General features: G+C 38.1%; 3 protein-coding genes across 3 annotated transcripts in view; all 3 read left to right on the top strand.

Moving 5' to 3' along the window:
- LOC127679908 (olfactory receptor 13C9) overlaps nt 1-456 on the top strand; it is a 7427-nt gene extending 6971 nt beyond the window's left edge. The window contains exon 2 of the mRNA XM_052175490.1: nt 439-456. Within this exon, the coding sequence (XP_052031450.1) occupies nt 439-456 (18 nt within the window). The remainder of the gene's footprint in view (nt 1-438) is intronic.
- Nucleotides 457-23988: 23532 nt separating this feature from the next.
- On the top strand, nt 23989-24948 carry LOC127679907 (olfactory receptor 13C8). The gene has a single exon (XM_052175489.1). It carries the CDS (start codon nt 23989-23991, stop codon nt 24946-24948), a length of 960 nt encoding a protein of 319 aa, XP_052031449.1.
- Nucleotides 24949-60759: 35811 nt separating this feature from the next.
- Nucleotides 60760-61803, top strand: LOC127679906 (olfactory receptor 13C4-like). Its single transcript, XM_052175488.1, is given in 1 exon segment — nt 60760-61803. A coding segment is annotated over 1 exon segment (1044 nt).
- The last annotated feature ends 10286 nt before the right edge of the window (nt 61804-72089 follow it).

Here is a 72089-nt window from a genome sequence, read left to right as displayed (position 1 = left end):
AGTAGTTGTCAAGGGTATGAATTCAAACCTGGCACAGAATTTATATACCATATCAATGTGTAATTTGTAATAAATTATATATAACTTTTGTATATAACAGTATTTGATTAATTAATAAAAGTATATATTCAGAATTTATGTTTGCTGCATATCTTAAAGAATATTTTATATTCACTTTTATGCAATTGGTATTTTCACCCCAAATTATTCTTATTTTAAAGGTGTTTCTATTTATCCACAATGACATTTTCAAGAGGTTTCTTGTGTGGACACACACACACACACACACACAAAACACTCACAGACACACACTTTTCCTTAGATATGTTGTACTTTCCTTGGCCTATAGTTTATTCTGTATCCTTTATTATGTTTTTCCTTAAATTTATTTGCAAACTAATTATAAGGAAACAATTCTGGCTTTTTGTATATCCTAATAGACATTTTAAATGGTAAGTTGACTTTAGGCAAAGTAAAAGTTAGGTTTGACAAAACATAAAGCTTTGGTGCACAGTACTTTTTATTATTGCAATAAAAGAAAATTAATAGTGGATCTCTTTGTTTTATAACCATAAAATTAGCAAGTACTTATAATTGAAAGAACTGAATGCCCTAAATTAACCCTAATTATATTTACTTTAAAAAATGTTCAACATCCTTAGCCATCAGGGAAATGCAAAGTATGACTTCTTTGATATTTTATTTCACCCCAATCAGAATGGCTTAAAAACTTAAAAATTAATGTCAAAGGCACAAATCTGAGCCTGGGGGATCTTCTGATGTTTCTAGATTAATGTGTTCCAGGTCAAAGAATTGGGTCAGGGAATACATTATTAGAAACAGAAATAGAGATAGTTTTCTAAGCAAGGGGAAACATTTTTTAAGAATGGATTTAGACACTAGTCAGACGAGGCTCAGAGAGGTCTGGGCAGGAGGAACATGAGTCTGGGTTTGTATGTATAGCACCTGCCTGTCCCATGCTGTAAACCACAGTCTTTTCTTGGGCATGTTATGTTACAGGTAACCAGGGTTTCAGGGTTCTACTCCCTGTGGCTTTTTTTTTGTATGTTAGTCCTGATGCTATTGGTTCCAGTGTCTACTTTCCTGCCACACTCACTTTGCTTAGAATAACATGGTTTGGCATTTGTGTTTAGATTTTGTGTTAAACTCGATCTCCATATTTGAAGTGTGACAGCAATTTGGACTTGCCTTGGGCCACTTTGCAGTACCAACTGATGTCATACAACTGTCTGTCTGAGTGGTGAATACTGGAGTCTTGTCATGTGGAATAAAGATTTAGAAGGCTAGAGTTCATGAGAAATTTGTTTGCTTGTATTTGGATTTTAATAATATTTAGGGGATCTTTAATATGTGAGCATGGGATATACTGTCTTGGCTTCTAGGTAGAATTATATCTGATTATTATTTTTTTTTTTTTAGCAAATTTTTAGTTTGTTTTCTGACTCACTGTAACTTACCGTATGTCATTTTGAGTACTAGTCTACAGTGTTGATGATGACAAACTTTATAGAAGCTGAAAAGTGATAGCTGAAATAGTACCAATATAGATTTATCTATTTGAAGGTTCATAGAGTCTGATGGAAAGAGAAAATTCTCCCCCAGGGTTTATCTATGTGTCCCTAGGTGACTAGGGTCTTTGGTGGGGTGTTTTGAAAGAATGTTGATTTTATTTTATGTGTATGTGTGTGTTCCTGAGTGTATGATGTGTGTGAAGAAGGCCGAGGATGCCACAAGAGGGCCCTGGATTCCCTAGAACGGTAGGTACAGGTAATAAAGAGGAATCATCTGGGTGCTGGAAACTGAATCAACGTCTTCTGCAAGAGTAGCCAGTACTCTTAACTATTGAGTCATCTCTCAAGCTCCTGACCTGGTTGTTTTAGTCAGGGTTTCTATTCCTGCACAAACATCATGACCAAGAAGCAAGTTGGGGAGGAAAGGGTTTATTCAGCTTACACTCCTACATTGCTGTTCATCATAAAAGGAAGTCAGGACTGGAACTCAAGCAGCTCAGGAAGCAGGAGCTGATGCAGAAGCCATGGAGGGATGATTCTTACTGACTTGCTTCCCCTGGCTTACTCAGCCTGCTCTCTTATAGAACCAAAGAATACCAGCCCAGAGATGGTACCACCCACAAGGATCCCTCCCACCTTGATCACTAATTGAGAAAATGCCCCACAGCTGGATCTCATGGAGGCACTTCCACAACTGAAGCTCCTTTCTCTGTGATGACTCCAGCCTGTGTCAAGTTGACACACAGAACCAGCCAGTGCACTGGTGTACTGAGGATGTCTGACCCTATTGCATGTAGTGATCTTCTAGGGAATCACAGCAGAAGAATGCCTCCTGTTTCTGAATTGGAAGGAATCCTAATAGATCATCCTGAAATGCAGAAACACTGCATGTGGTGGTGTTCAGCCCTCATTTTGAGCTACTCTGAACTTTTTGGTATTGGGGTTTTCTGAGAAATGTGAGAAAGGATATTTGCTTCAGGAGGATTCTGAACTATACAGAACTTTTTAATTTTTAAGATTTATTTTAGTTTTTGTATATGAATGCATGTATGTTTACTACATGTATAAATGGCCAGAGGAGGTCAGAAGAGTGTACTATATCCCCATGGTATTGGAATTACAGATCGATATGAGCCACCATGTGGGTTCTGTGTCCTCTACAAGACCAGTCTTTTTTTTTTCTATATTCTTTGTTTACATTCCAAATGCTTTCCCCTTTCCCAGTTCCCCCTTCCCCTCTGTCTCCCTAAACAGAACGCCTTATTGAACCCAAACTCTTCCCTAGGATGGATTCTTGGTTTAGCCACAAAAATGACCAACCCAGCGAGTCCTGGAACAGAACAGTGTGAAACGAGACCTCCTGTACGTAACTGACTAGGGTGTCTGCAGCTCATCTATTTTCCACTTAAAAATTTTGTTGCACACTCAAATTATTCTTGTCATGCTTGCTTTAAAGGCATGCATATATATTGAGTGTGAACATTTTAGGAGGACATCTGGGTTTCTGTTGTGGCATCATTGCATAGAACCTCTTACCTGTCTTCTGCCCTGTCTTTACTTTCTTTTATTCCTGACTCTTGAGAAACAGTGATTCATGCTTTATCCAAGCCAGGCCTGATTTTTTTCTTTAAAACTTTGACTCCATTTTGTATTCTGCCTGTGATATTTCTTTCAGCCATAGACATATTGATGTTAATTTTTACATCAGTCCGGCTATAAATTAGACAACATCTTAAATTTTCAAAGACAGGGAATTGGAATAATGTAACAGGGACCCTAAAACATAGACCTAAAGAATTAAAAGCGCCTCTAAAATCCAGGGCTGGGAAGAAAATCTGATGACATGCTCGCACCAGAGGAGGAGGACACTCCTTCCCGGGAGGAGGCTTAAGGAGTTGACAGCTTAGCTCACGCACATACTTCATGGCTTTTGTTTCATCTTTCCTATAAAATTGTAACCACTACACAGAAGGCCTAGAAGAGGAGCTAGGAGCAGTTCTCTCTATAACTCTGGAAATACTGTAAATAAGTACAAATTTCTTTTTATCAATTTCTGTATATATATATATATATATATATATATATATATATATATATATATATATATATATATTTTTTTTTTTTTGATAAAGGGAAACTGAAGGGACTAGTTTAGATACCTCAGTGCCTGGTCGCAGCAGCACAGTGTTGACAAAGTTCTTTCTTGCAGCCCAGGAATGTGAGGCTTCTTTTCCTTTATTTACGTGATTTCTTTCTTTTGTTGATGTACATAGTCTTCAGGATATAGTTCTTTACTCCTCTGGTTGCCCTTTTCCCCTTTTCTTAAAAATGTGAGCAAGATTGGTAACCAATAATCTAAAATATGATGAGATTGTTAAGTAAATAAAATGAAATGGAAGGCTACATGAAAGAACTTCACTCTTCCACATCACATGCCAGTTACTTCGCTGGCAGATCCTGTCTCCTGCCTCTGTTTTAATGCTGAGGAAAGTGTCAGTCAGGATCTATTCTGAATGGGTAAACTTGACCAACAAAACGTTCTCCATATTAAAGTACAATGAGAAGTCCCTATAGACACAGAGAAACAATTTTGTAAATACTTTCTTATTTAATATCATTGCTAACAATTTCTTAAAATTCCCAAATGGCCATATATTTCCACGAAGATTTTCTTTTCTTGAATCTTCTGTAAATGATTGTTTTAGAATGCTTTCCTTTGTAACACATTCTAGACATTATCTCTGTTATTGACAATTTAACACTATAATATCCTTCTGTGTTATTTTTAAAGCTGAATAACAGAATGTTAAAAATGAGATGCCATGCATGGTTTTATGTGGAGAGCGGGTGTGGCGGCCATCCCAAGATGGCGCCTGGGCTGGCTGCCAGGTCGCATGACTCAACCCTGCATCCTGTTGTTCCCCTTTAAGAGTCAAGTAAGCACTGGAGAAGTGCGCACGCACCCTTTGACGTCATATCAGGCCACTCTCGGGCCATCGTCTCGATCCTATCATGAGCCCCTTCGTGGCGGTCGCTGATTGGTGCAGGCTTGGATATAACCGGGGCAGTGGGCTAGGATCGGGGGCTTCTTGCTAGGATCGGGGGCTTCCTGATGTAAGGATTCCTGAGTAAACTGCATCGAGAAGAGTCTCCCGTGTTGTCTCCCTTATTCCGCTGGACGGATAATGGCAGCTATAGTTTTATGAATGGAATAACAAACTATCAATATCTGCTCTTTATTGTTATTCTCAAAGGACTGATATTAGATGAGACTTTGGCATTCTATCTACTTATAACCTGAAAATTAGTTTCTTGAACCTGTGATGGAAAATATTTTTTAAAAATTTCTCTAAGGTTACAGTTGAAGTAGTGGAGGAACAACACTGAAAAAGAGAAGAGGGTCAGGTTCCAAATAGGTCTTACAAAGTCAGAAATCCAACTGAATTATTTCAATCCATCTTTGGGGTGAGGCAATGTCCTGTATGCTTGGTAGCTTCAAGAAGATAGAGTAAATCTTTTTTTTTTTTTTTTTATTATTCGATATAATTTATTTACATTTCAAATGATTTCCCCTCTTCTAGCCCCCCCACTCCCCGAAAGTCCAGCAAGCCCCCTTCTCTTCCCCTGTCCTCCCACCCACCCCTTCCCACTTCCCCGTTCTGGTTTTGCTGAATACTGTTTCACTGAGTCTTTCCAGAACCAGGGGCCACTCCTCCTTTCTTCTTGTACCTCATTTGATGTGTGGATTATGTTTTGGGTATTCCAGTTTTCTAGGTTAATATCCACTTATTAGTGAGTGCATACCATGATTCACCTTTTGAGTCTGGGTTACCTCATTTAGTATGATATTCTCTAGCTCCATCCATTTGCCTAAGAATTTCATGAATTCATTGTTTCTAATGGCTGAATAGTACTCCATTGTGTAGATATACCACATTTTTTGCATCCACTCTTCTGTTGAGGGATACCTGGGTTCTTTCCAGCATCTGGCAATTACAAATAGGGCTGCTATGAACATAGTAGAACATGTATCCTTATTACATGGTGGGGAGTCTTCTGGGTATATGCCCAGGAGTGGTATAGCAGGATCTTCTGGAAGTGAGGTGCCCAGTTTTCGGAGGAACCGCCAGACTGATTTCCAGAGTGGTTGTACCAATTTGCAACCCCACCAGCAGTGGAGAAGTGTTCCTCTTTCTCCACACCCTCTCCAACACCTGCTGTCTCCTGAATTTTTAATCTTAGCCATTCTGACTGGTGTAAGATGAAATCTTAGGGTTGTTTTGATTTGCATTTCCCTAATGACTAATGAAGTTGAGCATTTTTTAAGATGCTTCTCCGCCATCCGAAGTTCTTCAGGTGAGAATTCTTTGTTTAACTCTGTACCCCATTTTTTAATAGGGTTGTTTGGTTTTCTGGAGTCTAACTTCTTGAGTTCTTTATATATATTGGATATTAGCCCTCTATCTGATGTAGGATTGGTGAAGATCTTTTCCCAATTTGTTGGTTGCCGATTTGTCCTCTTGATGGTGTCCTTTGCCTTACAGAAACTTTGTAATTTTATGAGGTCCCATTTGTCAATTCTTGCTCTCAGAGCATACGCTATTGGTGTTCTGTTCAGAAACTTTTTCCCTGTACCGATGTCCGATAGAGTAAATCTTATTTTGATGAGTAAAACTTCTTTCAGAAAGCCTACCTCTGTTTTTAACATAACAATTTGACATTTAATGACAATGACAAGGACTACTATAAAACAGGACCAAGAGACAGTGATGGGCAATAAGCAGAGGAACCGTAAACAGCTGCTTTAAAACACAGGCTCTAAAGCAGAGGTTCTCAACCTTCCTAGGGCTGTGACCCCCAACCATAGCATTATGTTTGTTCCTACTTCTTAACTGTAAATTTGCTATGGTTATGAAATGCAATGTAAATATTTTTGGAGATAGAGGTTTGCCAAAGGCATCACAACACTCATGTCAAGAACCACTGCTCTAAAGTAACTAAAGTTATTATGCATTTGAAAATAGACAGCCAAGTTAATAAAATGCAAATAACAAGAGAACTTGAAAAGATATTCAATTAATTACAGTTATAGAGTTGATAAATGCAATGACTATAATCTAAATAAATGAGGTAAACAATAAATTAGACAAGCTTGAAGAGGGTTGCGCAAGGAGGAGGTGTGTCTATAAAGATCTGCAGATTGACACAAGAGGATGACAAAGGAAGAGGACCAAAAGGCGTCAGATTCACGATAGAAAAGTTTTCATACGCATGACAAAACTTCATTAAATGTATATAACACACAAAGATCATATTTGTTAAAAATTGATGTTTCTTATAAGGAAGCAACATATTTCACAACGAATAGTTAAGTAAAGCGGTAGGAAATCCATTACTTTAACAGAATAGACTTCAATTAATATTTTCGATGGAAATGAAAGCATGGAGTATAGACTTAAATATGTCTATCAAAAGTAATGGAAATAAAATCAAAATAAATTACACTGTCCTTCCCATAAGTAAGCTACAAAAGTTTTACAAAATCCATAATTTTGTATTATTTTATTTTCTTTATTCCAGTCAAATGATCTTCAGTAGATAATGATGCTGAAATTGTTCTTTCCTTTCATTTTATAGACTTTACTTCTTTTGTGGTGATACCTAACAAGGTCTTGGAGTTCACAAAATATGCTTATTTCCTTAAATGAATTTTTCCACAGTTCTGGGTATCTATTATCTTCAAGACAGTGTTCTGTGACTGTAAGGAACTTTACATCGACTTTGTAATGACACTAGAGTATCCTAGAGCATTTTGCTTTGGCCTGGGTAGCAAAAGGTTCCAACTGCTCAGAGTCATGTAGTGAACTTATCTTAGAAAGAACTAAGGTAAAAGAACAAGGCATATTGACCCCTCAAGCTTAGCTCTCCGAAATGGAATTTAACAGTGGGAGACTTTTTAATAGTTATTTAGAAGAAAGGCAATATTGAAGTAAAAAAGCTGAAGCGTCTTCAAGACAACTAAACCCAACGAGAGTGTTCAGATGCTTAAGTTAACATGGAATTAAGTGGGAGTAATGCCTATGGCATGAAATGAGTTTTGTAATGACCCTTTTAACTGTTTAGGCAGAGCTTTGAAAAGGTTTCTGTTAACTTGCTTGGCAGATCCCTGCGGAATGAACCAGTAGAGCCAATAAACAACTGGCTTCAGAACTTCAAGATAGCACTTGTTGGACAAGTCTGATGTCCTCAGTTCAGTTTCTGAGAGTCCAGAGTGGGTGTTGAACATCAATAATTGTGAAGATTGTCTCCCAAACACACACACACACACACACACACACACACACACACACACACACTTTAAAAAGAAATCACAACTAGTTTTATTGTTTTATCCTATTGTTCTTACAGTCTCTAATTCATTTATTTCCCCCTGATTTTTGTTATCACAAGGCCCTACCCCGGATGAAGAGCTAATCGTTGGCTTCTGTGAGAAGAAGAATCCATTTTCTTCAGGGATGAGCCCTTTGATAGTTTATAACATCCCAAGTTGTCACATACATAAGAGCAACATTAAATGGGCTCAGTATGTGTTTGTGTATGTAAATATAATTATAGAAGAAGTAGTTATAAAGTTGAGAGTTAGTGAGAAGGAGACATGGAAGAGTTAGAGAGAGGAGAAAGGAGAGGTAAAAATGATGTCAGTATAGTACTTATGTATGAAAATCTCAAGAAAAATTTAAAATGTTGAACAGAAACAGAGTCAAAGAATGAACAGTGGCCATATCCCATCTCATCACAATGACTGTAACAGGCTGCCTTGAATTATCTCAGATTTGACTAATTTAGAAGATGGTGTGATACTTTATAGAAAAGACAATCTATGAGCAAGAGAGATGGTTCATCAGGTATAGACACTTGAGGCTGAGCAGCCCTGATGACTTAAGCTTAATTCTCAGGGTACACATGAGAGAAGGAGAATACTCACAAATTGTATGCTGCTCTTCATACTCATGTGCATGTGCACACAATACACAAGCACATAAATAAATATAATACAATTTTAACAATGAGATCTACATATTACTTCAGAACCAGTATCTCATACAACAGTATGAGATAAAATGAGAGATTATCATTCTGAGTAAGTCTGTGACCAGTTTCTCCTACTGGAATTCAGGCAAAGGACCCCAGAACTTATTTTGTCTCTGTGTGCAATTGCCTATAGGTAGACTCTAAAACTTGCCGTACTGCCAATTCAGCCTGGTAATAGGAGATAATGTGCAATAGAATTAAATAAAGGGACCAGAAATTGGCAGGTAAATTAAAAGTAAAAATAGGTCTCAAAATATGAGCCTAAAATGAGAGACACCAAATACTTAAATAAAACTGAAAGCTGTCTATGTATTTTGTATACCTCATCTGTAAAATATTCCTCATATCTGAATGGAGGATACTTCTTTCTGAAAGTTTATGCAAAAACCTTTCTATTCTTTTAAATATACTACATAGGAGCCCTTACCACTACCTGAACACAATCACAGGTTAATGTTTGATATCTGGAACTCATAAAAAGTTTTCGCTTTAATTAACATATATGAAGTAATACTAACAATTCTCTGTAACATTACTAACATGTTACCCAGCATGTTATCTATTCAACTAATACATGCTTTTCTATTTCTGTTTCAAAGGAAATTCAAAGTACATGTAAATGGAATTTAATGAATAATTATTGTAATATGATTCTTGAAGTTATTTAAATTATCATTTTTTCCACAATCTTGGAAGGTGATAAAGAATATACAATTGAAAATTGCTCTTCATAATTCTTCTGATGATATAATGCTGATAAATGAATGGCAATATTAAAAATACTGAATTACAAATGATTATGAATAATATGGCTACCAGGGAATGATTGACTAGACTCGCTTGAGCACAGGGAAGTTACAAATGATAACATTTCAAGCAATTGTTTCATCTGCTATTCTTTATTGCTTAAGCAATCAAAAGAAACATAGCATGAGAGCTCTGTGAGCTCCAAAATGAAAGCAAGAGAACAGTAATATTGAGTTGTTTGATTTGTAAGGCAAATGTCATATCTAGAAATATTATTTTCTATTTATAAAGCTTCCAGAAGATGGAGGATTCTTAATGAAACTGGGGCTCTGAATAGGAGCAGGTACCATAAAGCTTCAAAAAATATTCAAAGGTATTCCCAAATTAATACTTGGGATATCATAAAAGCATGATTATTAGATAAAATTATAAGTTATTAACACATTTTATCACACTGATAGGTGCATTTGAGCAAATAGTTTATTGTTACCTTAGAACAGTCATTGGGATTTTGGTATGGACAATGATCACAAGAATCTTTCAGTTTTGTGCCTTTTGGAAAGGCCAGTTGAACATTATTTTATGTTCTTTTTTGAAGAGTATGAAGCATTTTGAGAACTGTAATATGCATTGACTACATCGGAAGAGCATTCTAGTGAAAAAGAAAACATAGGGTGCCCAGTTAATTATAAAGAATTTGAATTGTGGGACAACTGGAGGCACCCATGGCACTTGTACATGAATCTATCTGAGGGCATCATTCTTTCATAGATATATATAATCCTCAGTATGACCAGGTATGAAAGGATGCCCAGTAAGGGAGCCAAGTGTCTAGCTCAAGAGTAGAAAGCTGAAAAATCAACCTCTATTAGCTGCACTTTGAAAAGGCAGAAGATAAATGTGCTCAAGGGGAAGAATGAACCATTTCTCATCTTCAGAGAAAGCGGATAATAACAATAATAAAAGTATGGTATACACTTCTGTCAACTCTCTGATGATAGAAAAAATGAAAATATGGTCTGGAAGTAAGATGATTTAAAGGAATATATATTCATATGCACATATGTGCTATAGAACATTTTACACCTGAAGAGGATAGCAAAAGTAGTTTAAGACTCTGCTCATGACAAGATCACGTCTGAACTTAGAAAACTCGAGGGATTAACAAAGGGCTCTCCAATAGTTCTTTGGAAGTGGGTGACAAGTCTGGTACAAGAGGTGAGAGGGTAAGACAACAAGGAGTGAAGCATCATGTACTCCATCATTTCCCTCAGAAATTGGAAGTGTTATGTAAGGGTTATTGTCATCAACACAATTGGAGACTAAAAGTAGTTATGGACCATTTCCTATAAACTAATTTTCTATGCTTGTCTCAAGGAAAGCCCACAGCATAGTCCTTATTAAAAGGATACAGAAGACTTCCCCATTGGCAAGAAGATCAATCAATAACTTGATTCCAAGTAGAAAAGAGTACCTCATGGCTCAGAAAGACACTCCTTCGGGATTTGCATGTCTGACAATCAAACAGATACCTAAACCACCATTAAAGGCTCATAGCAAAAAAGCTATATTCATTTTAATGTTTAATCATATAGCTAAGGAAAGTTAAATTAGTTATGAATCACAATACACAATGGGCTTGTGTTCACTGATACATCAAGAAGCAGGTTGATTGAAAATTGCAAATTGGATTCCCCTGCTGATTGAAGTTGGTGATGATAATGGTGAGGATGACACAATGTTGATGAGTAGCTCTCACAATTGGTTTTGTGTGTGTGTGTGTGTGTGTGTGTGTCTGGTTTTTTCTTTTTTTTTTCCTAAATTTTTTGTTTACATTCCAAACACTTTCCCCTTTCCCAGTTTCCCCCTCCCCATATGTCCCATAAGCCTTCTCTACACCCATACTCCAATCTCCTCCCTCCTTTTTCTGTCCTGTTACTCCCCTACCATGCTGGATCAGGTCTTTCCAGGATCAGGGCCCTCTCCTTACTTCTTTATGGGAGTCATTTGATATGCTATTTTTGTCTTGGGTATTCAGAGCTTCTAGGCTAGTTAATATCCACTTATCAGTGATTGCATTCCATGTATATTTTTTTGTGATTGGGTTACCTCATTTAGGATGATATTTTCCAGTTCCAACCATTTGCCTACAAATTTTATGAATTCATTGTTTTTAATTGCTGAGTAGTATACCATTGTGTAAATACACCGCATTTTCTGTATCCATTCCTCCATTGAGGGACATCTGGGTTCTTTCCAGCTTCTGGCTATTATAAATAAGGCTGCTATGAACATAGTGGAGCATGTGTCCTTATTACAAGCCGGAAAATCCTCTGGGTATATGCCAAGGAGTGGTATAGCAGGGTCCTCTAGTAGTGTCACGTTCAGTTTTCTAGGAACCTCCAGAATGATTTCCAGAGTGGTTGTACCATCTTGCAATTCCACCAGCAGTGGAGGAGTGTTCCTCTTTCTTCACATCCTCGCCAACACCTGCTGTCTCCTGAGTTTTTAACCTTAGCCATTCTGACTGGTGTGTGGTGAAATCTCAGGGTTGTTTTGATTTGCATTTCCCTAATGACTAATGATGTTGAGCATTTCTTAAGGTGCTTCTCAGCCATCTGAATTTCTTCAGGTGAAAATTCTTTGTTTAGATCTGCACCCCATTTTTTAATAGGGTTATTTGGTTCCCTGGGGTCTAACTTCTAGAGTTCTTTGTATATATTAGATATTAGCCCTCTATCAGATGTAGGGTTGGTGAAGATTTTTTACCAATTTGTTGGTTGCCGTTTTGTCCTTTTGACACTGTCCTTTGCCTTACAGAAACTTTGTAATTTTATGAGGTCCCATTTGTCAATTCTTGATCTTAGAGCATAAACTATTGGTGTTCTGTTCAGGAACTTTTCCCCTGTGCCCATGTCTTCAAGGGTCTTTCCCAGTTTCTTTTCTATTAGTTTCAGTGTGTCTGGTTTTATGTGGAGGTCCTTGATCCACTTGGAGTTGAGCTTAGTACAAGGAGATAAGAACGGATCAATTCACAATCTTCTGCATGCTGACCTCCAGTTGAACCAGCACCATTTGTTGAAAAGGCTATCTTTTTTCCCATTGGATGTTTTCCACTCCTTTGTCGAAGATCAAGTGACCATAGGTGTGTGGATTCATTTCTGGGTCTTCAGTTCTATTCCATTGGTTCACCTATCTGTTGCTGTGCCAATACCATGCAGTTTTAAACGCTATTGCTCTGTAGCATTGCTTGAGGTCTGGGATATTGATTCCCCCAGAAGCTCTTTTATTGTTGCGAATAATTTTAGCTATCTTGGGTTTTTTGTTATTTCAGATGAATTTGAGAATTGCTTTTTCTCACTCTAAGAAGAACTGAGTTGGGATTTTGATGGGGATTGCGTTGAATCTGTATATTGCTTTTGGTGAGATGGCCATTTTAACTATATTAATTCTGCCAATCCAAGAGCATGGCAGATTTTTCCATTTTCCGAGGTCTTCTTCGATTTCCTTTTTCAGAGACCTAAAGTTCTTCTCATACAGATCTTTTATATGTTTAGTTAGAGTCACACCAAGATACTTTATATTGTTTGTGGCTATTGTGAAGGGTGTCATTTCCCTAACTTCTTTTTCAGCCTGTTTATCCTTTGAGTATAGGAAGGCTACTGATTTGCTTGAGTTGATTTTATAACCAGCCACTTTGCTGAAGCTGTTTATCAGTTGTAGAAGTTCTCTGGTGGAGTTTTTTTGGGTCACTTAAGTATACTATCATATCATCTGCAAATACTGATAATTTGATTTCTTTCTTTCCAATTTGTATCCCTTTGACCTCCTTATGTTGTCTAATTGCTCTAGCTAGGACTTCAAGAACTATATTGAAAAGATATGGAGAGAGAGGGCAGCCTTTTCTAGTCCCTGATTTTAGTGGAATTGCTTCAAGTTTCTCTCCATTTAGTTTGATGTTGGCTCTAAGAGATTTATTTATGTCCTTCATGTGTTCCTGTAACAGCATCATGACCAGTGTTTTTAAATCCAAATCTTGTTTTTCTGGTGTGTTGGTGTATCCAGGACTTGATGTTAATGGAGAATTGGGTTCAGATGCTGCCATATTGCCTTGATTTCTGTTAGTAAAGTTCCTACATTTGCCTTTTGCCCTCTAGTTCTCACTGGTGTTAGTTGGTCTAGTCACTGGCTGGTGCTTCAACCTCCTTTGAGCCTATAAGGCTATTTCCACAACACTGGATGGCTGGGTCCTCCTGGCACAGATTGCTGATGTGCTGCCCTCCTCTTGGGTGCTGTTGGAGCCCTGGTGTGTCCTGCCCCAAGCAATGTTATGCTTGGGTTGTCTCTGTGGACTGAACCTGGTACTGCCCGTCTGCTCTGTTAGAGAGCGAAGATGGCAGCGGGGATCCTGTAGGGCACCGGCCCCATGCCTGGCTGTCACACAGAGGAACCACTGCTCTCCCAGTTCCTGGGAACAGGCAGCAGCCAGCAGCTCAGTTTTCTGCAGCCCCAGAGGTTCTAGACTCAGGATAGCTCAGTACCTGTGGTCGCCTGTCTTTTCTGGCTGGGGACAAAGATTGCCACTCCGCCTTCTCTGCTGGGCTGAGTACCAGCTCTCACAATTCTTACTATGGTTAAATTTAAACCAAGTGTATGAAAGGGCAGATTTGTAGCCCATAGATAATTGGAATACTTTATAAAATTATGGAGTTGTGATAGTGCTTATTGAAACATTTCTTTCTTATTTGTTTTCTTCAACTCTACTTTTGTGGATTGCTCTCATGAGTCTGGAGAATCACTTGTTGAGCATGACATTGTGAAACTCTTTCCAAATATAATGCCAGTGATTCCTTCAGAATGGGTCATTTCTGCTTTTCATGTTTTTAAAAGTGGGATTGTAGAGTTTTGTCTCTGGTGGATGAAGCAGGTTTTATGTCTGCATATATCTGATTCTCAGTGAGAGATGATACGTGCTCTTATGTAAAAACTGCACAACCATCAATAAAACAGTCCAACTTTGGTATCTCAGAATCTACATCCAGAGAATAGAAATGATTTTATAACTAAAAAGACTATTCTGAGAACACTGGTAGATACTTAGAAGAACTATGCAAATAACTATAGTTATGCTATTAATCCTGTGAGATTTTCAGATAAATTCAGAACAGCATTTAAGTGAGATTTTCTGCTTACAATATACGAGCCCTAAATTCTTTCCATACTTTGTTATTATGAATGGCAATATCTCTGTATTCAAACAACTATGACAAGAATATACTAATTACAAGAGATAATTGGGTCTGACAACATACTCCCTGGAGTTTTGGAAAGTTTTTTTTGACTCTCTGTATTTTTGTTTCTAACTTCATTACAAATATTTGATCCCTCCCTAGTTCACTCAAGTAATGATTTAAATTGTCTTCATTTGGTAATGGCTGGCTCTTTGGATGATATCTCTGAAGCTTAAAATGCAAACAATCATTTGCATCATAGCAAAGACTCACAAAGAACTCTGGCCCATTTTATATTTGTTTTCTAAGATTCAGCCAAAATCTTTGACCAAGACAGTGAATAGTCTAGAGAAGTGCATCTATTGGCTTTACTGGAGGATCAAACTATAGGTAAGTGGAATCCTGAATGAAAGAAAGGGAACACACCCCATGTTATCTCATTCTCACTTGTTCTCTCTCACTGCACCCTGACAATACACAGAATAGAAAACGTTGCTTTCAGAACATAATGAAAAACAGCTGGGAAGGAACACCTATGACTCTCTCCAGCAGAGGAAACTATTCCTTAGACTCTGAGCTGATATTATGGAGAAGCTATCAACTTAGATAGTTCATGAGGAGGCAACAACCCCACCCCTACACATTTGAAGCTTTCTTCATTTGGTATCATAGAGATTTGTATTTCAGAACACTGGATATTATCCACCAGAAAGGTCTTTTGCAAGAACTGATGTCATTTAAAGAAGATGATAGGAAATAAGTGCTTTGTGTTCAAGTTTAGTTTGTTTTCCAGCAACATTTTTGCCTCTTTAAAAGCATTTATTTTGCTTTATCCTTGCCCTGTCTAGTAAACAGACTAGATACGGGGTTCCTTTGTCTAGAGCCTAGAAACACTGTGAGTCAGCTATGATCTCTTTTCTTTAGTAGCAAGTAACTTGGGCACTATTAATATATACCCTGAGATAAATTCCCATGCTAAATTTGTAAAGCCACAATAATTTCATTATATCTCTGACCACAATGCCTGAAAAGCAATTTTTAAGTAGTTGAGATATAATCACAATGACTATTTGTTTCAAATTATAGTAAAATATGATTCCTATATCTTAATGTGAATGAATTTATATTATATATAATTCTCTGTAAATGTAAATAACCATAAACTACCTTCTTCTAAAATTACTTTCTGGCTTTCCCTGAGCCAGAATTACTATAATTAAAGCTTTTTTATTCTTGTTTATTGTTTGCCAAGGAACATTACTTCGGGTCTGAGATTCTTCACTGCAACTAATTATGACCCAAGGAAGAATCAAATATGCTTTAATTCCTATACTCTACCATAAATTGAACATAAATGAACGTATCAAAACTTAGCACAGGCTTACAGAAATAGGAACTCTAAATTCATCTTCAGAGAACACACTCCAAAGTGAAAGAGACCAGAAAACCCAGAGGGAGTCCTACAGTTTATGTAATGAAAGGCATTAGTTGCTTTAATAGCTCAGTATGGCCAGCACTTAGCTGTGAAGAGCCCACCAAAGCCTGACCCTCAAGCTGAAATTAGGTAGATACACTTGGTTTCCACTTATTAAACTGAGCTGAGAACTCATAGGCAACAGGCAGATTGTCTTTTTCTTTAGAAAAATAAAAATCTTCTGATACCAAGTTGACCCAGAATGAACTATGTCTCTATTACTTAAAGAAGATGAATTTTGAGTTCCTTTTTCTGTGCCTTAAAGGAAGAAGGAAGGACTTCCCTGAAGAGTGAGGACAGATGTGCAACTGACAGCTGGGTGTGGATGAGAAGGGGACAGTTCATCGTATGGCCCTATATTGACTTATTTCTGGGGCTTTCGTACTGAATGTCCCCTGGTCAAACTTCAGTGGCTCCCAATTGCTTTGAGCACAAATTACAATTTCTTTTTTTATTAGATATTTCTGTATTTACATTTCAAATGATATCCCCTTTCTTGGATACCTCTCCATGAAAGTCCCATAAGCCCTCTTCCCTCCTCCTGTTCCCTGTCCTGGTATTCAAAGGCTGCATTAAGCCTTTCCAGGACCAGAGACCTCTCCTTCCTTCTTCTTGGACATCATTTGATATGTGAATTGTGTCTTGGGTATTCCAAGCTTCTAGGCTAAAATCCACTTATCAGTGAGTGCATACCATGTGTGTTCTTTTGTTATTGGGTTATCTCACTTAGGATGATATTTTCCAGTTCCAATCATTTGCCTAAGAATTTCATGAATTCATTGTTTTTAATAGCTGAGTAGTATTCCATTGTGTAAATATACCACATTTTCTGTATCCATTCCTCCATTGAAGGACATCTGGGTTCTTTCCACCTTCTGGCTATTATAAATAGGGTTGCTCTGAACATAGCGGAGCATGTGTCCTTATTACATGTTAGGGAATTCTGTAGGTATATGCCCAGGAGTGGTACAGCAGGATTGTCCAGTAGTATCATGCCCAATTTTCTGAGGAACTGCCAAACTGATTTCCAGAGTGGTTGTACCAGCTTGCAACCCCACCAGCACATCCTCTCCAGTACCTTATGTCTCCTGAGTTTTTGATCTTAGCTACTCAGACTGGTGTGAGGTGAAATCTCAGGGTTGTTTTGATTTGCATTTCCCTGATGACTAATGATGTTGAACATTTCTTTAGGTGCTTTTCAGCCATTTAATATTCCTCAGGTAAAAATTCTTTGTTTAGCTCTGTTCGCCAGTTTTTAATAGGGTTATTTAACTTTCTGGGGTTTAACTTCTTGAGTTCTTTGCCTATCTTGTATATTAGCCCTCTGTCAGATGTAGGGTTGGTAAATATCTTTTCCCAATTTGTTGGTTGCCATTTTGTTCTATTGACAGTGTCCTTTGCCGTACAGAAACCTTGTAATTTTATGCGGTCCTATTTGTCAATTTTTGATCTTAGAGCATAAGCTTTTGGTGTTCTCTTCAGGAAATTTCCTCCGGTGCCCATGAAAATTACAATTCCTTAACTTTACATTTAATATATTTCACAGCTTTGCAAGTCAACACTCCTTGCCTTACCCGATCAAATGCTGTATTCCTTCTATACATGGTCTCTTCTCTAGAAGACACATTTTGGCCTCAGTCAGTTGCCTAAGACCATGTGATAAAGTTCTTTAATAGTCCTTTCTCCATAAGCTCCCTCCCACTCTTAGAACTCTTCAGTGCTTACTCATTGACCAATTCAGAGGCCTTTTGGGGAGAAGTAAATGGTTTCCTTCAAATATTCCTTACCATCGAGCATTGCCATGATGCTTTTACCCATGACTATATTGTGTTCCAGCACTCCACACACTCAAATGGATTATCTAAAGAAGAAGAAATTGGCCTCCTCCAACGAAAGGCATTTACAGTGGCTCACATATTCTGCTATAAAGCAGAGTTCCACTATCCACCATAAGAGACAGAAAGGTCAGTGGGGTGCAACCCCTTGATTCTCAGCCTTCCTAATGCTGCGATCCATCTCCCATCAGACCACAGACTCTTGGGTGAACAGCTTCCCACTGAACTGCTTTTAATTCCCTCCCATCGCTGGGCAGCCTTCTGTCACTGGGCAGTCCTCCACTCTATGACCTTTCCCCTTTAGATTACAGATTGTTCTTCTGAAAACATTTTTTTCTAAACAATTCTTTTTCTTTTAATGCTTTTTTCTCCTCCAATACATTATTTATTGTTTTTTTAATAGTGAATTGATCAAGTTTCCTGTTGTTACACATACGATTGTCTCCACCACTAACACTGCATATTTATAGGCGTTCCATAAAAATTCGCCCTACCTGCATGCCTCCTTTAATTTTTGTATGTGTTTTTTACCTGTCTTTGCCTTTTTTTGACTTTGGCCTTTGATAATTGTTCTCTATATTTTATTTTCTACTTCCATATGGATTATTTTCTGTGGTTTTAAAAGCCTCCTATCCTCATCTATATTCTGATTCCATTAACTTTCTCTCCTCAAACTCACACTTTCTTTAGATTTATCACTAAAAGCACATGGATCCTGATGAAATATTATTTTAATTCCCACATTTTTAATGCTATATGTATTAGAAATCACTTTTTTTGGTAATCTGTTTATGTTGTTATAGATATTTAGTTCATTTGATTCCAAATTCTGAAAACTTTTTTAGATACATGTTCATGTGACAGAGTTGTTACTGAGTTCACGAACATCTGATCTGTCACTAGCCTGTTTTGTCCACAGGCAATGTCATGATTAATAGTGTCAAGATAGATTTCCAAAAGATCTTAGCTAGAATGTACTCCCAGGGCTGGGCATTAGGTCCAATCCAGCTTTTGCTGTTGCTGTTGCTGTTTTTCTCTCTCTCTCCCTGTCCCCCCTCTTTCTCCCTGTCCCTCTCTCTCTTTCTCTCTCTCTCTCTCTCCTCTCCCGCTCTCCTCTCTCTCTCTCTCTCTCTTTCTCTTTTTTCTCTCTCTCTGTGTGTGTATGGGTATATGTCCATCTCCTTTTCAGTCTTTGCTGTTGTTTTGGTTTTTTCTTTAAGATGCATGCATGCGTGCATGTGTGTGCATGTGTGTGTGCCTATAAGCACACATATACCATACACACATGCATGCCATGGTGTATTTGTAGAAGCCCGAGGATAACTTGTAGAACTTGGTCCTCTACTGCTATTCCCTGTAGCCTGGCTGTGGAAACCAGGTCATCAGCCTAGGTGGCAAGCACTACTGAGCCATCTCACTGGTCTCCTGTCCAATTTGAATGCAGTGAAAAAGTTTTCCAGGACACTAATGTATCCTTTGACTAGAATTCTACCTGACCCCCAGGCTTGCGATTATTTAATGTGTGTTTAAATGATCATGTTTGAACATTTGATGAATACAATTCAGATTATGTATTACAATATTTATATAGCTTCTGACATTCTGACATTTAGTAAGTCAGCCAAGCTGCCTGTAGTTTCCTCCTTGGGTTCCAGAATGAGTCCTTGTCTCAGGAAAGGAGACAAACAAACCAACAAAACGAAAACCAAAGTAAAACAGTAAAAAAAAAAAAACAGAATAAAAGAAGCAAACAAACAATAACCAAAACAATAATTATGAAAACAAAGAAAAGGTGACAGTGAAACCCACTAATTTATTTTATTGATATCCACTCATGACTTTCATAAGCTGAGACAAAACATGTTTTAAACAATACCCAACAAAGCACTTTTTTTTTCAGAAACCATTAGGCATTCATTTCCAATCAATTAAGTCAGAACATGTATATGTGACATTAAAACTCTTTGGGATCTAAAGATTTGCTCTCTTACTGGGGAAAATTCACATAGAAATTTCTTATAGAAATTCATTAGATCTTTGGTGAGAAACTAATACACAAAAATAACAAAATGGACTCAGAAGATTGCATTTACATATATATTTGCATACACATACACACATATAATGCATATAATTTAAAAAGTCTATTAACTTGAGAGTGAGGGATTATGAAAGACGGTCAAGGGAGGGAAGCTGAGAAGGAACAAAGAAAAATTCTTAATTAAATGCTAACAATGTTGAAAAATAGCTTTCCCACTTTATGCTGTGACCTCTAAATACAAGCCAAGTGTGGGTCCTTGAATGTGGACCACTAGACTGTATACCCTGTGCTGCCATTGGGTGCTGGGCTTTAGGGAAGTACCCAGACACTGTTCAGGGGCTGAGAAAAATACAGCCTAGGATGTGGAGGCTGAAGCTGGTGTTACCAAGCTACTGGCATCCAGTTACCACTGGAACCACACAGGAGTTGGGAATGAGAGGTTAGGGTCCTTGGGCCTGTGACAAGGCTGGACCCGGGTATTCCAAACTCATGGAAATCCAGGTGTTACTGAGTCTCAAGGAATTTATGGGTCTGCGGGTTGAGTAGGACAATGAGCCTGGGGCCAGGGGAGTGGGATCTCTGGCTTAGCGCATTGCTGATTGTCCTTAGCTTGGTGATGGTGGTCTGAAGGTGCAGAGGGGTCTTCTGCATGTGCAGTTCCATAATCTAAGGCCATCTTCTTGTTCCCCACAGCAGTTCATGATGAAAGAGAAAGTCCTTGGTTCCAAACTATTTATTGATTGTTTATCAGGAAAAATGGGTGCATATCACCTCAGGATGGACCAGAGATTAAATAACTTTTGAAGGACAGAATGTCTGTGAAGGAAAACTTGCTGGCTAAACTCTCAGGGCCTCTAGATACATCATTAGCATGGAGAACTCTATTCTGGGGTACTTGACTACAGGTTATATTTCCTGAGTGGGTAGTGTGGCACATGTTCCAGGCCAGACATCTAATAGGGAACAGGGAGAGCCTACCATCTCAGGTGGGTACCTGGGTGTCAGTGTCTCAGACCCACTCAATCTTTTTATTTTTTTTTTATTTTTTTAAATATTTTTATTTTCTATATTCTTTGTCTACATTCCAAATGATTTCCCCTTTCCCGGATCCCCCCTCCCCATATGTCCCATAAACCTTCTTCTCTCCATCCATTCTCCAATCACCTCCCTCCTTTTTCCTCTGTCCTTATATTCCCTTCCAATGCTAGATCGATCCTTTCCAGGATCAGGACCCTCTCCATACTTCTTCATGGGAGTCATTTGTTATGCAATTTGTGCCTTGGGTATTCAGGGCTTCTGGGCTAATTAATATCCACTTATCAGAGATTGCATTCCATGTGTATTCTTTTGTGATTGGGTTACCTCACTTAGGATGATATTTTCAAGATCAAACCATTTGCCTAAAAATTTTGTGAATTCATTGTTTCTAATTGCTGAGTAGTATTTCATTGTGTAAATATACCACATTTTCTGAATCCATTCCTCCTTTGAGGGGCATCTGGGTTCTTTCCAGCTTCTGGCTATTATAAATAAGGCTGCTATGAACATAATGGAGCATGTGTCTTTATTGCATGCCGGGGAATCCTTTGGGTATATGCCCAGGAGAGGTATAGCAGGGTCCTCTGGAAGTCTCATGTCCAGTTTTCTGAGGAACCTCCAGACTGATTTCCACAGTGGTTGTACCATCTTACAGCCCCACCAGCAGTGGAGGAGTGTTCCTCTTTCTCCACATCCTTGCCAACACCTGCTGTCTCCTGAGTTTTTGACCTTAGCCATTCTGACTGGTGTGAGGTGAAATCTCAGGGTTGTTTTGATTTGCATTTCCCTAATGACTAATGATGTTGAGCACTTCTTAAGGTGCCTCTTGGCCATCCAAATTTCTTCAGGTGAAAATTCTTTGTTTAGATCTGTACCCCATTTTTAATAGGGTTATTTGGTTCCCTGGGGTCTAACTTCTTGAGTTCTTTGTATATATTGGATATTAGCCCTCTATCAGATGAGACCCACTCAATCTTTTTTTTTATTGTTATTTTTTTATTCGATATAATTTTTTTACATTTCAAATGATTTCCCCTTTTCTAGCCCCCCCACTCCCCGAAAGTCCCGTAAGCCCCCTTCTCTTCCCCTGTCCTCCCTCCCACCCCTTCCCAGTTCCCCGTTCTGGTTTTGCCAAATACTGTTTCACTGAGTCTTTCCAGAACCAGGGACCACTCCTGCTTTCTTCTTGTATCTCGTTTGATGTGTGGATTATGTTTTGGGTATTCCAGTTTTCTAGGTTAATAACCACTTATTAGTGAGTGCATACCATGATTCACCTTTTGAGTCTGGGTTACCTCACTTAGTATGATGTTCTCTAGCTCCATCCATTTGCCTAAGAATTTCATGAATTCATTGTTTCTAATGGCTGAATAGTACTCCATTGTGTAGATATACCACATTTTTTGCATCCACTCTTCTGTTGAGGGATACCTGGGTTCTTTCCAGCATCTGGCAATTATAAATAGGGCTGCTATGAACATAGTAGAGCATGTATCCTTATTACATGGTGGGGAATACTCTGGGTATATGCCCAGGAGTGGTATAGCAGGATCTTCTGGAAGTGAGGTGCCCAGTTTTCGGAGGAACCGCCAGACTGCTTTCCAGAGAGACCCACTCAATCTTAATGAAGTATTCTGGTGTGGTCCACAGTCACATAGCTCCTTCTTTTCCTTTTATAAAGGAGAGGCATCATTGGAGTGAAGTCTCTTATGTTAATTTGTAGTGAAAAATTTGGGTGGGGTTGGGTGTAAGCATCAAAATAAAACACAACAAAAGCCAGAGGGGTAACGATGGGTAGAGGCTAAGAAGACAAGTGGTTACTGAACCAATTAATTGTTCAGTGGATTTTACAGTTTGTGAGCGTATTAACTTCGGTTTTATATAGATATCATATAAGTTTTTCCAAGTTCAGTAGCCATTAGGCTCAGGCAAGAGGGTTCATCTGTCACTGGAAGTTCCCAAATCTGTCATCTTGGAAGTCTTCAGTCAGAAGATGTGTCTAGACAAAGGCAGCTTTACTGGAGAGGTTCAAGGAGAGTATGGATTGGTTTCTATCGGACCTGGGTCAGCAGGTCTGTCTTTTTGCCTTTTGTAGAGCCAAACTTGTAGAGCAATCACAACTTGGGAACAGAACTCCAGTAGTGGGTAGTGTATTTTAAGCCTGTGACAGTTTGCTTGGGAGCACATCTTACTCTTGTTACGGTCCTAGAAAAAAGGTAAAGGTGTTTGAGGAATTTAGTCCTAGAAAGCATCCTTTGAGTGGGGAGTTACCTGTATTAAGGGAGGCAAAGAGAAGAGTTGAAGATTTATCTATGTTGAATGGCTGAGAAAGAAAATGTCATATTAATTATGTATCTGGGATAGGCAGTAACAGCTTGTCTGTAAAAGGAAACTGGTTGTTTAAAGATTAAATTAAATTAAAGATTAAATAACGGTTATTGGTGTAGTTGGTTTGACCTGTGGGAGTAAATTAAATATGATTTTTGAGTCTTAAAAGAAAATTTAAACAAATTGAAATTTTTCAGGACAATTTTAGGTTAGAAGGTATGAATGTTAGGGAGAAAAATAAACATTTAAATAAAGAAGCATGAAAATTTTGGGGTTAAGTGTTTTAGGTCTTTTTTTTTCTGAATTCTTAGCAAGATCTTATCTGTTGTTCTTTTTGCCTAGGTGTGTGGGGGAGGGGCCTGTTATGCCATGCCAAGGCTGTGGCTGTCTGCTCACAGTTTCTATGTAGTTATGTGACCTATGTTGCAGACCAGGAATCTAGCAGGGAACAGGGAGACACCTATTGTATCATATGGGTACCTGGGTACCGGGGTCTCAGACCCACTCAACCTTGCTGTTTCCTGGTGCAGTTCATTGTCCCACCGCCAAGAGCAACAACGACAACAAAATGAATATTTTGTGAAGTGTGTCTTGTAAACTTTGCATTGTATAATATAAATTCTGCATTTCTATCATCCCCAGGGTTCTGCTAGAAGACCGGCATGTTCATATGGAGAGAACCAATGATTCCACATTGACAGAATTTCTCTTGGTGGGGCTTTCTGACCACCCAAAGCTCCAGACGCTTTTATTTGTGTTGGTTTTGTGCATGTATTTGATGATCCTGCTTGGAAATGGAGTTCTTATCTCGGTAGTCATCTATGACATTCATCTGCACACTCCCATGTATTTCTTCCTCTGTAATCTTTCCTTCTTGGATATTTGCTACACAAGCTCTTCTGTCCCCCTAATTCTCAGTAGCTTTCTGGCAGTAAGGAAGAGAGTTTCATTCCCTGAGTGTATGATTCAAATGTTCTTCTCCTTTGCCATGGGTGCCACTGAATGTGTGCTTCTAGGCACGATGGCCCTTGACCGATTTATGGCCATCTGTTACCCACTGAGGTATCCTGTCATCATGAGCAAGGGTACCTATGTACCCATGGCAGTTGGATGCTGGGCTGCCGGGCTTGTTGATTCACTGGTGCAGACATCTCTTGCGGTGCAATTACCATTCTGTACTAATAATGTCATTCACCACTTTGTCTGTGAAATTCTGGGCATTCTGGAACTGGCTTGTGCAGATATTTCAATCAATGTGATCAGCCTAACAGGGTCAAATCTGCTTTTTCTAGCTGTTCCATTGTTAGTTATTGCTGTCTCTTACATGTTCATCATTGCCACTATTTTGAGGATTCCTTCTGCTGAAGGAAAACGGAAGGCCTTCTCCACGTGCTCTGCCCACCTGACAGTGGTGATTATCTTCTATGGAACTATCTTCTCCATGTACGCAAAGCCCAAGTCTAAAGATACCACTGGGGCAGGCCATCAAAGTGTGATGGAGGCCCTTATCTCCCTCTTCTATGGCGTGATGACCCCAATGCTCAATCCTCTCATCTATAGTCTGAGGAATAAGGATGTGAAGACTGCTGTTCAGAACATGCTGGTGAGGAAAACGTTGGGTAAGATGTGAGTGATAATTTAGACTACAAGACTCCCTACTTGAAGTTGTTATAGACACAACGTTTATAAAGACTGAAATGCCACATGAAAACTCAAAACAATTAAAATATTTTGGTTTCTTTTGTTACAGTTAAATTTTTGTTCTAAATGAAGAAATGAGACATATTGACATTTGTAGAACACACTATTACAGAAATGCAAGAATGATGAAATTGTTTTAATAATCGTTAGGAAGGAAAATAAACCTTTAGACATTCAAAAACTAATAGGCAAAATGGTTTCTCAAAAGCACTTTATAATCTATTGTAGGTACACGGTTGATGAGTAGGTGAAGTGAATATTAATCAGTTCATGATATAAGACATTTATTTTATTTTATATGTTCACCTATGTATTATTTGCATTCAACACACATGTGAATTCCTTGATGTCAGAATCTTATCTGTGTATTCTACAGTAACCCAAATTTTAACAGAGTGTAGACCATAATAAATGCTAAATATTTGTAAATAAATGCATGGAACACCTGATGTATGATTTTAGAAATACATTTCTGTCATAGTTGAGGCAGCAAAATTTATTAAAGTTGAAATTGATAAGATGAACTATTTTAAATAAAATATATTGTATATATTGGTACTTTGTCACATAATATTATTTAGTAGCTAAGGCATGACCATTTGTTTACATTAAGGGAAGAAGTTTCAAGCTGCAGCAAAGCTGGGATAACAACAGAGATACAGTAATAATAAGGTTATCCAGATGGGAAATTGCAGCATCAGCCTGGCAGTGAGGCTTGAGCTGATTTGGAGATCTGATCCTCGAATAATTCTTACATTCAACCTGAACATTCTAATGGAACAAAGTGGGTCTTCAGAACTGTTGTTTGGTTTGACAGCACATACTTTGCACAACTGAACCTCAAACACATACTATTTATATCCTGGAAGCACAGGCTTAAATATGACAATTGTCAGGAAAACAGGATGACTTCCATGACCCAAACATGTCAATAGAGTGATTTCACATGTGATGGGTTAAGCAATTGCTTTTAGTTGGAGTATATCTTCTAGCTCAGTAGAAACATATGGACTACCACCAGCTCATGAAAAGAGACATATGCATTCTAGGGAAATAATTCAGGCACTAATTTTCTATATTAATAGCTAACATGGGTTTATGACAAAATAAAAATTATTTCTAATAAAGGTATAGTTGTGTTATGATATAAGGTTAATTTACCCAAGGTTAATTGCACTCAGAATGTGCAATTCTGAGTGTTAGGTCTCCTTAAAAAGGACTTTCAATAGGTTAGAAGGAAGAAATGCAATGAACTTTACATTCTTCTCAAGTATAAAATATTTGAGCAAAAATAAATCACACTCTGACAGAACATATATTTTTCTAAAACACGAAGTTGTTTTTAAAAATTGTATGTCAAATTTTATGCATGACCAGCAATTCCAAAGAAATCTATTAACTTGTCTAAATTCTTTCTCCTAGATGTACTTTAAAGATAATATAGCCATGTAGGATTTACAGTGAAGGGAGGGGGGCACCAACCTACCCACAAAACCTTTGAACCAAAGTTTGCCCTGCCTACAAGATGTGTAGGAATAAATAGTGGAGCAGAGATTGAGGAAATAGCCAACCAATGTCTGGCCTAACTTGAGACCCACCCTATGGGAGAGAGCTAGCCCCTGACACTATTAATGATATTCTGCTATGTTTGCAGACAGGAGCCTACACAACTGTCATCTGAGAGGCTTCATTCAACAGCTGATGGAAAAGATGCAGAGACTCACAGCCAAACATTTAGTCAGAGCTCAGGAAGTCTGGCAGAAAAGCCAGGGGAAGGATTGAGGGAGCTGGAGGAGTCAAAGACACCACAAGAAGACCTACAGAGTCAACTAACCTGGGACCATGATGGCTCACAGAGACTGAACACCAACTAATGGACATACATAGACCGGACCTAGTCCCCCATCACAAATGTGGCAGATGTGCACTTTGGTCTACATGTGGGTCCCCTAATAACTGGAACTGGAGTAGGCCTGTCCCTGAATCTGTTGCCTGCCTGTGGATCCTGTTCCCCTAACTGGGCAGTGTTGTCTGGCTTCAGTGGAAGATGGTGCACATGGTCCTGGAGTGACTTGATGTGCCAGGATGGGTTGGTACTGGGGTTGGGGGTGACTTGGGACTTCCTTTCTCTGAGGATAAGGGGAGGGAGAATAGAAGAAGGGGGGTTGGAGAATGGGACTGGAAGGAGATGAGGAAGGGGCTGCACTTAGGGTGTAAAATGAGTAAATAAATAAATTAATGAAGAAAATATATTCTTATAATCTGGCACAGTTAAAACACATTTGTAAACAACTAAAGAGCAGCAGTGTTATTAAAATGTTTAATTCAATTTATGTCAGTTAGAATGCATATCTGTTATAAACATCTAATATGACAGTAGGAATAAAAACTAGCAAAATATTGATATTTTTACAGATCAGAAGAAAGAACTAAACTGAGGCTGTGATTTTAGTCACAGCTACAGCTGTTTTTATTGTTTATATTAAGTGCCTATTCTGATTGGTAAGTATGTCATAATATTTGCAAACTACTTTACCATCACTATAATTCATTGATATTGAGTGATGTATATTAATCTTGCTAGATGCACACATAGCCTTTTGGGAATATTCATATTTAAGTTCTTAGGAGAAAGTTGATTTCAGAGAATAGAAGAGAGAAGGGAGAATACAAAAGGAAGATGAAGAGGGAAAAACCAGAGAAATTAAATTATTACATTTATATCATAAAATTTCCAATTAAATTTTCACAACAATATTGAGAGTCGTGTGACCTCATTATTATGCTATAGGCAAAGATTCTAAGACCGGCTGAAGCATTTTGATGCATTTCGATCCTGCCTTCCTCTAAGGCTGATAGATCAGTTGGGAAATCCAAAGTCCACTTATGTATTTGATTCAGGAAAATAATCCAAAGTATGTGAAATCATAGAAATGCTGAAGAGTGGGAAGGAGAGGGAGGGAAGAAGGAGGATTGATTTTAAAATAGATTCTAGAGTTAATCTGACTGTTCTAGACTCAGAGATGTCTAAGTCATGACCTTTCTTATTAATGATTTATTGTTATTTCACAAAGTAAAACTTGACAGCTTAAAAATGAGCATCAGTAACCAAAACCTCCAAGTTGTTTTGTCAGAGGTTACATGTTACTGTCACACATCAAATACATAAGGATGAAACATATAGCAGTTGTGGCGGCTGACATCAGTCATACCATTTCCTAGAAGGGACTGTGCAAAAGGTGAGAGACTGAGCTATGGACAGGCAAGCAAGGGCATGAACATGGATGCAGCTATCCCTCTCTGACCCTGACTCTGATGTGATGGGAGCAGTTGTTTCCATTAATGCTCTGGTGTCCCCACTATGAGGAACTGTGACATTGAATTGTCAGTCAGAAGAGAAGAAAACACCAAAAACCAAACCAAACCAAACCAAACCAAACCAAACCAAACCAAACCAAACCAAACCAAACCAAACCAAACCAAACCAATAACAACAATAAATCCAAAAAACCAAGCAAAACACCAATTCATTTATTTCTTCTCAAAGTTGTTGCATATTGTGATAGGAATGATATTTAGACAGTCTCCCAAATATAAGTTTTCATACCTTATACCTTTGTTCTTGATTACTGATTAATCATTATTGGAAGTCAAGAAGGTGTTTTAGCTGCATTTTTTAAAGATTAAGTGATTTATTTACTTTATATCCTGATTTCAGTTTCCCCTCCCTCGTCTCCTCCCAGTCCTTCCCTCCCATGCCCCATCAGCTCCTTCCTCTGTTTCTCTTTGGAAAAGGGGAGGCCTTCCATGAATATCAAAGAGCTTTGGCATATCAAGTTGTAGTATGCTAGCTACATTTCACTATGGATTTTCTTCAAAGCTATTAACTGAACATGTAGGTAAAATTTCAGGACTGTGAGCAAGATCAGGCCGATTTTGAAAGAAGTCATAAATAGCTTTATTAGCTCATGGGCCTGCTATAGCATCGTCTTCCTGAGAATGGCCTGCACATGCTTGAACTTCCTAAGGAAGAAGGCAGTAAGCACTGGAATCAAGAGCTTTGCCAAACCAGAAAATGAATAAACCTAGAGACAAAGGTCCTCAGTGTAGTACCCTTTAAGGAAGAGGAGCGAGTTGAGTTTTTCAGCTATTAATAGGGCAAAACCCCTTCATTGTTAAGTTTGACTGTTCATTTTTAACTGTGTGGATGAGATGCTTGCCTTCATACCTGTCTTACTTACATCCACCTGAAGAGCTCATGCAAACATTTTTATCTTTCTGAACCTCAATATTCTTTACTTATTTTGAGTATTAAACATACTACTTTAATGATCCATATTATGTAGATATTCTCTCATGCTGGAGGGCAAGTTATTCAACAAACAAGAGAGTAAGAGCAGTTCATTGCCAAGGGTTATACAGATTTTTAAGTTGAAGGCAACCAATCAACACACAAATACTAATTCGAATCACTCCATTAGATGCTTCAGAGAATATGATTCTTCATGTAAATAATACAAACCATGACTTTTCAGTATACGAGCAATTCAATGCCATCATTTCTAACCTCATCACAGTCTTCAGGGAAACAAGTAAACTCATTAACAGGAGTGGCAAGGAGGTTGATAAGGGTTGAAAAATGGGGCATTGATGTATAGAGATAGCGATCACAAAATGAAGGCATTCTAAAAACCTAAAGGGGAGTATCCTAATGCTAGGAAAGAAAATTGTAGATATTTTTATCAATGATAACAGTAATAGTTTCAAACAAAAAAAGGAAACCTCTGACCCAATACATTTAGTAATGTCTACATTGGGGCAGATTAGAAGCATCAGTGGTGAGTCCATGGTTGTCATAGGATCAGTGGGACTCTGTAAACAATATCTCAGAGATTTTTTTCCTCATTAATGGCTAATGCAGAATATTCACAATAGCTGTGCTATTGAAAAAACTTAGATATCTCACAACAGATGAATAAATAAAATATTTTGTATATGTGTATATGCATACACACAATGGAATTGCTTTGATTAGCTGCAAAGAGGTTGTTTGGAGGAAGATGGCACAGATGTACATAATCACATTAAGCAAATTAAGCTAGTTTCAGAAGGATAAATATGCTTCTCTTATTTATAATTGTAGATTTTATGCAAATATATAAGATTATATATGCATATATATGATATAAAATAGGGGTTGAGGGGGAACATGGATTACTAACAGGGGGCATAGGGCAAGAAATGTAGAGATTGTCTTACATAGGGTTGTATAAAAAAATCAAAAGACCTAAATAACAAAACTTAAAAAAGGAATCTTCAAGAGACCAGATAGGAATTTATGTTTACTATCTCTAGACATTCATGCTGTACACTAAAATTAAAGCAACCACTTTGGTGACAAATACTTCTTATAATTTAAAGAGAGAATCATTAAACACAATTTGCTGAGCTGCAATTAATTTTAATAAGAACTGAAATATATGTATGTTTTGATCTATAAATTATATACATTCTGTCAAAATTAGATGCGTTCCTTATGTAACATAGCCGGAAGTGATTTAGTTAAGACTTGAGCACTACTAAATAAACTCCAAGTTCATACATCCATGGCCCCACAATGTCACTTCATCTTTGTTCACTGATGAAGTCCTATAAAGACCTTTTGCTTTAGCAACGAGTTATAACACTTTTAAGCTCTATAAGACTTTGAACATGTAAAACAAGGTGCTTTCAATGAGGCAGACAACACTGGAAGTCACCATTTCTTTTCTACTTGTTATCTCATAGCTTGGTAATCTCCTCCCACAGGAGTACAGAACACAGTCAATATTTATCTGAGCACAGAACATCTCAGAGGACATCATTATAAGTTTACTGACCTACTTCTGTCTGATACTAAGGTACAAATAAGTTGCACAGGGGTGGGATCCCATGTGCCTGTTAACAGTCTAAAGTCAAGCTAGTTAAAGTTCTCAGGTAACTTTTTAACATCTTTCTTCTCTCCACAAGCTTTCTGGAGGGAATCTGTGGGGTGGGGTTCCTAGGAGATTGATTCCCTCCATAATTAAAACCAAACAAGAAAAAGTCATATGAGGTCACCATGTGGGAAAATCACAAAGTATATTCAGTAGTCTATGAAAATCAAGTCATCCTCAATGTATTTCCATCAATAAGACATTCTGAAACCTGAGAACGAAGCACAACAAATCAGAGTAACACAAACAATGGGGTAAATAAGATATATCTCAGGACAGAGTCAGTGTGATTGATTCACTGGTGGCAAAAGGAATGTGCAATACTGCATTTTGTTTAGTCACATGGAGTAAAGCTTTGTCCATCACTCTCAATTCAGTCTGTTACACTCAAATACACTTATTACATAGCTATGAAAATATTTAAACTTATGACTCTGAGGACATGTCAAATCATGGAAACAGTTAAATTTAATTCCTGTAAATAAATATGCAGTCCATATAATTGTTGCATTTTTATAAAAAGTAATAGAGTTGCTTGGAATAAAATGAGTCCAACTTTTGGAGTGGGAAGTTTTTTCTTTCTTTCAATGTTCATGGGAATCCAAGAGAATTATGGGTAGTATATAAAGGAGACTCCAATGATAACCCAAGATAGGGTCTGGAAAACACTTAATTGGAGGCTTCCTTACACTTTCATAGGGTTAGTCCTCTATTCATGGTGGAAAGAAGACAGACATGGTACTAGAAGAGTTGCTGAGAGTTTAACATCCTGATCAGCAGGCAGAGAGAGAGAGAGAGAGAGAGAGAGAGAGAGAGAGAGAGAGAGAGAGAGGAGAGGGAAAAAGACTGAAACCCCAAAGCCCATCCTCAATGCATACTTCCTCAAACAAGGAAATAATCTATATTTCTCTAATTTTTCAAAGAATCCATTAAACATTTTGGAGGCAGTGGTTCATTTTTGATACATTTCCTATGATTTTTTTTTGTTCCATAATGAAGCACAATGATTTAGCACATCTGTTTCATTGATGAAAAACAACTGGAAGTGCTCATGTGTGGCACGAATGTGAAGCAAAACCACTCAAACACACTAGCTCATGTTCAAATATAACAATGTAGACTGTCATGGAGATGTCATCAGATGTCAATGTAGATGGAGAAGCTATAAAATTTTAATAATCATGAGAAGTATGCTTAAACTATCTTACATGGTGGGCCTGTGAGATACTTATAATACTCATTTTAGGACTCAAGTACTTTATTAGACTCTGCTGAGCCACAGGTCAAGACATTAAAATGATAATTTATGCACATGTAATTCCAAAGCCATTGTCTTTTTAAGAGATGCATATTTGTAATCTTTATATAGCTAGAGGAACATTAAACATTTTCATTGAGTGTCTCTGTCCATGGTTATATCAAAGTTTTCAAATTTTCTTTATTACTTCTCAAATATGTAATATCTGGTAGAAATTTCTACCTTCCTCTTTTCAATAACCAATATGGAGACTGAGACTGAGAAATGTGTAGTGACTTCTGTGCAGCTATAGAGGTTTTGCTTGACCAATCTGTGTCATCCAATTGTGATTCACTTTGTGTTTCTGTCTCTCAAGTGACAGAGAAGATTTTTCTTGTAGATCAATCCAAGACAATAGCCAGAAGCAAAGTGTACTAGTAGGGGTCCTTGAATACCTCTCTGTATATAAATTTTTAAACCAGTTTTTCCTTTCCAGCCTTGGCTCCTGGCATGATGATTCTGAAACATTCCCAGCTCATTCCCTGGCTCATTCCCTGGCTAGTTCTTAACTTATTTAACCATTTAAACTATTGAATGTCTACCTCTTGGTTCATTACCTCTCCTTTAATCTTGGCCTTCTTCTTCCTTAACTCCTTCCCCGTATTTCCTTCAGCATCTTTCTGAGTTCATCTACTTGCTGCCTTATGTCTGTCTCCTGTCTCTTGAACCTTTTGCTACATTTCCTTTTATCTGCATGCTATTTCTAAGAATCCTCTGTCTTCCTGACACTGTCCCACCTCTTATTTCCTGCCTCAACTTAGGAAATAAGCATTTTTATTGACAGGTGATTCTTATAAGATATTCTCTCCACACCTTTCACTACTAAGATATTTTATCCAGCAATACATGGAACAGAACTGAAGGCTGGAATAAGCAAGAAACAGAAGTAGCCTATAAATTCTTGAAAAGCTTGCATGAGAACAGAGTGAGTATCTATACTTTGATTCCCATAGAGAAATATGAAGGTCATACACATATATCTGTAAACACAATAGAAAGCGAAGGGTATTATTATGGTTGTGATTATCCTAGTATAACTCATCTTACCTTTTAAAACACTGTAGTTTGGGAAAGTAAATGAATGGTGACTTGTGCAGGTATGTGTCTGTCATCTTAAATGAATCAGATCTGACTCATTATAAGAAAATATTTGCTTCTGATACTCCTTGATATCAAATTTGGATATTTTGCTAGAACAATTCATTTGTGATTTTTTTTAAATTTATAGCTTAAGCAAATAGAAATATATTTTAAAGAAATGAAATAGGTCCTTTGATCCACTTGCACTTGAGCTTTGTACAAGGAGATAAATACAGTTCACTTCTATAAGCAGGCTGCCAGTTAGCCTGCAGCATTTGTGGAAGATACATTTCCCCACTGTACGATTTTGGTGGTTTCTTTGTCAAAGATCAATTATCCATACGTATGTGGGTTTATTTCTGGGTCATAAATTCTATTCCACTAATTGACCTATCTGTCTCCATACCAATACCATGATATTTTGATTACTATTGCTCTGTAATATAACTTGAGGTCAAGAATGGTGATTCTCTCAGAAGTTCTTTGATTGTTGAGAATAGTTTTCATTATCCTGTACTTTTTGTTTTCCATATGAAGTTGAGAATTGCTCTTTCCATGCCTGTGAAGAATTGAGTTGGAATTTTGATGGTGATTGCATTGAATCTAGATTGCTTTTGGTAGGATGCCATTTTTACTATGTTAATTCTACTGACCCATGAGCATGTGAGATCTTTCCATCTTCTGAAGTCTTCTTCTTTGATTTCTTTCTTCAGGGATTTGAAGTTCTTGTCATACAGATTTTCACTTTTTTGGTTGGAGTTATACCAATATATTTTATATTATTTTTTAAAATTTTATTTTGATTTTTTTGTGTTTTGAATTTTTAAAATTTATTTATTTTTATTGAATATCGTCTCCATTTACATTGCCAATGGTAAAACCTTTCCCAATATCCCCCCTCCCCTAAGACCCCCCAACCCCTCCCCTTCCTTCTTCCTCCTGCCTCCAAGTATATGCCTCTCCACCCAACATATTCCCTCCCCCGCTGCCTTGGTTTCCCTTTGCTCAGGCCTCTGTTGAGCCTTTACCTGACCAAGGACCATTCCTCCCACTGATGCTCAACAAAGCCTTCCTCTGCCACATTTTTGGCTGGAACCATGTGTGCCCATTGGTTGATGGTTTAGTCCCTGGGAGTCTTGGGGCATCTGGGTGGCTGAATGGCATCATGGTTCTTCCCATGGGGCTGTAAACCCCTTCAGCTCCTCTGGACCATCCTCCAGCTCCTCCACTGGGGACCCCATGCCCAGTCTAATAGTTGGTTGTTAGCATCTGTCTCTGTATTTGTAAGGCATTTTTCCCCCTAGCTTTTATCTCAGCCTGTTTAGACCCAGCTACAAACCCAAAAGATCCTCCACTATGCTCATAGCAGCCTTATTCATATTAGCCAGAATCTGGAAACAATGTCTGAAGTTGGATGTCCTTCAACTGAAGAATGGATACAGAAAATGTGGTTCATTTATACAACTGAATTCTATTCAGCTATTAAAAACAAGGACGTCATGAATTTTGCAGGCAAATGGATGGAACTAGAAAATATCATCCTGAGTGAGATAACTCAGTCTCAAGAAGACATGCATGGTATGTGAATATTAGCCCAAAAGTACAGAATATCCACGATACAATTCATAGACAGTAAGAAGTTTAACAAGAAGGAAGGCCTAAGTGAGGATGCTTCAATCCTATTTAGAAGGGGAAAGAAAATAATCACAGGAGGCTGAGGGTGAGTGGAACCTGGGTGGGAAAGGGGATGGGGAGGGGAAAGAGGGAACAGGATTAGGTAGGTATTGGGGGAATGGAAATATGCAGTTTCAGGGTGTGGGGTGCCAGGGGAATCTCTCAAAGTCCCAGGTGTCCTGATGTGAGAGAATCCCAGGATTCAAAATGGGGAAGATCTTAGCCAAAATGTCCAACAGAGGGAAGATAGTATCTGAAGGGACCACCTCCAGTAGACGGACAGGACCTCCAATGGAGGGATGGGGTCACCAACCTACCTTCAAAACTTTTGACTCAGAATTGTTCCTGTCTAAGTGAAATGCAGGGACAGAAATGGAGCAGAGACTAAAGGAAAGACCATGTGCAGTGACCAGCCCAACTCGGGATCCTTCTGATGGGTGGACACCAAACCCTGGCACTATTACTGATACCATGTGGACAGGAGTCTAGCATGACTGTCTTCTGAGAGACTCTGCCAGAAGTTGAGATAGACACAGATACTTACAATCAACTACTGGACTGAATTGGGAAGAATTGAAGAAGCTGAAGGTGATGGTAACCCAATAGGAAGACCAACAGTGCCAACTAACCTGGACCCCTGGGAGCTCTCAGAGACAGAGCCAAAACCAAAGAGCATATATGGGCTGGTCTCTAGTCCCTGGCACATATGTAGCAGAGAACTGCTTTGTCTGGCCTCAGTGGGAGAGGATGCACTTAATTCTGTAAAGACTTGATACCCTAGGGAGGGGGAATGTGGGGGGAATGAGGTAGAGTTGGGTGGGTGGGGATATACCCTCACAGAGACAAAAGGGATGAGGGATGGGGTAAAGAACTCTCATAGGGAGGACTGGGAAGGGGGGCAATATTTGGAATGTAAATAAATAAAATAATTACAAAAATAAAATAGAAGCATTCTCTGTAGAATAAGTTTTAATAATTACAACATCATTAAAGATGAGAAAGCAAGAAAGAGCCATTATTTAAAAAGATCATATATTAAATAAATACAAAACATAAATAAATGGGATACTATCAATCAGCTATAAATCATGTGTTCCCTTGGAATTTGATAGCACACAAAAAACTGATTATGACACAATGTTGGATGCAAAAAGAATGTAATTACAGATAAAGGTAGGTGTGTTATGTGCTATATCATGGTGCCTCTCAAGTTTACCTTTAAAATTTATGAGCTTACAGTATTTTCACCCAATCATGTTCAAGTTTATCTCAAGGATGATCAAGGTGCCTGGCCTATACAGGTGTCTAGTAAGTATTTGATGAATGAATAATGGGGGAAACACCTTTAATAAAGCATTTTAAAAAGAAGAATTAAAATTTTAAAAAGAACAATCTGTTCCATGGCTCTGACATAAAGGAACATAGTCAGCATATAGATGCAAATTTAGAGTCATAAAATAATGGTTGCATTGATTAAAATCTCACTCAATGAGGAAAACCACTTTAAAGAGAAGGAAAGCCACACATTGAAAGGTTGCTTGGAATCAAATGCTCTACAACTGTGTTATGATTGGAATTAAGGCCTTCTCCATGAGATTGAACCTATTTCTGACTCTGCTTGGCTGGCCAAGAACCTGAGAGTAGAAAGCCCGGGGACCCAGGGGAAAAACAAATATTACTGTTCTTTTAAAGGAATGCAGCAATAAAATGACTCCTATTATATTCATAGATCAGTGTCTTTGTTCAACTATAGTCAGAGAAGTTTCCTCCTGCAGTTGTCAGGAACAAATAAAGAGGTACACAACTGGACAGTGTACAGAAAGTGAGATACATGGAACAATCAGTCCTAAAATGGAAGTCTCCATCAAATCTTGACCCCCCATGGCTCAGGAAACTCTATGGAAAAGGTGGCAAAAAGATTGTAAGAGTCAGTGGGGTTGGAAGATACCAAGGAAACAAGGCCTTCGAGACAGAACAAGGACTGCCATACATGTGGCCTCACAGAGACTATCAGTGCACACAACATCCTAAGCTGGATAGCCAAGATTCAGGGCTGAGATGGGAAGCAGACCCAAGCCTCCATCCCTCCTAACCCAGAAGCTATCTCCAGTTGATAACTGCAAAGGAGAAATTAGTTTTCTTCAATGGAGTGTCACTAGGTATACAAAGAACACTTGTGTGCTAGCCCTGTGCCTAACAGTTGATGGCCAACACAAAATGAACTCGCTGTTTTTTTTTGTTTGTTTGTTTGTTTTTGTTTTTGTGTTTTTTTTGGAGAGAGGGTTTCTCTGTATAGTCATGGCTGTCCTGGAACTCACTCTGTAGACCAGGCTGGCCTCGAACTCAGAAATCCTCCTGCCTCTGCCTCCCAAAGTGCTGGGATTACAGGCATGTGCCACCACTGCCCGGCTGAACTCACTGGTTTTAACAGAGGTCTTTTTTCCTTTCATCTCATATTGCTTTGTTTGAGCCTTTTAAAAAAACCTTATAGATATTTTACTGATATATTATGGTTTCTAATTTTGTTTTTATGGGTTTTCTGTGCATACAAATGTGTGTATAGTAGCATCTGTGTTTGTTCCTTGTGATTTTCTTTATTTTCATGCCCTATTTTCTCCTACTTTGTTTTTACTCTTAACATACATGATTATTTATGTTATTAACAATAATACTTAATATTAATATGCTTTTTTTAATGAGAGAAAGGGCATGTGTAAGTCAAGTGGGGAGGATCTGAGAGGAATTGGGAGAGGAGAAACTGTAATCAGAGTATAATATATGGAAGAAAAATATATTTTCAATAAAAATATAAAAACAAAAGAAATATAAACTGTCAGTCAAATGGCATAAGTATGACAGACAAGCAGTGCCATAGGTCTTCAATAAAAGTCAAGAAATAGTATGAAAAAAAGATTGTGTACAACAAAAAATGGCAAAGGTCAAAATAAAAAAGAAAGCTTAATTGCAAATCTCTTCAAGAACAAATGTCAATCAAGCAGCCTATTAAACATTTGTACAAATTAAGAGAAATATATTAAAATTTCATCCCAAGAGTTGGTTAAAAGTACAGTGAAAAAGGAACCATAAGTGTCAAAAATGAAAGATGAGTTGCTGGAGCAGGTTGTATTTGGGTCAGCAGTGACTGAGCAGAGAGGAGACATTCAATTTCCTTAGCAGTATGGAAATGGAAAATAAATTCAGCTATACCTGTCACAGGTGTACAGTCAAAGGAATATATATGACCATGCAAAATAAAGCCCTGTACTCCATTTGTAATACACTATTATTTATAATAACCAAGCTGTTCAATCAGCCTTGGTACCCATCAACAGATGAATAGTTAAATTTAAATAAAGAAATAAATGAAAGCAGGAGCACAATTGGTCATGTGACTGGCAGGAAGGGTGGGAGTTGACAAGGGAGAGTGACGGTGCTGGCTACGGTTAAAGCACATCATAAACTTGCACGAAATTAAAGAAAAAAAGATGAAGGCTGGGCATCAGGCTCAGTCAATTAAATGTCCACTGTGCAAGCATGAAGGTCTCAATTCAGATTTTATTTACCCACATAAAAAACTGGGCATGCTGGTGCACATCTGGGATGTCAGTTCTAAGACCTGGGCAAGCTGACAGGTGGATGGATTCTTGTAGGTATCTGGACAGTCAGTCTGGCCAAATCAATGAGTGTGGATTCGATGAGAAATTCTGCCTGCAAATGTAAGGTCATAGCAATATAAAAAGATAATTTTTGTTAACCTTTGCCCCCCCACCCACACACAGTGGGGAGAGGGGGTGGGGGAAGGCAATTAATCGATATTTAATTTTCAAGTGTTTTCAATTTTTTGAGAATTTCATTCATGACTTACATATTTACATGATTTTCACACTTTTTGTACCGCTTTAACTTCTTCTGTCTCTCTTCTCACTCTCAAGTATTTAATTTCTTCTTTAATTTACACACACACACACACACACACACACACACACACACACACCACCCCCAGGAAAATAATGCATATCAAGGGAGTCTTACATTGGCTTACCACAGACTCTGAGTCCAAGAACGGACCAAGATGGGCAGCTGTAGACACTAGGAGGTCCTGATACTGCCAAACCAAAGGGAAGGAGCAAGACAGCCATGCTCTGGGTGGCCAGGAAAAGATCTTGTCAACAGAGGATTCTGGAGCTTGATAACACTGAGCATTGTTCCCCAGATGCTGAAGCCACTTAATTGCCCTTTATTGCTACTGAGTGTGGAAACTGCAGTTTCAAGAGAACTTGATACCCAAAGGTGTATCCCTCCAGCAGAATGAATAAAACTCAGCAAGTCTTGATAATGAGAAGAAAGGCCCTCTGCCTTAGTGCTTTGATGATAGGTTACCATGCTGCCAAAGCAATTGGGAGATATCCTCAACTAAAACATTAGCCATTACAAGGGTTTTGATCTGGGGAGTCTTGGTGTAGGGATAGAATCTGCTCAGCCCACAGAGTATAAAGAGGAGATCCCAAATAGCCTGAGAAGTTGCTTTCCCAGTCATTTTAGTGGTACACCAGCTATCTTATAGTGCTGATGTCATATTATAGATGAAAGAAGCTACAAGGTATCTCAGTGCACTGTTAGTACATTTTGATGTGCTTTCCCTGGGTATTTGGTTCCTCCATCTAAGAATAAAATGAATCCATTGGTACCTACATGGAACCCACACTACTATATTTTAAACACTCTAACCCATATATATTCTCTTGGTACAAATCAAGTTTTGGTAATATATCCACATTCATATAATCAAGAACCAAAGTAAACCACAATGAGCAGGGACACAAGAGAACCACAGACTATGAAGAAGGGTACCAGTACAGTTGAGCATCTGTGTGGTCAGAAACGTCCGAAGCACTGGTGTTTCCCCTGGACTGGTGACTAATATCAGACTCATTTGTACTTTATTTCCCGTTTATTACAGGGCTGTCACAGGTTCATGGAGCTGTGGTGATGACTTTAACTCAGGCTTAGTGGTTCCTGTTGGAGGAAGAGAAGTGATACAGGGCTGAACCGCAGGACCGCTGAGAAAGTCATACCAAATACAGAGCTAATATGTCCCCCAGTGACATCTCATCAAGGCAAGCAGGTAGTTTGGAGGTCACTGAATTAATCATAAGGCTTGTAAGTAGTAACTACATGACTCAGAGAGGTGTAAGGAAATTGGGTGTAAGAGATGGGAAGAAAGGCTGTGTATTTCAAAAGGAACACAGCATACACACAGCTAGCACTAGCACAATAGTCTGTGCCAAACAACTAATACTTTTATTTATATTCATGGCATCCCTGTGATGAGATTTAACATTGATTGCCCTCATAAGGGGAGGAAACAGATGACTTGTGAAGGAAAACTATCAAAGCCATAAAACTTGTATTTCTACGTAGCACTTTTCTTAAGAGATTTTTATACTACAAACGGGTGTTTTCCTTTAGTTGATTTTACACAATATCTATAAGCATAGGGGAACACTGTTGTATAATGGAAGCCTATGGTCTTCTGCAGGATCACAGAGCATTAGGATTGTGGTTTGCTCTCTTACTTGAGTCCACTTCAGAACATCAGTCACTTTAAGCATTTTATAGCTTAGACAACTGTTAAACTGAATAGTGTTATTCTTTCTCTAGCTATGATAGAATCTGTGTTTTGTCATTGTGCTTTCTGTCTTCCTTAAAGTGGAATTTCTATCCCCACTATTCCAGTACATGTAATCATAGTACATCACAGAGAGCACACTTACACACACACAGAGACACAGACACAGACACACACGTGTGTGTCTACATGTGTGTATACATATGTGTGTGTACGTGTGTGTAAGAGTGGTTCCTGCTAGCTTGATTTATCTTATAATGCTTTAAATTTAGGATAGTGAGGTACATTCCATATTTATGAAATAAACACTGCATTTATGTAAGCAGAAGTATTGTGACTGAATGAAGCATCAGTTTCAAGTGTGTGAGTCTGTGAACAGATTCAGGAGAGCAGAGATAAAAGCATGGGACTTTGAGAAGTCAGGGGTTACAGGTGACTAAATACAAGAAAAGAAAATAGAATTTGTTGAGGACAGCAGAAGTCACAGTCTGTGACCTGCACATGTACCATACTTTAGAGTGAAATGCAAGCACAAATACCATTGAAGACATGGAAGTGGCCAGTGGCCAAAGAAAATATTCTTTATATTCTCAATGTGCATATTTGGAAAAACTGGGGGCACAGTTTCTTCTAAAACAAAGCCTATTTATGTTTATTTACTTAGAGATGAAATCTTTCTGTTGACCAGTATATCCTCAGATTTGTGATTCTCCTGCTCAACTTCCTGAGCAGATGGGAGTACAGATACATATGGCTGCATCTGGCTTTTAAGAAGATTTTAATAGGCTGTTCCTCCTTAGGAATAAGAGTGATTTGCTTCTGAGTATCCGTAAACATGCGGGAGAAGGGTGGAGGGCAAAGTAGTTTTTTCAGGATGACCTTAGCTTTTCATTTCTGTAGAATATGCATTCTCTTCTGAGAGACAGTGATCAAGGGGTAGGAGAGAAGTGTGGCATGGGAACCTGGCAGATGTGACAACATTGACAATTTAAAACTCTCTGTGATCAAACGTGTAAGGACTCTGCAGGAAAGTGTTCTGAAGTTCTCAGAGAATAAATAGAATCCAAAGTAACTCTCCAGCAACATTGAGGATTGAGAACAAGAATCACAGAATATGGAGTGTAAGTGTGTATGATATGTAAAAGGCAGGCAAAGTAAGAAATTTATGTCTGTCTGTCTGTCTGTCGGTCGGTCGGTCTGTCTGCCTGACTCTTGCATTCTGAATGTTTAATAAGTTATTTAGCTTAAATTTATTTAAATATCACAAAACAGAAGTTAAATGCATTTACCATTGTTCCATGTACAAGGATTCCATATTAATATGATATTGTTAGTTACACTGACTATTCATCCTGGATTTAAATCTATATCCATCTAATGCAGAGTCCTGTCTTAGTTTATCTCAACACACTGATTTGTGCTTAATTATCTTGTTTGAAATCATGCTACTCTTTAGTCTTGTAGATTTTTTAGAAAGGGGTTCAATTTACTCTTCCTTTATGGCTATCACCCTATCTATGACTCTTCATTTGTGGTCCACTACAGTGTATTATTGAGTTTTCATAGTGAGACTGAATAGGGTGTGAGCATGTGTGTGTATTACTGTATATGCAAAGAAAATTTTAATTAAAGTTAGGTGTGGTTTATGTGACTATGATCTCAATTCCCTAGTTTATTTGTAAACAACTCGGCAAAAAACAAACATGCCACAGAACCAGTAAGCAAACTTTTGTTGTGGTAAGTCATACCGGCTCCATGGCTGCTTGTCCCTATATCCTAACCATTGTAATCAAGTCACCCACACTCAGAGATGCACACATACACACACTCACACATGCACACAGGCACATGTACAGTACACATACACACACACACACACACACACACACACACACACACACACACACACACGGAAGAGGTTAGAAGCTGAAGCAAGGCTAGAGTAACCAGAGAATCCAGTACTGATAAAAAATGTCTTTTGATACTAAAGAGATAGAACAGTGGTCTTTGACCCTATTGTAACCAGATGTGCTCAGCAATGTGAAAATGACTAACAGCAGTAGTTCTCCAACTCCTGCCAGAAGTGATGAATAACCAATAGTACAGCAGTATAGGTGGAGTTCTTTAAGCCCCTCCTCCTTTCATGGCTATTGACAAAGGCCAGTCTTGTGGGCCAAATACAGGTATTTGCAGCTCTGGTTAATGATTGCATGTGTCAACTTGAGAGGAGAGGATGGCATTTTAAAATCTTTCAATCCATCTCTGGCTCTAACCACTCCCCACCCCCATCTTCCATAGTGTTTCCTGTGTCTTAGAGAGAATGATGTAAATGTCTTGCTTAGTTCTGGGCCCTAACTTTCACAAAATATTCTCAGCATCTTGGGCAGCAGTGAGTCTTGGCATTCACCATAGTTTACTGCTGGGTCCAGCATGGCCGTGGTGGAGGTAGAATGACATGGCTCCTACCCCTGGGACAGTGTAAACAGGGCATGGACCTCCACAAGTGTCAATGCCTGTGGTGGGCATAAGGCTTGTTTGCATAATAATGTATATATTTTCACATTCCTCCTTTGGAGAATATCCTTCAGAGCACGAGTCCAGGAGGCATAGGTGTAGTTAACATCTCAACAAAATGTTAAATACTGGGACCTTCAGGACAACCCTTAAGGCTGTGGAAGAGAACTCTAAAAACATGAGTTCAAAATATATAATTTCTCACCAATGCAAAATATAAGGATAAAATACAAATTGTGTAAGGAGCTTCATAGATCTAAAGGAATAGAGGCAGCTGGGTTATTAGCAAATCTTATAGTATTAGTCACAGATCCCCTATTATGGACAGAGGGCCTGGAGGGATTGATTACCTGAAGGGAAATGCAATAGTAACACATAGACAAAAGAAAGGAGGTCAAGATCGTGGGTGAAAAAGTAAGTAGGGTTAGAGTCACGCGAAGATACTTTATATTGTTTGTGGCTATTGTGAAGGGTGTCATTTCCCTAACTTCTTTCTCAGCCTGCCTATCCTCTGAGTATAGTAAGGCTACTGATTTGCTTGAGTTGATTTTATAACCAGCCACTTTGCTGAAGTTGTTTATCAGCTGTAGGAGTTCTCTGGTGGAGTTTTTTTGGGTCACTTAAGTATACTATCATATCATCTGCAAATAGTGATAGTTTGACTTCTTCCTTTCCAATTTGTATCCCCTTGACCTCCTTATGTTGTCTAATTGCTCTAGCTAGAACTTCAAGTACTATATTGAAAAGATATGGAGAGAGAGGGCAGTCTTGTCTGGTCACTGATTTTAGTGGGATTTCTTCAAGTTTCTCTCCATTTAGTTTGATGTTGGCTACCGGTTTGCTATATATTGCTTTAACGATGTTTAGGTATGGGCCTTGAATTCCTGTTCTTTCCAAGACTTTTAACATAAAAGCATGCTGAATTTTCTCAAATGCTTTTCAGCATCTAATCTTGGTATGACTCTAACCGAACAAATAAAAGATCTGTATGACAAGAACTTCAGGTCTCTGAAGGATATTGAAGAAGACCTCAGAAAATGGAAAAAATCTTCCATGCTCGTGGATTGGCAGGATTAATAGAGTTAAAATGTCCATCTTGCCAAAAGCAATCTACAGATTTAATGTGATCCTCGTCAAAATCCCAACTCAGTTCTTCAGAGTTAGAAAGAACAATTCTCAAATTCATCTGGAATAACAAAAAACCCAGGATAACTAAAACTATTCTCAATAGTAAAAGAACTTCTGGGGGAATCAGTATCCCAGACCTCAAGCCATACAACAGAGTAATAGTGTTAAAAACTGCTTAGTATTGGTACAGTGACAAGCAGGTGAACCAATAGAATAGGATTGAAGACCCAGAAATGAACCCACACACCTATGGCCACTTGATCTTCGACGGAGTGGAAAACATCCAGTGGAAAAAAGATAGCCTTTTCAACAAATGGTGCTTGTTCAATTGGAGGTCAGCATGCAGAAGAATGCGAATTGATCCATTCTTATCTCCTTGTACTAAGCTCAACTCCAAGTGGATCAAGGACCTTCACATAAAACCAGACACACTGAAACTAATAGAAAAGAAACTGGGGTAGACTCTTGAGGACATGGGCACAGGGGAAAAGTTCCTGAACAGAACACCAATAGCTTATGCCCTAAGATCAAGAACTGACAAGTGGGACCTCATAAAATTACAAAGTCTCTATAGCTCAAAGGACACTGTCAAAAGGACAAAATGGCAACCAACAAATTGGGAAAAGAACTTCCCCAACCCTACATCTGACAGAGGGCTAATATCCAATATATACAAAGACCTCAAGAAGTTAGACTCCAGAGAAACAAATAACCCTATTAAAAATGGGGTACAGAGCTAACCAAAGAATTTTTACCTGAAGAAATTCAAATGGCTGAGAAGCACCTTAAGAAATTTCAACATCATTAGTCATTAGGGAAATGCAAATCAAAACAACCCTGAGATTTCACCTCACACCAGTCAGAATGGCTAAGTTTAAAAACTCAGGAGACAGCAGGTATTGGTGAGGATGTGGAGAAAGAGGAACACTCCTCCAGGAAGAAGGAAGGAGAGGGCCCTGGTCCTGAAAAGGCTTGATCTAGCATTGTAGGAGAGAGAAATGGGAGGGGGTGATTGGGGAATGGGTGGAGAGAAGAGAGCTTGTGGGACATTGGGGAGGGGGGAACTGGGAAAGGGGAAAGCATTTGGAATGTAAACAAAGAATATAGAAAATAATAAAAAATTTAACTTGTGATGGACATGTTTAAACAATTAAAGAAAAAGGCAATGAACTTGAAAGAGCGTCTTGGGGGTTACCAGGTAGGGCTTGAAGGGAGGAAAGAGAAGTGAGAATTAGGCAATTCTATTGTAATTTCAAAAAATAAAATATTATTTTTAATAAAATAAAAAAAGAAGAAAGAAAAAGTAAATAGGGACGTAGGTTGGGGATTGTAGAGATGAGACTGTGTTCCTGGGAAATTCCTACCTGAGTCAGAGGGAGTATCAAGAAGTCACATGGTAGGCATAAAGATATTTCTAAGTTGATTGAAACTGGAATTATAAACATTTTCTGACAAAACTGAAGATTTACATGGAAAATACTTCTGATAAAATTGAAATATATAGAAAAACATGTTTAAAAATTGAAGATTATCATGGAATATTATATAGTTTATAATTCTACTTTCAATTAACGTAGAAATATTTTTTGCCCACCATTTTATCTGTGTAGTTTTCCATAATAATTTTCAATTTTTACATGCTATTCTATATTTTCCTACAATTTTAATAAAAGTATTTTCCATGTAAATCTTCATTCTACCATAAAATGTTTCTAATTCCTTTTTTAATTAATTTAACAATGTTCTTTATGTCTACCATTTACTCTAATTTTCCATGAAAATTGTCAATTTTAACGGGTTTTTCTTTATTTTTTCAATTTTATCAGAAATCTTTTCCATGTAAATCTTCAATTTTATCATACAATGTTTTTACTTCCTTTTTCAGTAAAAAAAGAAGTCACATGGAAGCCTGCTGTCTTGTAACTCAAATAAAAATATAACAGAGGGAATGGAGAGAGTTACCCTGCAGAGCTAGAACGTGCTTCTTACTGAAGCAGACGATTACTGAACACAGTCTCTAGTCCCAGGTGTAGAGTATCTCCATACAAGTGGGTCAGGGATACCCCAGGATCTTGTTGATTCTTTTGATTGTCCACAAGAAACAGAAAAGACACCACTGCCTTTGTTAGGAGATGCTGAGAAAGCAAGCTGGTACCAAGCTGGAAACATCTTCCCAGCTGATCTGCTTTCAAAGCACTGGAAGGTACTATGTGGGCTACAGGGGGAGAAAAGGTATCATTAGCTTTTCCCAGATGTGTGTGGCTGTTATGAAACATGACCAACCTGCCAGGTAAGATGTGCCCATCTGCTCGATAGTGACAGAACAGGTAGAGTAACCAACTGCCTTCTGATTGGATCAGAAGACATGTGTTTAAAGTATTCTTGGTTCCACATGAGATCACAGTCAACACAGTACCTCATTATTTCAGTTGTAGTATGCTTTTCCTACAAATGAGAAACTCTTCCCATGACCATAGTAAGCCCATTAGAATGGACATATTACCACATGTAATCTCTAGCTTCCAATCAATTTTAGATCATTTTTGACAATGCCCTTTTAAACAAAACGCTTAATTAAAATCTTATGTTGAATTGCTTGTTCATATTTTTTTTAGTCTCTAGATCTCTCAATCTGAAGCAGGCCCATCTTCATTTTTACATCTTGAATAATTTCAAAGGCTGTAATCCATATGTGTTGCAGAATATTCTTCAATTTAAGTCACTGTGATGGTTCCTGAAGAAAGAGGACTTGTAGGAAAATGACAGTCATGATCTATTGTTCTCTTTGCATTCTGGAAAGAGGTCTGTGACTTCAATCTGCCTTATTATTAGCAGAGTTAACTTGGAACCCATAATGATGATGGTCTTATTACTATAAAATAACTTTCTCTCTTTATTTAATCTTAAAGTTTTATTGTATTGCTCTTCAGCAAAATTTCAATTTACTCATCTTATGTCCCTATGCACTCCTAGTTTTTAAATTAAATGTGTTCTAGTAATTTAGTATCATCATTTTCATGATATTATATAAAAATTACTTCAAGGATCATATATAAATTCTCACTACTTTAAAAGTTTATTACTTTTCAAGCTTCCCTCAGATTCACCCTCCTCTCCTTATTGATTAAACCTTTATCAAATTTAGGGACCATTAAAAAAATCTTTCAAAATCAATGTGTTGCCCCAATATTCTTGGATGTGTGTTTTCCTCTAAAGAGTGGCCAACTTACTGGAACCTACTTCTACTTAACGCTGTGCAGACATTTTATTTAATATCCTCTGTCAGTCAGCTTTACTTTGTGGATGTCATTCTCTACCAGGTATTGGAACCCATAGTCTATGTTTTATGGGATGCCCCTCTTATGATATATGTACTCTGGGAACCTGGGATGAGCCTCTTCCACAGTGGCATCTCCTTTCCTCTGACAACCCTCCAAAATACTATGTTACACTGAGAAAATCAGCCACCCTTGATATTGTTGTGTAATTAAAACCTTTGCTGAGCAGACCCTGAGATATACATCAACCGGTTCAGGTTACTTTGGGCTGGAAAGCTGTGCATTGCAATTCAACAATATATGATAATTATTTTGTAAAAATAATTATTACCTGATCGACATTTTAAGGTTTTTGCTTTGTTTTCTTTTGTGTTCAGATAAAAAATATCTGGGCATCATAGTACCTTTAATCCCAGAACTCAGGACGCAGAGGCAGAAAGATCTCTGTGAGTTCATGCCAATCTGATTGGCAGAGTGAGTATGAGTGAGTATAAGAGAGAGAGAGAGAGAGAGAGAGAGAGAGAGAGAGAGAGAGAGAGACTGAGAATCTGTTTCAAAAGAAAAATGAAAGGAAGGAAGGAAAGAAGGAAGAAAGAAAAGGTAGCAGGTAAAGAACAGCGGTAAAGAACACATGCGTTTTCAAGAGACCCTGTGCTCTATTCCTAACACCCACATGGCAGCTCAAATCATCCATAACTCCAGTTCCAGGGCGATCTGACACCCTCTTCTCAGACATACACAAGAGCAAAAACACCCACAATCATAAATGAAACGAAAAGACTACAGCAACTCCTTTTGGGAAAATGATTATTTTTGGTGCTATTTGAAGGAATGTTGTAGCAGTAAATTAATTAAACCTCTTTGGCTCCTGGTGGGTCATTGTACATGATGCACCTGCTCAAGAACTCTCTGGACTCACAAATGACAGATGCACACATGCCCGTACAAACGCACCATGCAGAAACGCACGCCAGCTAATGTTGATATGCCTTGACTATCTCAATGACTAGCATTTCTACTCTTCCTACCCCCTACGGCTAAAGCGCAGATTTCCCCTCCAGTATTCCTGGCTTAACACCTTCTAAATCTGTTTTATCTTTACCACCTTGTGACCTTCTGGGAAGCACACCCCCACCCCCCACTTCCATAGGGCCACTTCCCCTTTCTAGAAATCTGATCCTTCTCCCTCTGAGTCATGACTATTCTTCTTTTTCCCTCTTTTCTGGTCCCTTGCCCATGCAGTCTAAAAGTCCTGCCTTCATCTTTCTGCCCAGCCATTGGCTGTATGGCGATTCTTTATTATCAATTGAAACCAGCTGGGGGCAGGGACCCTCAAGTCTGGAAGCACATCTTTGGGAACCGAATCATTTTGGGAACAAAGCATTGGAACCAATTCCAAACAGAATGAATACAAATTTGATATAGTTTTGCAGCAATTGTTTACTTAAAAATAATGTTCACTGTGAGCTTTATTTGATCCTAATGATCTGTTTGACATCAAAACCAGTCTTTCATTTCTTCTTGTTTTTCTTTATGTTTGAAGGTTATTGGATACTGTATCAATCACTTCCATGTTTATCATTTGGTGATGACATAGTGCATAAATTTCAGCTGTCTTAGCGCTTTATTTTAATTCTGGAACTTAGTCTGCATTTTTATCTTCCTTTCAATTTTTAATTAATGAATTTCCAAGTAATGAGTACCATCTGTCTTTAATTAACACGACATTGGATTTCACATAGAGAACAGTCACTCCAGTTCTGTTATTGGGAGAGTAAGAAGCTAACACGTGATTATGGTGTCAATGAAAATGGTGTAATGGAGGGAAAGTAGGAGTAGCAGGAAGGAACATAAGCGACAAGATGGTTGTTAGGGGCTTTCCAAGAACGAGATGTGGGAAAATGAAAACAGCTTATGTGATTGGGATTAGAGGTGAAAGACAGTGATGTAACTGGACGACCTCACTGTTAGTTGCTGGAGTACAGTGTGTACACTGAAGCTCTGGGGATGCATACAGGGAAAGACAGTCAAACACAGAGCTGGAGTGGAGGCTGGCACCACATCACATGCATAAATTAAATAAAAGTAATAATAGATAAACAAACCAAAGTACTGTAATAAGTTTTTAAAACAGAGGTCTGAAATATGCATTTTATATACTAAAGTAGATGTGCTGCTAAAGTCTCCAAGAAAAGACACAAATTGTTTTGCTGCTTTTAAACATTGACACATTTCTTACACCAAGTATTCCTGTATTTTATGACCTCCTAGTCATTTTCTTAGAGTAATATACTGAGATGATTAAACATTACATTTATTTTTAGCTGAATTTCTATGACTTGGCATATGACATTATTTCTTTTATTGTTTTCATTTAGAATCATTCCTATTAAAGCAGGAGCTTGTTTTGTGCCTAAGCTCAAAGGTGGAGGTTTCTAATGGAACTATGAAACACATGTTTTTTTTTATTCTCATGCAAGTTGTTTATTATTTTTCCTTTAGAATAATCTTTAAATGTTTGCTGACACATCCTGACAGACAAAACACATGTACATGTCATTTCTATGAGTGGATTAGGCAGAGATAGCTCCATAATGCTGAAGTCAAAGGAGAAATGTCATTTAAACCTCCTTCTTAAGTCAGAAATGAAAAAATAAAACTAAGCAACCTCTTTAGAAAGTAATAAACACTGAGAAACATACAGCACATCATTTAGATATTACTTTGTCAGAAATGTTTCTTCTTTTTCTTAATAAAACTATATAAAATATGATTTTGTAAGACCCAGTCACTAGACGGTTGTGAATGCTAGTCAAATTGAGGCAAACTTATTAGATATATCATACAAGATCAATAGTTCTCCCTCAGTCTTTTTTTTTATTCGATATATTTTTATTTAGGCCAAGCACCTCTGTTTTCCTCAGCCTGAGGAGATAGTATTGAGCACAGGGTCACTGTACCACAAAACAAAGGGATCAGTCTATCAAAAGCAAAGTCTTTGGCTCATGTGTATGAAGGGAATTTTCCCACAAACATATTCATTCACCCCAGAGCCTGGTCAGGAGGAAACTGCTTTTCTTCTTTCCTTGGCTAAATTGATTCTTATACTACAAAGAATGAAGAGGTAGTAGACACACATCTGTAATAATAAAAAACAAAACCATTACACTGCCCAACATTATAGTGATCACATCCAAAGAAATACCCATGTAAGACATGTTGACAGAGGCTAATATTCCAGAAACATATGACTAATACAGTTTTTATGGAGGAACCATTACGAAAAAATGGGTTTCTGTCAATGAGTTGAGAAGAGAGCTGCCACTTGAGTGTAGACTGCCTTTCTTAGGGTATCCCAGTATTGCAGGGCTTCCAGATTGTTTTGTACCAATTATAGGACATTGTTGCCAAGAGGACATATTTCATGGATCCCATACTATAGGAGACATACATGTAAAGGAGAATCTTCTTTTCTGGGAAAAATGTTCCAGTATCACGGAGACAAAGGAGGCTGTGTACCCAATGTTTAGGAAGAAATACTACCTTAGAAGAGGAACATGGACACATGCAGGTAGGAATCCCAAAGAGATAGGATGCTTCAGATATGGTTCTCTGGGAGGATTACTAGAAATTCATCAAATATATTACAAAAGGAGTTATTTAGTACTTGGGTACTCTGGAAGCCCCTGAAGAATTACCCAATTTCTGTGCAGTTGGTCTTTTCTACTTCTTTGTACAGACTTGAAATTTGAGGAATTTAATAGTGTTATCTTACACACACACACACACACACACACACACACACACACACACACACACACACACACACAGAGAGAGAGAGAGAGAGAGAGAGAGAGAGAGAGAACTGGAAGGCAATATATGCACGAATCAGCATTGGCTAGTGTAACAGCAGCTCAACAGCCATGAGTTATGCTCTTGTGATTCCTCTGCTTGTTCACAGAAAATGACACTGATAGCTTCTGAACAATGAACATGCCTGTAGTCTGGTATGTATTTCCTGAGATGGTAATGTGCTGGGCCTAAAGCAGGGGAGAACTCTTAGCATTTTCAAGAAGCAAACATTTTTTCTGATGCATTCATTTCACAGAGTCCACTTTGATAAGCATGGTTTGGAGGCAGACTGTTGTAATCTGTGCCCCAGTATAGGAGAATGCCAGGACAGGGAAGCAGGAGTGGGTGGGTTGGCAAGCAGGGGGACGGGGTATAGAATAAGGTGTTTTTGGAGGGGAAACCAGAAAAGGGGCTAACATTTGAAATGTAAATGAAGAAAATATCTGATAAAGAAAAGATTTCTTTAGTTGACATTAATGAATGGCAGTGTCAGTCTCTAATAGAATCAGTCATTTAAGGTTTTGTCATTTACAGATGCTCACGGATTTTTGTCATGGAAATTCTCTGGGGAAATAAATATGTGAGAAAAAATTTTTATTTATATTACAATAATTCATTTTCCGTGTTTTAAGTCCTAGGTTCTGAAATTACCCCCATTGCTCTCTTGAAATTATGCTAATCCGTGTGGAGGAACAGCTCAGTGGTAGGGACATGCCTACCACATACAATGTCCTCTCTCTCAAGCACATTAATTAGATGTGGGGGTTTAAATGAGAATGAGAACTTGAATGCTTAATTGCCAGTTGATAGACTCTTGGGAAAGATTGAGTATGGTCTTGTTGGGGGTGGCCTTGTTGAAGCAGATATGACACTAGAGGTGGGCTTTTAGTTTTTTTAATATTTTTTAAAAAATTAAAAATTTTTATTACATATATTATTTATTTACATTTCAAATGATTTTCCCTTTCCTTGATCTTCCCTCCCCAAAAGTCCCATAAGCCCTCTCCCTTCCCCTATTCCCCAATCAACCCCTTTCTGCTTCCTTGTCCTGGTATTCCCCTACACTGCTGCATTGAGCCTTTCCAGGACCAGGGGCCTCTCCTTCCTAATTCTTGGGCATCATTTGATATGTGAATTGTTTCTTAGGTGTTCCGAGCTTCTGGACTAATATCCGCTTATCAGTGAGTGCATGCCATGTATGTTCTTTTGTGATTGGGTCTCCTCACTCAGGATGACATTCTCCAGTTCCACCCACTTGCCTAAGAATTTCATGAAAACATTGTTTTTAATAGCTGAGAGTATTCTATAGTGTAAATGTACCACATTTTCTGTATCCATTCCTCCGTTGAGGGACATCAGGGTTCTTTCCAGTTTCTGGCTATTGTAAATAGGGCTGCTACAAACATAGTGGAACATGTGTCCTTATTACATGCTACGGAATCCTCCAGGTATATGCCCAGGAGTGGTATAGCAGGGTCCTCCAGTAGTATCATGCACAGTTTTCTGAGGAACTGCCAGACTGGTTTCCAGAATGGTTGTACCAGTTTGCAATCCCACCAGCAGTGGAGGAGTGTTCCTCTTTCTCCACATCCTCGCACGCACCTACTGTCTCCTGAGTTTTTGATCTTAGCCATTCTGACTGGTGTGAGGTAAAATCTCAGGGTTGTTTTGATTTGCATTTCACTGATGACTAAGGTTGTTGAACATTTCTTTAGGTGCTTCTCAGCCATTCGATATTCCTCAGGTGAATATTCTTTGTTTAGCTCTGTACCCCATTTTTTAAAATATTTTTATTTTCTATATTCATTCTTTACATTCCAAATGATTTCCCCTTTCCCGATCCCCTCTCCCCATATGTCCCATAAACCTTCTTCTCTCCATCCATTCTCCAATCACCTCCCTCCTTTTTTTCTTTGTCCTTATATTACCCTCCAATGATAGATCAATCCTTTCCAGGGTCAGGACCTTCTCCATACTTCTTCATGGGAGTCATTTGTTATGCGGTTTGTGCCTTGGGTATTCAGGGCTTCTGGGCTAATTAATATCCACTTATCAGAGATTGCATTCCATGTGTATTCTTTTGTGACTGGGTTACCTCACTTAGGATGATATTTTCCAGATCAAACCATTTGCCTAAAAATTTTGTGAATTCATTGTTTCTAATTGCTGAGTAGTATTCTATTGTGTAAATATACCACATTTTCTGTATCCATTCCTCCTTTGAGGGACATCTGGGTCCTTTCCAGTTTCTGGCTATTATAAATTAGGCTGCTATGAACATAATGGAGCATGTGTCTTTATTGCATCCTGGGGAATCCTTTGGGTATATGCCCAGGAGAGGTATAGCAGGGTCCTCTGGAAGTCTCATGTCCAGTTTTCTGAGGAACCTCCAGACTGATTTCCACAGTGGTTGTACCATCTTACAGCCCCACCAGCAGTGGAGGAGTGTTCCTCTTTCTCCACATCCTCTCCAACACCTGCTGTCTCCTGAGTTTTTGACCTTAGCCATTCTGACTGGTGTAAGGTGAAATCTCAGGGTTGTTTTGATCTGCATTTCCCTAATGACTAATGATGTTGAGCACTTCTTAAGGTGCCTCTTGGCCATCCGAATTTCTTCAGGTGAAAATTCTTTGTTTAGATCTGGACCCCATTTTTTAATAGGGTTATTTGGTTCCCTGGGGTCTAACTTCTTGAGTTATTTATATATATTGGATATTAGCCCTCTATCAGATGTGGGGTTGGTGAATATCCTTTCCCAATTTGATGGTTGCCGTTTTGTCCTTTTAACATTGTCCTTTGCCTTACAGAAACTTTGTAATTTTATGAGGTCCCATTTGTCAATTCTTGATCTTAAAGCATAAGCTATTGGTGATCTGTTCAGTAACCTTTCCCCTGTGCCCATGTCCTCAAGGGTCTTCCCCAGTTTCTTTTCTAGTTTCAGTTTCAGTGTGTCTGGTTTTACATGGAGGTCCTTGATCCACTTGGAGTGAAGTTTAGTACATGGAGATAAGAATGGATCAATTCGCATTCTTCTGCATGCTGACCTCCAATTGATCCAGCACCATTTGTTGAAAAGGCTATCTTTTTTCCACTGGATGTTTTTGGCTCCTTTGTTGAAGATCAAGTGACCATAGGTGTGTGGATTCATTTCTGGATCTTCAATTCTATTCCATTGGTCCACTTGTCTGTCACTGTGCCAATACCATGCAGTTTTTAATACTATTGCTCTGTAGTATTGCTTGAAGTCAGGGATACTGATTCCCCCAGAATTTCTTTTGTTGTTGAGAATAGTTTTAGCTATCCTGGGCTTCTTGTTATTCCAGATGAATTTGAGAATTGATTTTTCTAACTCTGTGAAGAACTGAGTTGGTATTTTGATGGGGATTGCATTGAATCTGTAGATCGCTTTTGGCAAGATAGCCATTTTAACTATAATAATCCTGCCAATCCACGAGCATGGCAGATATTTCCAATTTCTGAGGTCTTCTTCGATTTCCTTCTTCAGAGACTTGAAGTTCTTGTCATAAAGATCTTTCAGTTGTTTGGTTAGAGTCACACCAAGATACTTTATATTGTTTATGGCTATTTTGAATGGTGTCATTTCCCTAACTTCTTTCTCAGCCTGCTTATCCTTTGAGTATAGGAAGGCAACTGATTTGCTTGAGTTGATTTTATAACCAGCCACTTTGCTGAAGTTGTTTATCAGCTGTAGGATTTCTCTGGTGGAGGTTTTTGGGTCATTTAAGTAGACTATCATGTCATCTGCAAATAGTGATAATTTGACTTCTTCCTTTCCTATTTGTATCCCCTTGACCTCCTTATGTTGTCTAATTGCTCTAGCTAGAACTTCAAGTACTATATTGAAAAAATATGGAGAGAGAGGACAGTCTTGTCTAGTCCCTGATTTTAGTGGGATTGCTTCAAGTTTCTGTCCATTTAGTTTGATGTTGGCTACCGGTTTGCTGTATATTGCTTTAACAATGCTTAGGTATGGGCCTTGAATTCCTGTTCTTTCCAATACTTTTAGCATGAAAGGATGCTGGATTTTGTCAAATGCTTTTTCTGCATCTAATGAGATGATCATATGGTTTTTTTCTTTGAGTTTATGTAGTGGATAGCATTGATGGATTTCCTTATATTGAACCATCCCTGCATCCCTGGGATGAAGCCTACTTGATCATGGTGGATGATCGTTTTGATGTGTTCTTGGATTCTTGGTTCAAGAATTTTATTAATTATTTTTTGCATCAATATTCATAAGAGAAATTGGTCTGAAGTTTTCTTTCTTTGTTGGATCTTTGTGTGGTTTTCGTATCAGCGTAATTGTGGCTTCATAGAATGAGTTGGGTAGAGTTCCTTCTGTTTCTATTTTGTGGAATATTTTGAAGAGTATTGGTGTTATGTCTTCTATGAAGGTCTGATAGAACTCTGCACTGAAGCCATCTGGTCCCGTGCTTTTTTTGGTTGGGAGACTTTCTATGACCTTTTTTATTTCTTCAGGTGTTATAGGACTGTTTAGTTGATCTATTTGATCCTGATTTAGTTTTGGTGTCGGATATCTGTCTAGGAAACTGTCCATTTCCTCCAGATTCTCCAGTTGTGTTGAGTATAGGCTTTTGTAGTAGGATCTAATGATGTTTTGAATTTCCTCAGTTTCTGTTGTTATATCTCCCTTTTCATTTCTAAGTTTGTTAATCTGGATACTGTTTCTGTGTCCTTTGGTTTTTCTGGCTAAAGGTTTATCTATCTTGTTGATTTTCTCAAAGAAATTTCTCATCTATGCCTATAATCCATAGGTTTGGTCTTCTCATTGTGTCCTGGATTTCCTGGATATTTTGGGTTACAAGCTTTTTGCATTTTGCATTTTCTTTAACTGTTGAGTCCATGGTTTCTATGGTATCTTCAGCATCTGAGATTCTTTCTTCTATATCTTGTATTCTGTTGTCGATATTTGCATCTATGTCCCCTGATTTCTTCCCGAGGTTTTCTATCTCCAAAGTTGTCTCCCTTTGAGTTTTCTTAGTTGTTTCTACTTCTGATTTTAGATCCTGGATGGTTTTGCTTAGCTCCTTCACTTGCTTGTTTGTGCTTTCCTGTAATTCTTTAAGAGATTTTTGTGTTTCCTCTTTCATGACCTCAGCCTGTTGACCAAAGTTCTCCTATATTTCTTTAAGTGATTTTTGCATTTCCTCCTTATTGGCTTTTGTATTCTCCTGAATTTCTTTCAATAATTTTTGTGTTTCCCTTGTAAGGGCTTCTAATCTTTGGTCCATTTTCTCCTGAATTTCTTTAAGTATGTCCTTCATGTGTTCCTCTACCAGCATCATGACCAGTGTTTTTAAATGCAAATCTTGTTTTTCTGGTGTGATGGGATATCCAGGACATGCTGTTAAAGGAGAATTGGATTCAGATGTTGCCATATTGCCTTGATTTCTGTTAGTGACGTTCCTGCGTTTGCCTTTTGCTATCTAGTTCTCACTGGGGTTAGTTGGTATTGTCAATGCTGGACTCACCAGTGCAAGCTGCCTCTTCCCAGGTGGCCTCTGGTGCACAGCTCTCCTCCTGCACTGCCTGGAGACAGGGTACTGTTGCCCAGGCTCTTCAGATCTTGCTGTGCTGATAATGGAGTAGCTCTCTGAAAGTCCCTGGTTAAATGATTTCTATTATAACCATCTTCTAGCCTCCATAGCACCCACACTCACATGCAAACTCTAAAACACCCACACGTAATTTAAAATTCAAGTAACATGTATCATTTTTTAAAATGGCTTTCCTCCTATGTTTTTCCATATTGTCCACTTTATTGCCTCCTATCCAGTTGTCTCACATACAACTAAAGCACCCATAGCATTCTCTAACTGTGTCATACCGAAGTTCCTCAAATGCTTTGGTTTAACAATACTCTGGATTCCTCCCAAACTATTTACTATGAGTACAAGAAAATCCACAAATGAACAAACAAATCAACAAACAAAGAAATGACACCCAAATTTACACCTACAATGTGACCATCGTAGGCATATTTATTATATTTTTAATTTCCATTTAAAAATGATTGTTGATGAAATTATCCATGAAATTAATGTAACAAATGAATTAATAGATAGTAAAGGGAACGGTTCACTAATGTGTAGTCAGTGTTTTTCATTTTTCTTTTTAAAAATTTAAAAGTTAACTTTTAAATAAAGATTTTCTTTTTAAATGTGTGTGTGTGTGTGTGTGTGTGTGTGTATTTGTGAATGCAAGTCTCATGCAGGGAGGCATCAGATCTTTCTAGAATTGGAATTACAGGCAGAGGTGAACTGCTTGATATGGCTCCCTGGAGCTGAACTCAGACCCTCTGCATGAGCAGTACATATTCTTATTTGCTGAACCATCTCTCAAGCCCTGAGATCATTTGTTTAGGTATAATGTTTAATAATAATCATAACTGTTTAAATAACCAATCTCTTACATTAACTTTTCCAGTTGTGGTTTACACTGGAGATTCCTACCCTTGGAAGTTTGTTTATTGTACATCTGTTGCTCTTCCAAAATCACTGGGAATGGAAAATGTTATTTCCTTTTTAGGTGTTTATGCAACTACAGTACACTCTCAGCTACATTTAATTGGGTCTGTGGGACACTGTCCCTTTTGAGTAAGAAGTTTCTCTAATTCACATCCCTCTCTCCAACTTTAAATTGCTTTGGGATTTGGGGAACAATTATAATAGATGTTGCATCACAAATATTTATTCTGCCACACCTAGGAATCTGGCATATTTGTTGAATCTTCAGAATACTGAAACGAATTCTTTAAAAATGTGACTGGTTCTTATAAGAAATTTCATCACTCTAAGGGTGAGTCAATTAAGTCAATTAAAGCCTTTCTGTAATTAAAGGCATTCATTATTATGCATTAATAATACAAATGGCCAGAAGCCATATAGTAAATAATTCATTTTTCCCAAATATTTCTGTGAATTATCATATATTGTATTTTTTGTAACTGTTAATCTTTAAAGAAACTTCCACATACTTTTTATTATAATATGTAAAGGTATTTATATGCCATATTCAAAATGCAACAGATTATAAAATAAGATAGATTCTCAAACTAAGGTTGTAATTCTAGTCTGAGTATCTTTCTTTGATGCTCAATCTATTTCATAGGTACTTCAGTGAGTGTTGGGTGCCTCTGTCACCACCTGTGCTGACAGTAGTTGGTATCTAGTTAAGACTATTGCTTGTTAGTACTGACTAAAAGAAGCTGAAAGATAATTAAAATATGTTACTAGCCAACAATTTGGGTACATTAAGTTACCCTGGACTCAACTCCATAAATACTGCAGGAAGAATTGGTTTGGAAAGTTGATGCATTCAGTTAAAACTCTGCACCATTTCTAGTTACTGTGTTTGAGGCAAGGTATGAGCAAGGCAGACATGCTGATTCCTCCATTCACTTATTTCCTACCCAGAAATGAACCCACTTAGAGTGTCTGAAGTGGAAAAGAACCAAAGATGGCAAGACAGGCATGGTTCTCGGTGGCTTTGAGTAGGTGATGGGATTCTAGTTAAGGAGAAAAAGACTGAGATCTGTGACAACAGAAGCCACTCTGGTCATCTAAGGTACTTTGTCACGACATTTGTCAGGATGAGGAAGGTGGTCTCCCTATGCCTGGACTCCACTCCGATAGGAGTCAGCATGGCCACATGTTGGTGAGTCAATGTGCCTCCTTCCCTTTTCATGCCTCTGGACAGATCCTTCTGCTAATGTCTCTGATCCAGTGTCTCTTGAGCAATTTCTGAAATTCACCTACAGGGAAAATTTGATTTGTCAGGTACTATTAGATAAGTGTAAACTCATTGCCCCATTTCTCTGGGCAAAGTTTAATCAATACAGTTCATTCGCCATTGTGACTAATTCCTCTATGGTTCTTGCTGACCACTCTCTGTTGTTGACAGTAGGATGTCTATAGACATTTTTAGTGTTACCTCTCCGATAAGGCTATTGCTGGTCCACATTTGCTACTTTCTTAGGTATGCTTACCATCACACGCTCACAGAGACAGCTTCTAATAAAAAGGATATGCAGCCAACCTGCCTTCTCCTAACTCTGGCTCAGCTTCTCATATTACATTTGCCCATCTTCTTTTCTTTTCCAAACCAATCCTATTCTGTCCATGTTTCTAGATCCAGAATGTCCAGAACATTCCTTTGGGTCTCCTTTGATGATTATTTCTCATAAACATCAACCTTCTGATGAATGTATAATTTTAACTTAAGACACAGAATATTTGTCTTCACAATGTAACTTTATACCTTTCTGTATTCTAAATTCCATTGCCAACCTTATAATGGCACTGATTTACATTATTGACACTTATTGTTTTTAGAATGAGTTCAGCTTTGAGGTAAGCTACTAGCAGCATGCTAAAACATTAGAGTTGTTTGGTACAAACTGATTATGCATTTAAAAATGTGTCTTTAAATTTCTCTAATATTTATCATTATGTTAATCTGGAGTTATGTATAATATTTGAAAGAATTATATTCTTGAATCTTTCTCTTCTATGCCAAACTGTGTAATATGGCAAAATGAAATGGATTGGAATCAGAAGACAGCCAGAAGCACCAGCTCTGTGTTCATTTAAGTCTTTCATTATTGCTCTTGTTAGGTTGTTTTAAACAAGTAGATTGTGAAAATGAACTCTGGTGCTGAAGAATGAAAGACTGGAATGTGTCATGCTTTGCTGAGACTATCGCATTTTTGTGGATCTGGTCCCTGTAATGGTGTTGTCATAGGAATAATCACACAAGAGGCTAAGAGTGGGCTAAAAGAGGAAGATAGTTATGGATTAGATATGATGCTAAATTTTAGCTTATAACACTTATTTTTTTGTGTGTAAATGTTGGTAATTTGCAATTAAAAGGATTAATAGTATATGCAGCATCAAGTACAAAAAGAAATACTATTCAAAAAATAAAAGTTGTTCTAAATTTTTGACTGTTATCAACCACGGACTCAGAATTACAGGGTTTTTTTTTTTTAGTATACTTTTGTCTTTTTTATTGCTAGCTTGCTAGAGCAGATTAAATGAAGGATTCAGATGTATAATAGGTAATTAGGGGTTTTAAAACATCAGTTAAGGAATGAATTCTCAACAATAAAAAGTATTGCTTTTGAATGTGCATTTGATATGGATAGATAGCCATCTGTTAGCAATGGGCATGCATACTTCCTACATACTTAATTTCACTATATTCAATAACATACATTATTGGGGTATCAATGCCAGAGAGTAAGAAATGAACCCTTTCTAATATATGAAAAATGATTTTTCAGGTGCTTTGTACCATTTGTTTTGGGGGCAGTGGATATGTGCTATGGTATATCTTCCAATGATGGCTGACCGTGGATGACATGGATAAAAATAACCAGACGTTTGTTTCTGAATTTCTTCTTTTGGGTCTTTCTGGATACCCAAAGACTGAGATCATTTACTTTGTTATTGTTCTAGTTATGTATCTAGTGATTCTAACTGGCAATGGTGTTCTGATCATAGCAAGCATCTTTGATTCACATCTTCACACGCCCATGTACTTCTTCCTGGGCAATCTCTCTTTCCTGGATATTTGCTTCACAACATCTTCTGTTCCTTCATCTTTGATGAGCCCAATTACAAAGAAAAGAAACATTTCTTTCTCTGGTTGTGCAGTGCAGATATTTTTTGGGTTTGCAATGGGAACCACAGAATGTTTGCTTCTTGGAATGATGGCTTTTGATCGCTATGTGGCCATCTGCAACCCTCTGAGATACTCCATCATCATGAGAAAAGAAGTGTATGTATCTATGGCATCTGTTTCATGGTTCTCTGGTACCATCAATTCAGTTGTGCAAACATACCTCACCATGCGGTTGCCTTTCTGCGGGAATAATGTTATCAATCATTTTGCATGTGAGGTCTTAGCTGTCCTCAAGCTAGCATGTGCTGATATATCTCTCAATATCATTACCATAGTCATATCAAATATGGCCTTCCTGGTTATTCCGCTACTAGTCATCTTTTTCTCTTACCTGTTCATCCTCCACACAATCTTGAGAATGAATTCAGCCACAGGGAGACGCAAGGCATTCTCTACCTGCTCTGCCCACCTGACTGTGGTGGTCATATTTTATGGAACTATCTTCTTTATGTACGCAAAACCGAAGTCTCAAGATCTGACTGGGGAAGACAAGTTCCAAACTTCAGATAAGATCATTTCTTTATTTTATGGAGTAGTTACCCCCATGCTGAATCCAATCATCTACAGCTTGAGAAATAAAGATGTTAAAGCTGCTATAAAATACATCCTGAAGCAAAAGGTCATTCCATAAAGATGCTGGCACACACAGGTTTTTGTGTTGCAATCATGAGTTTGACTCAGTTGCAAAAAGCTATGAGAATATTTTATTTAATTATTTATCTATTTTGGAAAAATCTTGGCTTCTTGATTACCTCTCAGAAGTGGAAGGTATGCCCTAGTGCTAAAGACAACATGAACTTCAGAAACAGGGCCCAGAAACTCCTGTGCTGGACCTTAAATCTGCCTCCTTTAGGTCTAGCTCTCATGGAACCAGAGAGCACCATGTAAGATGTATACAGAGGGAGACAACCAACAGCCTTACTCATCTCTGATGCCTATGAACCATTTCAATGAATAGTATGCACAGTAGTCATAAAGGCACTGGGATGGCATCCATGCCTTGGTGCTGACCAACACTTCTCTGATTGGTCTTAATACCCACCTAACAGAAGGAAAACTGTGCGTATTAATAGAAACCAAGCTTACCACTGAGTTCTAAGGAAATCATCATTATTGAGGAGAATCTAATTCTCTGACAACAATACATATATACTTTTGTGACAGACAGAGACCTCTTCAGAAAACCATCACTAATAATCATGCAGAATTGTGGAGTCTGGTCCAAAAGTATGTTATTTACCAAACGCTTCTACACTTCTGGCTGGGGGAACACTGCTGAAGACAAGGCTGAATGATTGTAGAGCATCAGGGACTTTGCTGTGAGATTGTGTTTCTTGCAGAACCAGAAGCTATACTTTTAAAGTCTTAATAACAGGAGTGCCCAAATATGACTTGAACAAAGAGGACACCAATAAACATGCCAAACTGTACAGGAATGATCTCAAAATGCAGGAACCCTTTACAAAGAACCACAAGCAATTCAGTATATCTGGGGATGGGAGAGGTAGTCTTTCCCAAGAAAGAGTACACCAGTTAGTTGGACAGTTCCAAATTGTTATCCCTGAAAACATACATGCAGGTAGTAGTATATGGACTGAACAGATTATATTTAGCAACTGTTTATACAAATATACATATTTGTTAGTGATAAAGGAAAACATATGCATACAATAACAATTAGTTAAAGAGGCCATACATTAGAGAAAAAGGAAGGGTGTATGAGAAGGTTTGGAGGGAGGAAATGGAAGAGAGAGATGTAATTAAAACATAATCTCAAAACTAAAGTAACAACAAAATCCCTTGTTTAGGGAGAGATATTTTCATTCTTTGCCTTCACTAGTTGTGCTCAGCTACATTTACTGAGGATTAGAGTTTGCTTCAAAAGGATCTTGAAACTTGTCTTGTGTTGTATTCCATAGCTGCCTGCAGCTATTATGAACTGGGTTTCTGGAACAGAAGCTGAGGGATGGATAGGGAAGGGGTGAAAAGAAGAAGGGCCAAGACAATATTTCATTGATCAAGGCCCGAAACTTTAGTGGCGCCAGATCTTTTAACAGTTTGGGCAAACCCTTTCTCCTAGACTCCGAGCTGAGTTCCAGTGGAAGTTGTCTAGCTTCTCTTGGAGGTCCTCATCTTGACTGCTCTGGCAGCTGGGTTGGTCACCTGCTTAATTCAGGAATTCCTAGACCTGGAGGAAGAATGAACTTAACCTTTACTTCCAGCACTCCACCCTAGGTGGAGCAGGATCCTGGCTATCTGGGAGAAGTTAACCTTGACCATAGTCAAGTATACCCTTAGCACTCCACCCAAGGATAAAAATTCCTGCTTTAACCTACTTCCCTATTATGTCCTACTGGCAGATTCCTGCCAGAAGCCAGGGATTGTCCTTGACCAATGTCAAACTCAAACCATGTGCATGACTGCCCCAATATGGCTCTGTAAATTTCCTCCCTTTTTATTAATTTGAAAATGAGGAGGTAGAAAACAAGTGGATAAATATCCTTCATAAGAAGGTGGGCCTTAACCAGGAGGGGAGGCATTGACCGTAATTCCTCTTAAATATTGTATAACGTCTTTTTCAGAGGAGGGGTAATAGGCTCCCTTATTATTATAAGGAAGGCCCCTCGACATTAACCCCTATGTAATTAGGTGTACTTCCTGGGGACTCAGAAGCAGAAATTTACCTCCCCATGCGGTGCCTTGCCTTGCACGTCTCACTGGTACTCATGTTTGTTCATAAACAAACACACATAGATCTGAGTTCTATGTGGCTCCCTTTTTGGAGATCCACTTATATAAGTTTTGAAGCCAGGAGGTCTGCAAGTATCTTTAACAGACATGGAATCCTTCCATCCAGGTGAGCCTGGGTGGACACAGCCAGTCTGCTTAACAAACAAGGTCAAGAGTTAAAGGTGGAATGGGATGAACTTGTCCCTGAAGTATCCAATTCAGTTGCAAATTAACAACTCAAAAGACACAAAGCTTGGCCTCTGGGGTGGGAGAGGTAGCCTTGTGTATCAAGAAATAAGCTGTTACTTCTTAGGAAAAGTGGAGACTATATTTTAAATTAACAAAGCTGGCTGAAGATTGTTAGCCATCTTCAAAATTTTAATCTCCAATATTGGAATTATTTCTAGACCAGTCTATGGTTGAGTCAGCTGATCACATTAATGTCAAGAGTCATTATAACCTCTTTTTAGATTATTTTTTTTTCTAAGCTAGCTTAACAGTCTCCATATTCTGTCCCACAAAATCTAAAAGCTTAAAGCAAGGCAATTTATCTAACCTGGGACATTTGACAGTTAAAGTAAGTCAAGAACATACAACCAATATAGCTCTTATGTTATCATGGTCTGGGCATTCAGCAAGCACACAGTCAGCATATCTTCAGCATGCCACACCAATCACTCTGGCAGCTAGCATGCTTCTGCAGCATTCTGTGGAAAAAACATAATAGGGGACATGCCTTTTCCCCCAATATTAAATCAGGATAATGGCATATGTCAATAAGTGAATTCCTTCATTTCACCTAGACATCAGTATGCCTAATTACAGGATGTCATATACACTCAGCAAGGAGTTCCTTGGCATCCAAATTTTAAAATTTTCTTAAAAATATGCAAGCATAATTTAAATGATATGCATGGGAACACAATTTCCCCTCTCTTCTCTCTTCCAAGAAGATATTGTTTTATTAATTTAAGTTGAAACACCAAGTATATACCATAACATAGGCAATAACTATGTAATTATAGAAAATAAACGTAGCATATTTAGTTGCTTTTTCTGTTAGAGCAGTTGCAACTAGAAAGCTTAAGAATGAATCATTAGTCACATGCACATTTTTTAATCTTCTAAATTAGAAATATGAGCATCATTTATCTGTAATAATTAAGTCCTCTAGGGTTAACATCTTTATGTGGTAGAGGTAGAAACTGAGGACATCAAGACCAAATCTTTATAATTTGATGTGCACAAAATACAAAATTAGTTTTTAACCCATTACCCTTTTGATGATATAAATAATATGCTTTTACACCCGATTGTTTCTATGTAGCCTGTCCGGGATAAAAATTTTATGTGCCTTGCCTTAAGGGGTCTTGTCCAGGCACTCTTTTTAAAGATTAATTATATAAGTATATTGTAACTGTCTCTCTAGCCTTTGGGTTAGCTTTCAAATACCTAAAGGACAGTCATTTAGAGAACATATCCTTTGAAATCTGAATTACATTTGCATAAACTATAAAAATTAAGAATTAGCAGTATTAAAAAGGAAACAAATTTAAGCAATTGTAAACCACGAGCTATATATATATTTACTATTATTAAAAGCTTGATTTTCAACATCTCAAAAATAGCTGCTATATTATTTATGCTGAAGCAGGGAGAAACTTAAAGGAATAAACATGTGATCTGATAGTAACAAATTATTTTTTGGATAGCAATTATTAATTTTGCCTAAAAAGGCTTGCCATGTAATAGATCAACCATTAATAATCTGATTGCTGCTTGAAACAAAGAACAAACAAACGTTTTCTACCTTGAAAACAGAGGTTTAAGACCTCCTGGGGCAAGCTTAAGATGAGGTAAATATAAGATAAAGCCAATTAATATATCCTAACAATCTTTAAAAATCATTTACTTGAAAAACTTTAAAGCTCATAGTTAGGAGCAAAGGCCTGTAACAAACATTCCATGAACCTTATACACTGAAAAATTTAAGATCCTAGCTTCTTGTATTGAAACAGAGAGAAAACATTTTTTCTCACAAGAGGTAAGGCTATTAGCCATTCCTTGAGGCAAAAACCTTCTAAATAAATTGCTTCATTGTTTCTTTAAAGTTAGAAGCAAATGCTTTTATAATTATTAGAATGTAAAGCAAAAACAAACCCTTTAAATCCACAATAATTTTGTAGGGAGTAGACAGGTCAAATGTTAATGCCTTTATAGCCTCATTGACCTTTCATAGATTTGAACTGCATTTTAACCCACACCTGGATAAGAATTTTTATTTTATTTTATTTTTTTATATGATATATTTTTTATTTACATTTCAAATGATTTCCCCTTTTCTAGCCCCCAACTCCCCGAAAGTTCCATAAGCCCTCTTCTCTCCCCCTGTCCTCCCACCCACCCCTTCCCACTTCCCCGTTCTGGTTTTGCCGAATACTGCTTCACTGAGTCTTTCCAGAACAAGGGGCCACTCCTCCTTTCTTCTTGTACCTCATTTGATGTGTGGATTATGTTTTGGGTATTCCTGTTTTCTAGGTTAATATCCAATTATTAGTGAGTGCATACCATGATTCACCTTTTGAGTCTGGGTTACCTCACTTAGTATGATGTTCTCTAGCTCCATCCATTTGCCTAAGAATTTTATGAATTCATTGTTTCTAATGGCTGAATAGTACTCCATTGTGTAGATATACCACATTTTTTGCATCCACTCTTCTGTTGAGGGATACCTGAGTTCTTTCCAGCATCTGGCAATTATAAATAGGGCTGCTATGAACATAGTAGAGCATGTATCCTTATTACATGGTGGGGAATCCTCTGGGTATATGCCCAGGAGTGGTATAGCAGGATCTTCTGGAAGTGAGGTGCCCAGTTTTCTGAGGAACTGCCAGACTGATTTCCAGAGTGGTTGTACCAATTTGCAACCCCACCAGCAGTGGAGGAGTGTTCCTCTTTCTCCACACCCTCTCCAACACCTGCTGTTTCCTGAATTTTTAATCTTAGCTATTCTGACTGGTGTAAGGTGAAATCTCAGGGTTGTTTTGATTTGCATTTCCTTAATGACTAATGAAGTTGAGCATTTTTTAAGATGCTTCTCCGCCATCCGAAGTTCTTCAGGTGAGAATTCTTTGTTTAACTCTGTACCCCATTTTTTAATAGGGTTGTTTAGTTTTCTGGAGTCTAACTTCTTGAGTTCTTTATATATATTGGATATTAGCCCTCTATCTGATGTAGGATTGGTGAAGATCTTTTCCCAATTTGTTGGTTGCCGATCTGTCCTCTTGATGGTGTCCTTTGCCTTACAGAAACTTTGTAATTTTATGAGGTCCCATTTGTCAATTCTTGCTCTTAGAGCATACGCTATTGGTGTTCTGTTCAGAAACTTTCTCCCTGTACCGATGTCCTCAAGGGTCTTCCCCAGTTTCTTTTCTATTAGCTTCAGAGTGTCTGGCTTTATGTGGAGGTCCTTGATCCATTTGGATTTGAGCTTAGTACAAGGAGACAAAGATGGATCAATTCGCATTCTTCTGCATGCTGCCTCCATGCTGAACCAGCACCATTTGTTGAAAAGACTATTTTTTTTCCATTGGATGTTTTCAGCCTCTTTGTCGAGGATCAAGTGGCCATAGGTGTGAGGGTTCATTTCTGGATCTTCAATCCTGTTCCATTGATCCTCCTGCCTGTCACTGTACCAATACCATGCAGTTTTTTTAACACTATTGCTCTGTAATATTGCTTGAGGCCAGGGATACTGATTTCCCCAGACTTTCTTTTGTTGCTGAGAATAGTTTTAGCTATCCTGGGTTTTTTGTTGTTCCAGATGAATTTGATAATTGCTTTTTCTAACTCTGTGAAGAATTGAGTTGGGATTTTGATGGGTATTGCATTGAATCTCTATATTGCTTTTGGCAAAATGGCCATTTTAAATATATTAGTTCTTTTGAGGTCTTCTTCCATTTCCTTCTTCAGAGTCTTGAAGTTCTTGTCATACAGATCTTTCACATGTTTGGTAAGAATCACCCCAAGATACTTTATACTGTTTGTGGCTATTATGAAGGGGGTCATTTCCCTAATTTCTTTCTCAGCCTTCTTATCCTTTGAGTATAGGAAGGCCACTGATTTGCTTGAGTTGATTTTTATAACCTGCCACTTTGCTTAAGTTTTTTATCCGCTGTAGGAGTTCTCTAGTGGAGTTTTTTGGGTCACTTAGGTACACTATCATGTCATCTGCAAATAATGATAGTTTGACTTCTTCCTTTCCAATTTGTATCCCTTTGACCTCCTTATGTTGTCGAATTGCCCGACCTAGTACCTCAAGTACAATTTTGAAAAGATAAGGAGAAAGGGGGCAGCCCTGTCTAGTTCCTGATTTTAGTGGGATTCCTTCAAGTTTCTTTCCATTTAGTTTGATGCTGGCTACCGGTTTGCTGTATATTGCTTTTACTATGTTTAGGTATGGGCCTTGAATTCCTGTTCTTTCCAAGACTTTAAGCATGAAAGGATGCTGAATTTTGTCAAATGCTTTTTCAGCATCCAATGAAATGACCATGTGGTTTTTTTTCTTTGAGTTTGTTTATGGAGTGGATTGCATTGATTGATTTCCGTATATTAAACCAACCCTGCATTCCCGGGATAAAGCCTACTTGATCATGGTGGATGATCGTTTTGATGTGTTCTTGGATTCGGTTGGCAAGAATTTTATTGAGTATTTTTGCATCGATGTTCATAAGGGAAATTGGTCTGAAGTTCTCTTTCTTTGTTGGATCTTTGTGTGGTTTTGGTATCAGCGTAATTGTGGCTTCGTAGAAGGAATTGGGTAGTGTTCCTTCTGTTTCTATTTTGTGGAATAGTTTGAAGAGTATTGGTGTTAACTCTTCTTTGAAGGTCTGATAGAATTCTGCACTGAAACCATCTGGTCCTGTGCTTTTTTTGGTTGAAAGATTTTCTATGACTCCTTCTATTACTTTAGGGGTTATGGGACTGTTTAGATGATCTATTTGTTCCTGATTTAATTTTGGTATTTGGTATCTGTCAAGGAAATTGTCCATTTCCTCCAGATTCTCCAGTTGTGTTGAGTATAGGTTCTTGTAGTAGGATCTGATGATTTTTTGGATTCCCTCAGTTTCTGTTGTTATATCCCCCTTTTCATTTCTAAGTTTGTTAATTTGGATACTTTCTCTGTGCCCTTTGGTCAGTCTGGCTAAGGGTTTATCTATCTTGTTGATTTTCTCAAAGAACCAGCTCCTGGATTCGTTGATTCTTGTAAGGTTCTCTTTGTTTCCAACTGATTGATTTCAGCCTTGAGTTTGATGATTTCCTGTCTTCTACTTCTCCTGTGTGAATTGGCTTCTTTTTGTTCCAGGACTTTCAGGTGTGTTGTTAAGCTGCTAGTGTATGCTCTGTCCATTTTCTTTTTGGAGGCACTCAGGGCTATGAGTTTTCCTCTTAGCACTGCTTTCATTGTGTCCCAAAGATTTGGGTATGTTGTGCCTTTATTTTCATTGAATTCTAAAAAGTCTCTGATTTCTTTCTTTCTTTCTTCTTTGGCCAAGGTGTCATTGAGTAGAGTATTATTCAGCCTCCATGTGTATGTGGGCTTTCTGTTGTTTTTGTTGCTATTGAAAACCACTCTTACAACATAGTGATCTGATAGGAGGCATGGGATTAGTTTGATCGTCTTATATTTGTTGAGGTCTGCCTTGTGAGCAATTATATGGTCGATTTTGGAGAAGGTACCATGAGGTGCTGAGAAAAAGGTATATTCTTTTTCTTTAGGATAGAATGTTCTATATATATCTGTTAAATCTAATTGGTCCAAAGCTTCAATTAGTTTTTACTGTGTTCATGTTTAGTTTCTGTTTTCCCGATCAGTCCATTGAGGAGAGTGGAGTGTTGAAGTCCCCCACAATTATTTTGTTAGGTGCAATGTGTGCTTTGAGCTTTAGTAAAGTTTCTTTAACGAATGAGGGTGCCCTTGCATTTGGCGCATAGATTTTCAGAATTGAAAGTTCTTCTTGGTGGATTTTTTTTTGACCAGCAAGAAGTGTCCTTCTGTGTCTCTTTTGATGACTTTAGGTTGAAAGTCAATTTTATCTGATATTAGAATGGCTACTCCTGCTTGTTTCCTGTGACCATTGGCTTATAAGATTGTCTTCCAGCCTTTTACTCTAAGGTAGTATTTATCTTTGACACTGATGTGTCTCCTGTATGCAGCAAATTGTAGGGTCCTGTTTTTTTATCCAGTCTGTTAGTCTATGTCTTTTTATTGGGGAATTGAGACCATTGACGTTAAGAGATATAAAGGAATAGTGATTATTACTTCCTGTCATTTTTGATGTTCTTTTTATGTTTGAGTGGTTATCTTCTTTTGGGTTTGATGAAGGAAGGTAACTATATTGCTTTTTCCAGAGTGTAGTTTCCCTCCTTGTATTGGAGTTTTCCTCCTATTATTCTTTGCAGAGCTGGGTTTGTGGAAAGATATTGTGTAAATTTGGTTTTGTCATGGAATATCTTGGTTTCTCCATGTATGGTGAATGAGAGTTTTGCTGGGTATAGTAGTCTTGGCTGACATTTGTGTTCTCTTAGAGTCTGCATGAGATCTGCCCAGGATCTTCTAGCTTTCATGGTCTCTGGTGAGAAGTCTGGTGTGATTCTGATAGGTCTTCCTTTATATGTTACTTGGTCTTTTTCTCTTACTGCCTTTAATATTCTTTCTTTGTTTAGTGCATTTGGGGTTTTGATTATTATGTGACGGGAGGTATTTCTGCTCAGGTCCAGGCTGTTTGGAGTTCTGTAGGCTTCTTGTATATTCATAGGCATCTCTCTCTTTAAGTTGGGAAAGTTTTCTTCCATAATTTTGTTGAAGATATTTGCTGGCCCTTTCAATTGTAAATCTTCACTCTCATCTATACCTATATTCCTTAGGTTTGGTCTTCTCATTGTATCCTGGCTTTCCTGGATGTTCTGGGATGCAAGCTTTTTGCATTTTGCATTTTCTTTGACAGTTGAGTCAATGGTTTCTATGGTATCTTCAGCATCTGAGATTCTTTCTTCCATCTCTTGTATTCTGTTGTTTATATTTGCATCCATGGCCCCTGATTTCTTCTCTAGGTTTTCTATCTCCAAAGTTGTCTCCCTTTGTGATTTCTTAGTTGTTTCTACTTCTGTTTTTAGATCCAGGATGGTTTTGCTCAGTTCCATCATTTGTTTGTTTGTGTTTTCCTTTAATTCTTTAAGAGATTTTTGTGTTTCCTTTTTCATGACTTCTGCCTGTTGACGCAAGTTCTCCTGCATTTCTTTAAGTTTTTTTTTTTTTTTTTTTTTTTTTTTTTTTTTTTGCCTTTCTTCTTTATTGGCTTCTATCTCTTGGGCCTTATTCTCCTGCATTTCTTTAAGTGATTTTTGTGTTTCCATTATACAGGTTTCTAGCTTATTCATATTCCCCTCTCTTTAAGAGATTCATTTATGTCCTTTTTGTGTTCTTCTAGCAGTATCATGACCAGTGATTTTAAATCCAAATCTTGTTTCTCTGGTGTGTTGACATAACTAGGACTTGCTGATGTTGGAGAGTTTGGTTCAGATGCTGCCATATTGCCTAGATTTTTGTTAGTAGCGTTCCTGCGTTTGCCCTTTGCCATTTTGTTCTCTGGAGCTAGTTGGTCTTGTCTCTGGCTGTGTTTCATCCTCCTGAGAGGCTCTAGGGCTATTTCTGCAACATTGGATGGCAGGGTTGCAGATTGCTGATGTGCTGTCCTTCTCTTGGGTGCCCTTGTAGCCCTAGTGTTCTTTGCCCCAAATTGTGTCTGTGAACCAGATGTTGCCAGTTTGCTCCTTCAGGGAGTGCTGAGGGTGTATGCTGCTGGGACCTTTTCTGCGTGTTGATCACTCTGCTGGGCAGCGGAACTCCCAACCGGGTTGGTGCACACAGGGCTAGCCTAGCTGCTCGGGCCCTGAGTCTAGGCAAAAGCCTGGCAGGCCAATGTCTGAGCAAAGTTCCCCTCAGCTGTGAGTGTTAACTGGGTCTGTCAGGTGGCCAGGATTGTGGCGTGCGCACGCTCCCTGAGATTGCTGGGAGAGTCTGCTGGGCTAACAACCTCCTGGCCGGGTTGGCACACAGATGGCCTACAGAGCAGCCCAGGGCCTGGGTGCAGTCCAGGGCCTGACCGTCTTAGACCCCTGCTGTGT

The sequence above is a fragment of the Apodemus sylvaticus genome, chromosome 3, assembly GCF_947179515.1.
Source record: "Apodemus sylvaticus chromosome 3, mApoSyl1.1, whole genome shotgun sequence".
In the NCBI taxonomy this organism is placed as follows: domain Eukaryota; kingdom Metazoa; phylum Chordata; class Mammalia; order Rodentia; family Muridae; genus Apodemus; species Apodemus sylvaticus.
The sequence above is the reverse complement of the archived record's forward strand: the minus strand, read 5'-3'. Positions and strand labels throughout refer to the sequence as shown.

Bases quoted from the DNA above. Each gene is read 5' to 3' on its own strand.
- LOC127679907 (XM_052175489.1), top strand. From the start codon at position 23,989: ATGGAGAGAACCAATGATTCCACATTGACAGAATTTCTCTTGGTGGGG.